The 69,707-nt window shown below is 35.3% G+C and overlaps 8 protein-coding genes across 12 annotated transcripts; 4 read left to right on the top strand and 4 right to left on the bottom strand.

Moving 5' to 3' along the window:
- The first annotated feature begins 34 nt into the window (after positions 1–34).
- Positions 35–5,099, top strand: LOC132173840 (replication protein A 70 kDa DNA-binding subunit A). The gene is made up of 2 exons (XM_059585474.2): positions 35–472; positions 2,415–5,099. The coding sequence occupies exons 1-2, from the start codon at positions 186–188 to the stop codon at positions 4,756–4,758; spliced, it is 2,631 nt and encodes an 876-aa protein (XP_059441457.2). The 5' UTR covers positions 35–185; the 3' UTR covers positions 4,759–5,099.
- Positions 5,100–5,544: 445 nt separating this feature from the next.
- On the bottom strand, positions 5,545–8,616 carry LOC132173841 (zinc finger B-box protein). Of its 2 annotated transcripts, XM_059585476.2 has the most exons (4): positions 8,533–8,616; positions 7,198–7,364; positions 6,767–7,066; positions 5,545–6,357 (listed from the first exon to the last, which is right to left on the bottom strand). In XM_059585476.2, the coding sequence occupies exons 2-4, from the start codon at positions 7,336–7,338 to the stop codon at positions 5,713–5,715; spliced, it is 1,086 nt and encodes a 361-aa protein (XP_059441459.2). In that variant the 5' UTR covers positions 7,339–7,364; positions 8,533–8,616; the 3' UTR covers positions 5,545–5,712. The 2 variants fall into 2 exon arrangements, with proteins under 2 accessions (XP_059441459.2, XP_059441458.2); XM_059585475.2 differs by lacking the exon at positions 8,533–8,616 and having other exon boundaries at positions 7,198–8,521.
- A 15,705-nt stretch (positions 8,617–24,321) lies between these two features.
- On the top strand, positions 24,322–30,656 carry ERD3 (S-adenosyl-L-methionine-dependent methyltransferases superfamily protein). Of its 3 annotated transcripts, none has more exons than XM_059585551.2 (8): positions 24,322–24,518; positions 26,260–26,551; positions 26,657–26,805; positions 26,982–27,177; positions 27,495–27,705; positions 28,375–29,050; positions 29,188–29,265; positions 30,064–30,656. In XM_059585551.2, the coding sequence occupies exons 2-8, from the start codon at positions 26,282–26,284 to the stop codon at positions 30,284–30,286; spliced, it is 1,803 nt and encodes a 600-aa protein (XP_059441534.2). In that variant the 5' UTR covers positions 24,322–24,518; positions 26,260–26,281; the 3' UTR covers positions 30,287–30,656. The 3 variants fall into 3 exon arrangements, with proteins under 3 accessions (XP_059441534.2, XP_059441536.2, XP_059441535.2); XM_059585553.2 differs by lacking the exon at positions 24,322–24,518 and adding an exon at positions 24,556–24,577; XM_059585552.2 differs by lacking the exon at positions 24,322–24,518 and adding an exon at positions 25,075–25,729.
- Positions 30,657–31,011: 355 nt separating this feature from the next.
- LOC132174074 (F-box protein At5g49610-like) lies at positions 31,012–32,196 on the bottom strand. The gene has a single exon (XM_059585782.1). The coding sequence runs from the start codon at positions 32,194–32,196 to the stop codon at positions 31,012–31,014; it is 1,185 nt and encodes a 394-aa protein (XP_059441765.1).
- Positions 32,197–32,691: 495 nt separating this feature from the next.
- Positions 32,692–36,360, top strand: LOC132173280 (uncharacterized). The gene is made up of 4 exons (XM_059584733.1): positions 32,692–32,904; positions 33,496–33,905; positions 34,282–35,414; positions 36,070–36,360. Exons 2-4 carry the CDS (start codon positions 33,563–33,565, stop codon positions 36,154–36,156), a joined length of 1,563 nt encoding a protein of 520 aa, XP_059440716.1. The 5' UTR covers positions 32,692–32,904; positions 33,496–33,562; the 3' UTR covers positions 36,157–36,360.
- A 2,073-nt stretch (positions 36,361–38,433) lies between these two features.
- On the top strand, positions 38,434–42,409 carry LOC132175925 (mechanosensitive ion channel protein 10). Its single transcript, XM_059588021.2, has 6 exons — positions 38,434–39,436; positions 39,521–39,776; positions 41,073–41,196; positions 41,297–41,590; positions 41,682–41,884; positions 41,965–42,409. Exons 1-6 carry the CDS (start codon positions 38,446–38,448, stop codon positions 42,209–42,211), a joined length of 2,115 nt encoding a protein of 704 aa, XP_059444004.2. The 5' UTR covers positions 38,434–38,445; the 3' UTR covers positions 42,212–42,409.
- A 221-nt stretch (positions 42,410–42,630) lies between these two features.
- On the bottom strand, positions 42,631–49,941 carry LOC132173690 (Protein kinase superfamily protein). Its single transcript, XM_088514516.1, has 20 exons — positions 49,803–49,941; positions 48,781–49,038; positions 48,650–48,701; positions 48,364–48,554; positions 47,979–48,199; positions 47,812–47,890; positions 47,662–47,730; positions 47,489–47,578; positions 47,253–47,391; positions 46,768–46,870; positions 46,633–46,685; positions 46,470–46,536; positions 46,000–46,108; positions 45,634–45,699; positions 45,334–45,402; positions 45,153–45,216; positions 44,944–45,060; positions 44,220–44,251; positions 43,222–43,300; positions 42,631–43,103 (listed from the first exon to the last, which is right to left on the bottom strand). The coding sequence occupies exons 5-20, from the start codon at positions 47,984–47,986 to the stop codon at positions 42,883–42,885; spliced, it is 1,365 nt and encodes a 454-aa protein (XP_088370642.1). The 5' UTR covers positions 47,987–48,199; positions 48,364–48,554; positions 48,650–48,701; positions 48,781–49,038; positions 49,803–49,941; the 3' UTR covers positions 42,631–42,882.
- A 2,964-nt stretch (positions 49,942–52,905) lies between these two features.
- Positions 52,906–63,695, bottom strand: LOC132175194 (protein BREVIS RADIX). Of its 2 annotated transcripts, XR_009439397.2 has the most exons (8): positions 63,595–63,695; positions 63,276–63,371; positions 62,136–62,280; positions 57,223–57,626; positions 56,613–56,742; positions 55,286–55,665; positions 54,759–54,912; positions 52,906–53,202 (listed from the first exon to the last, which is right to left on the bottom strand). XR_009439397.2 is itself a non-coding variant. In XM_059587062.2 (7 exons), exons 3-7 carry the CDS (start codon positions 62,253–62,255, stop codon positions 54,834–54,836), a joined length of 1,113 nt encoding a protein of 370 aa, XP_059443045.1. In that variant the 5' UTR covers positions 62,256–62,280; positions 63,276–63,371; positions 63,595–63,695; the 3' UTR covers positions 54,354–54,833. The 2 variants fall into 2 exon arrangements, 1 of the variants encoding a protein (XP_059443045.1); XM_059587062.2 differs by lacking the exon at positions 52,906–53,202 and having other exon boundaries at positions 54,354–54,912.
- Between the last annotated feature and the right edge of the window lie 6,012 nt (positions 63,696–69,707).

The following is a 69,707-nucleotide window of genomic DNA, read 5'->3' as shown; positions in this document are numbered from 1 at the left end:
CTGCCGAGGAAACGCACGTCCGAAAGAAACGGGGACACGTTCGGAATTCCAAAAAATATAGATATCGCGCTTTCCCTCCCAAAATCCCCGCCCTTCGTCATTTCTAGGGTTAGCAAAAATCTCTCTTTTCTCTCCAATTTTCCCTCACTTTCTGTTCGTTCAAACGCCGAAATTGGTCTTCTCCAATGGCGATCAATCTGACGGAGGGTGCGATAATGATGATGTGCCGGGGCGAGTTGAAGGCCGAGGAGGTGAAGCCGGTGCTCCAGGTGATCGACGTGAAGCAGGTTAGCACTCAGGCGCAGCAGCACAGCAACACTGAGAGGTTTAGGGTTGTGCTTTCCGACGGCTCGCACCATCAGCAGGGAATGCTCGCAACGCAGATGAACGCTCTTGTCAAGGATGGCAGGTTGCAGAAGGGCTCCGTCGTCCAGTTAACGCAGTTCGTCTGCAATGTCGTCCAGAACCGCATGTGAGCCCTTTCTTTTCCTTCTATTTCATTTGTTTCCGTGTATTTGGCTTAAATGCTTGGGTTTTGTGGAAGATCTCAGTGTTTAGTTTTGCTTGTTTGGAGGAATAGTGGTTCTCGTGAGAAATGTGGACAGGGAGAGAGAATATTCTTGAAAATTGGTCGGAATTTTCTTGATGGGTGATTTCAGAGCATTTTTTTCTCGAGAAAAAGAATTTGTATGTTTGAACAGACAGCTTGTAATTTCTCTAATCACTTTCTGATGCTTTTGTTAAATCGATTTACTTGTCAAAGAAGTAGCCTTTATGATGTTTGAAAATTTGGAAGGACCCATTGTTGTTACTACAAATATAATTTTTTTTTTCTCCCAAGCAAATGTAGTACATATTTAATTTGATGTTCAGAATAAGTGGCTTTTTTGATTTATGCTAAACTTCAATATGATTATGAGGCATAATGGCTAGACTGGATCGCTTGTAAGTTGGAGACGGAAATTTAGGCAAGCAAGGGTTCTTTATATGAGAAAGTGACTTTCATGGGATGCGTCTATAGCTTAATCTGAATTTGTGTAATACGGTTGCATAATTTGATCTAATGTATTTCCAGTCGTTTATATTTTTTAAATATGTAATTTTAGCTTTCCACTTTTATATGGTTAACTTTGATTTATTTTATTTAGATTGTTTATCCATGGTTCTTGCATTGGCATGTCCTATGAGTTGTGCCAATGTACTAAAGATATTAAATTTCATGATTTCCTTTTATTTTTTGGCAAGTAAATGTATTAGAAAGAAACGAAAAATCTGAGAGAGAACTGGGTACCCCAGAAATCATGAATAATGCATGAAATTACTTGCACATATGAATTCATAGTTTTGTGTTGGCATCTATTATGCATAGAACATACATGCTTTGCGTCACAGTTCAAAACTTTAGTGACTGGAAGCCCCACAAGTTAGTGAGCGAAATTCTAAATAAAGTTAAGTAGAGTTAATATTTTTTTAAGCATGTGCATCATGATGAATTCTTAGAATGTGGCTTCTTTTTTAAGTAGATCTAACCATCATAAATATTGGACAGAGGGAGTGATACTTGCTATTGCTGATTCCCTGAAATGGCCCTTGGTAAAAATATTGTCCATGAGACTGTTTGAAGCATCACATTTTGAATTCAATGAATACGTTGCGGATTAGCGAATATGTCGGGTTTGACATATATAAAGTCAGTTAGGCTTGTTTGTTGGAACTTGTGGAACTTGTTTGTTGGAACTTGTGGGAAAATTAAGAAGCTTTCTGTTGTAAGATTGTGGAATGTCCTTCTTTTTTTTTATCTCTGATGTTTCTTTAGACCTCGTGGATTTTGTACTTGTATAGAACATATGATTACTTTATTTGGTGAGAGAATGTTCCTACACATTGGTCAGTACTGCTTATTTTTGGAGAAGGGAGATCCCAAGTAGGGATCCATCAATTGACCAATGGGTCCCACCAGAGGTGCCACATGAGAATTGTGTATTTTTGGCGGGAGATGGTCAAATTTGTTAGCCTGTAGCATCTTTGGACATGAAAAAATTTAGAAACTTCATGTTCAGAGATAATATTGTTATTGTTGGTACCATGATATGTGGTTTTCTTTCACTTCTTACTTAATCTAGTCTGGTCCTTATAGTTGTGAGACTCTTATTTACTTGTATGAGTAGGAGTTTCCAATTTGGGAAGGTCTTATTGTGTGTGGTAAAGGTTACCAAATAACATCTTGTACCCGTGATGGGGAATGTCAATGTTTAATCCCTTGACAGAGTGTGAGCTGTGTTATCTTTTAAAAGCTTTTAATTTAATGAGTTTTTCTTCTGTGTCAATTTTGCATCATCCGCTATTTTGTATTGATTTTTACATTTTGTTATGGTTTTGGTGATGATCATGTTGATTCTTCTGAATGCAAGCAGGATTATTATCATTGTCGATTTGGATTTGATACTTGAAAAAAGTGATCTTATTGGAGAACCTGTATCAGCACCAAGGACTGGGCCTGTACATCCCTCCGCTGGTCAACCAGGGACAGGAACTGGGAATCTCCAATCTTTTCCTGGAAGTTCACGTGCTGATGGTGTGGTTAATAAACCAAACATGGCCGGCGTATCTATGGAGCATCCTAGAACAATTCAATCACATGGCAATGCTTATTCTAATAATTCCGATGCAGGAGGATATGCTGCATCAAATATGCCTTACCCTAAAGCAGAGCCTAGTGCTGGGTTTCCTGGATCAGTGTCACTGGGTGGGTCATATAGTGGTCAGAACATGAGTTTCCGCAGTCCTAGGCCAGAAGCTCCGCGGCCGCCTCTAAATACCTCTTACCGTCAACCTCAGCCTGCATATCAACAGCCACCTCCAATGTATACTAACAGAGGACCAGTAGCTAGAAATGAAGCTCCCCCTAGGATAATTCCCATTGCTGCTCTGAATCCATACCAGGGCAGGTGGACAATCAAGGTTAGAGTTACAGCAAAAGGAGAACTTAAGCACTACAATAATCCTCGTGGTGATGGTAAAGTATTCTCTTTCGATCTTCTTGATTCTGATGGTGGAGAAATTCGGGCTACTTGTTTTAATGCTGTGGCTGATCAATTCTACAACCAGATTGAGGCTGGTAAGGTTTATCTGATTTCCAAGGGAAGTTTAAAACCTGCTCAAAAAGCTTACAACCATCTCCCAAATGATCATGAAATTCTCTTAGAGAGCACATCAATAGTACAGCCTTGCTTTGATGAAGACAGCTCAATTCCACAGCAGCAGTTTCACTTCCGACCCATAAGTGATATTGAAGGCATGGAGAAAAACAGCATTGTGGATATAATTGGTATTGTGTCTTTTATCAGCCCACCTGCTTCAATAATGAAAAAAGATGGTACGGAGACTCAGAAGAGAACCCTACACCTGAAGGACATGTCTGGCCGAAGTGTAGAATTAACTATTTGGGGAAACCTTTTCAATGCAGAAGGACAGAGACTGCAAAATATGTGTGATTCGGGGGTTTTCCCTGTTCTAGCGGTGAAATCTGGTAGAGTCAATGAGTTCAACGGGAAGGCACTGGGGACTCTCTCTACATCGCAATTATTTATAGAGCCAAATTTTCCTGAGACTCACGGACTGAAAGAATGGTTTGACAAGGAAGGAAGGAACATCCAATCTGTGTCTATTTCCAGGGAAACAACAAGTATGGGTAGGACAGATTTTCGAAAGACTATATCTCAAATTAAAGATGAGAAGCTGGGGACGTCTGAGAAGCCAGATTGGATCACTGTCAGTGCAACCATTTCATTCATAAAGGTTGACAATTTCTGCTACACTGCATGCCCTATTATGATTGGCGATCGGCAATGCAACAAGAAGGTTACAAATAATGGGGATGGAAAATGGCGGTGTGAAAGGTGTGATCAGTCCATTGAGGAATGTGACTACAGGTATATACTCCAGCTCCAGATACAAGACCACACTGGCTTAACATGGGTAACTGCTTTTCAGGAATGTGGTGAGGAGATCGTGGGTGTACCTGCAAAAACTCTGTATTTTTTGAAGTATGAAGAGCAAGATGATGATAAATTTGGAGAAATCATTCGTAAGGTTCTATTTACTAAATATATATTCAAGTTGAAAGTAAAGGAGGAGACATTCAGTGATGAACAGCGTGTGAAGTCAACAGTGGTCAAAGCAGAAAAGGTAAATTTTGCTTCTGAATCCAGATTTCTTTTGGATTTGGTGGAAAAGCTCAAAGCAGGGGACTACAGTTATTTTTCATCAAATGTGCCTTACCCTAAAGCAGAGCCTAGTAGCACTGGAATGAATAATACTATAGTTGGGAATATTGGAATTAGGCAACCGACACCACCGATGGTGAACTACACTGGGAACAGTAACAGTCCTGGCAAAGTATTTGGTGCATCATCACATCACGTTGGTCAGTATGGAAACCAGTATAATAGTTCTATGGCTGGTGCAACTGGCACTCCTGGTCCATATCTACTCTGCAACAGTTGTGGGGGTACTGGTCATAGCTCCACAAATTGCCCAAGTATCATGAATGGTCCTGGACAGTCCTTGGGCGGACAGGGCTATGCCAACAGAGTTTCTTCAGGGCCGGGTGTTGGCGGCAGCTCTAGTGAATGCTTCAAATGCCATCAAACGGGGCATTGGGCAAGAGAATGTCCAGGGCCGAGCACTGTTCCTCCAGCTTATGGAAGCAGTGGGAGATATGGGAATGTTCCAAAGCAACAACTTGGTGGCTTTTGAAATCACCTGGAAAATTGAGATAGTAGACTGTTTGTAAAGCATGGTGCAGGTTTTCCTCATCTTGAATAACAGACTTAGCATTTTGACGCTCTCTTTCTGGTTTGGATTGCTGAGTTTTTACTGTACAGCGGAGAGCTGAGACCGTGGTGTCCATTGGAGCCGCGCGTAGTTTTTACTTTTTAGGTCATGTTGTAAGCATGGTTATGGGTTCCAGCTTTAGGGTTGTATCTGTCGGTAGTGAAACCTAGTGAGCAAGTTAATGGGATGCATCTTTCTTTTTCCTGTAAAATATTTTTCTTGTGGGTTTATAAGTACTTCGACTCTGCTTTTGAGTTATTGCAGATGTGGTGTGCATGTTCATGCCTATGGTTTTGCTGGTGTTTCTTAAATTAGCATGTCGAGCTCCGATAACAATTTTATGTAGAGATACGTGAGATAAATGTCAAAAATACTTATTTTTAACCTGAGAAATCTGACGGCTGCTAGACGGATCTGGCGGCCAAGCTGTGGCCAATAATAAGATCAGGCAAAGTTACCTAACTATAAAAGAACAGTTTTGAAAAACTAACCTAACACTGAATATTAAACTAACTATTAAAAGCTTCTTTAAAAAATATGCCAAGCGAAGACGCAAACTGGGTCAGATCATTATGCAGAGCTAAAATTTAGTAGATAATTTTCGACCTTCAGATCACTTTTTGTTGTGGAGAAGAGAAATAGAATTCATAAACATCTCATATATTTATTTCTGGCAAGTCAAACTGCTTCTTTGCATAGATATTTGAATGAGCACACAACAGAATTACCATTCATCATATCAAATACTGTAAAATAGCATGTATTACTTAAGGGTACATCTTCGAAGTTCAATTTTTATTGCTTATTATCTTATGCCAGTAATACTGAATGCACTTGATTTTATTTCTCTCCAAACCCCAGCTCATGAAGTGACTCTCAGAAACATATAGTTGCTGAAGAACTGGGCCCATCACTTTTGACAGTAAGTGGATTGAACTTTATTCCTTCTGCACCACAATGACCATCTCTGATGCCATCGACCTGGCTTGGGTCAAAACCTAGAATGTTACTTTCAGTTGCTATTTGATCTGCTGTCGTTACCCTCTCAGCCACTCCTTTCAGTCGGAGCCGCTCAGCTCTTGAGCCAATAACCTGCCCCAGGATAGAAGCAGCAATAGTCAACGCCATAGCTGTTTTTGGCATCAAGACCGACTTCCTAAGCATGGCTATGAAGGGCACAGCCGCATGCACCGCTACAAACCATGATAGAGAAAACTTCTGAGTATGCTCCCTCCATACGCCCAAGGGCACATTAACCGCCATGCCTAAGGCTGCTATTACGAGCATTTTTGCAGGTAGAGGCTGAGGGCGTAAGTTTTTGACAAGGGCAGTCCTGGCCAGGGCTGCCCTTGCAGCAACTACTGCTGGAGGGCATCTAAGATTCATACCAGGTGGTGGCTTAAGAACTGTTGCCACAAGGGGGAGGACATGGCTCGCTGCTCTGTAGGTCTTGGCAATTGGGCAGTTTCCAGTTTTTAACCAATCATTTCCCAGTGCCTCATGTTTTGATACATTTCCTTTCTGCATGGTTGATCAGAAACAAAAAGCAGTCTCGGTCAGCTTTGCAACAAGTTCTTAATTGTTTATTTGAATTTGAGATCAAGGGGCATGATTCAATAAGCATATTTTACATCTTCCTCTGTGAGTTGCCGGATTGGACCATTGCCTATTAAATTATTTCCTCCACATTGATGCACGTCATAATTTTCAAGTGAGGTTTATAGAATGACACTAATGCAACATCACAAACAAGTATCTGTATAATATGAAATTATGAATTAACTTCCTAAACTGGATATTCAAAAGCCCACAACAGATTTTGCTATCCCACAGCACCCATGCATTGTTTACCAAACCCTAGTGCATTTTTTTCCCAAAATCACTTCCTTTAGAATAAAATGTCAACATAGGCAAAAGGATATAAATCTACCTCAGAAGAGGGTTCACTCTTGCTGGAAGGCTCAGACTTCTTCTGCTTCTTCCATTTCTCAGAGAAGTTACCAAAGCCAAATGGCCCTCCGGCCCCTCCCAGTCCAAATGCTGACAAACTTATGGTCGCTGCTTTTGCTGCTAAAGGGTTGAACTGAGGTGAAGGCTCAGGTTGTGGAATGTCACTATGAACATTATATCTCCCTGAGAGTGGGACAACCCCATCCTTCCCATGAAACAGCCTAAATGCCGTGTCAAAATTGGGACCGTCTTCAAATATTGGGCCTTTGGATTCCCGTACCTGAGGAAAACAAAACACAATCAATTTCAATATCAAAGCATATTGATAAATCATCATCTATTAATAAAGATTAATAAGCAACTAAAAAAAAATGGTAAAGAGAAATAAAGGAAAAAAGAAATAGAACTTACAGGAACGAGGAAATTCGCTGTAGAGAAGGAAAAGCAAGTGGACTTGTTGATGTTCCTCAAAAATGGACATCTCTGAATGTCCTTCTCATCAAAGGGGCATTCAGATGCCTCCTCTTTCATTCCCTTAAATAAAAAATCCATCTACTACTCTTCTCAAAGCAATTTACCTGCAAAGAAGATGAAATATGGAAAAAAGGATAGTAATGTAGTTAGCGAAAATGGACTTCTGGGTGCTAACAATAGTTACAGTGAAAATTTACTTTTGAAACAACAAAAAATTTGCAGGTCAAGCACAAAATCGACATAACTAAGTCCTATGCTATATAAATAACAGAAGAAGACGTTACCAGTTACACTCATGAAAAAATAATAAAGTTAAAAATATCATCAAATCCTAATTGCTGTCCTCAATATGAAAGCAGTAGTGTTTGATTCTTGTTCTCAAATTTGATTTGACATGATCCTTTGTTGACCAGTTCACAAAAATTCTAAAATAATTCAATTCATGGGCCTGAATTGAATTTGAATTCACCTAATTTTTTCTTGTTCCAACTTCCAAGCACATGAATTGGGCTAAACAAATTCCATCTTAGTTCATTTTGTCCAATTCATGGGTTTCCAAATGGTATGTCAATGACACAATCACACAAACCAGTGCAACTCTCTTGTAACATAGATTCATATACCAACAAAATTGTATAAAATTGAATACTTTTTGTACTTAGACTACTTCCCTGTATTCACGTTAAACAACATATGCCTGCAAAACTGTCTAGCATGAAAGAGTGCCAATCACTTAAGTATTCACAATATCCATACAACCTAAAACTTTTGCAACAAACAAACCACCACGAATGCAAAATCCTGAGGTAATGAGACTAAGAACTCAGTCATTATAAGCTTGAAATAAGCGATTTTCAGGACCAAGAGAAAATTTTCATGCCTATAATAATCTGATTTATGTAGAAAAAAATCGAAGGAATTATTAACTTAACACCAATTTAGACTGTGAGATACAGAATATCAATAGGATAAAAAAAACTAAAGAAAATGAATGACAAAGTTGGAAATCAAAAGCTCATGCAGGTACATAATAAATTCAAGCAAAAATCAAGCATCTTAGAGAATTCACATGAAAAATCATCGTCAATATAAAATAAGACTAAGAAACAATTCGAAAATGTCGGCAATTTTGGGGTGTAAAGAATCGTATCAACAGCAAACTCTAAAACCCATTTCTTGAAAAGGGAATCAAAGATGAAAATAAGGGAATTCAATGGAGAAAATTGAATAGAAAACGAAGAGTGGGGGGTGTTTGGAACGAGAGAAAATTACCGGAAAGTCGACCAGAAGATCCCAACGAGAAAGGTAGACTCTGGAAACCGGAAAGTCGTGTGGAGGCCACAGACACGTGCGCACTTTACGGGATTGGAGGCTTGTAATTATTTGTTTGTTTCATAAATCAAAATGTTTGGCAAACGAACGATAGCCGTTAGATTGAGTACACTCTGCAACAGTGATAGTAATTGGAAAGGCCATAGTGGTCAATTTGTGGGAATTTTATAATATGAGCCACACAACATTTTATAATTAATATTTTTTTAAAAAAATTATTTACATCTTTTGAGCTTATCATCTAGATTAGGGGCGGTGGATTAGATTAATTATTTTACTTTATCAAAATTGACTTTTGAGAAAAAGCTTAAAAATAAAGTTTTTTTTTTGCTTTAAAAAATTTATTTTTTAACGCATTGAAAATTAAAGTAAAAAAATATATACTTTTTAAAAAAAACTTCATTTTAAACTTTTCTTAAAAATTTGTTTTGACCTTTTTTTTTACTTTTTTTTTTTTTTAAGTTAAAAAAATACATTTAGAGTTTTTTTTACCAAAGAGAGCCCCTACTATCAGGTCCGTCTTGATAACACCATTTTTTGTAGCCTCCAATTATTATGTGAAACATCATCAATTTAAAAAATAAAAGTGAGAACAATTACACTAAATCAGAGGAAAAAAAAAAAAAAAAAAAAAAAAAAAAAAAAAAAAAAAAAAGGGTAACTGGCAAGACCCACGGTGGCTGGACCACACAGGTCCGACGAGACCCACACAGGTCTAGCCGGTGGTGAATGCCTCAAAACCCATTTCAAATGTCTCAAAACTCGTTTTTTTATTCAAAACTAAAACTTAGAGGTGAAAAGTTAACCATTTAGGGATTTTATCACCCTAAAATCTAGTGTATTTTGTTCCAACTTATTTTTGTGCACTTTTTTATGTTTTTGCTTATGTGTCGGTTATTGATTGAGGACTGTAAAATGGGTGTTATCAGGATGGTCCTAATAAATGGTTTTCTCTTTACGAAATATACAAACTGCTTGTTTGGCACAATTTTTTAAAATTTAAAATATGTTTTTAAACCTCTTTAACGCAATTATAAACATGCATTATTATCATTATTATTATTATTATTTGGGTTTTAACTCGTTTACTTCGGTATTCTTATTGGTTAAAACTTAAAAGACCGAATAAATGGGCTCATCATGTGTTTTGGGTTTGATGTAGCTTATTCTTAGGCCCAACTATTCTTTTTAATAAAGCCCAATTTGTCTTTTCTCTGTCTTCTCATTTCTTTCCAAAATCAGTCCGTCAACTCACTCAATCTTTATGATACAATTTTGATTTAGAATTAAATGTGGAAGTATATATGCTCTTTCACATCTATGCAATTGTGTCGATGAACATCTCAAAAAACAAAAAAGCCCTTAAAATGATTTTTTTTTTTTTTAAATCATAATTTTGGATAAATAGGAATAGAACATTTGAAAGCTCATTTGATCTCGTAAAATAATGAATTTTAAGATCTCTGTAATAATTATGATAAAGTTATAAGTAACGATACTTTTCACACTTATTTTATATCGATTTATGTACTTTGTTGTAAATGTCTTTTTTCTTTTTTTCTTTTTTTCTTTTTTAATAAGTAGCTGACATGATAGACCACTTAAAACATAGCATAGTGTCTCCTTCGTAAGGGTATGATACTATGTGCCCTCAAATCAATTGTAATAAAATACAATTAGTTACTTTTGGGATATATATATTTTGAATAATTATGTAACTATGCTAGATCTAAACTTTGGTCCGAAATAAGAAATTGAAATGTATTTCTTACACAAGCATTAATTCTTTCCTAAGATAAATGAAGTTAGCTCTTCATCCAACTTTACAATCAACTTTTTTATTTGTCAACTTGAAAGTCATGCCCCCACAATCTCTACCTTTATAATTGAAAAAATAAATAAATAAATAAACAAACAAACCATGTCTAAGACCGAAGATTAAGAAAAACAACTGCTTATCTCATTAAATAAAATGTTTTTTTTTTTGTTTTTCCTCCAACCGACAAGTTAGGCATAAAATGCTAGCATTCAAACATGAGTAATGTAATGTTATTTATTAGACTGTAAGGACGCTAATTTGTGTTTGTGTATTAGATTTGGGTTGTGTTAAAATATGCGTATAACTCTAATTTCATATTAGGTTTGTGTCGAGTTTACAGGTCATGTCAATTTAGCGTGTTGAAGTATGGGTATAAAACTATATTAGTTAATTATAACCCGGCCTATTTAATCAAACATGTTAGACTCCTTAACCCTAATATTTTAATTTTGTGTTAAATTCGCAGATTGTATAAAAAATTGTCAACTCTAATAAATTGATATATCTTTCATATAACTTTAAAATAATGTAACTAACTAATTTTTACTGTTATATCATCAAATTATATAACAATCAATTAAATAGACTTGTCCTCGTCCCGCACATGGCTCATAGAATGTTTAATGGTATGCAAGTTTCGCATGACCTTCCATTTGAACGTACCTAAATGCATGGCTTGCACGACAATAAAACAAAAAGCCCGAGTCAACACGTTGCTCATATTTTGTTGTATCATCACATGGGGGCATGCATGTCATGTGGAGTGGGAGGGTTATAATTGATTGATACGTGGCATGCACTATGTTGATGTTGGTGCCAAGTGCCCACCCACCTAAGCGATCCAGTCTGACGGGTCTCTCTCATGACGCGTTGATCCCCAGCATTTGAAACCGTTTTGGGTTTCATTGCACATTATGAGGGCCCCCTAAACCATGTGAAATGATTCAATTTCAAATCTCTTTCTCTCTCTCTCTCTCTCTCCATCAATAGCAACATTGACATTAATTTTGTTTTTCTTCAAGTAGAATAAATTACGAAAATACTAGATTTTTTTTTAGTGTTTTTTTTTGTTCTCTAAATTGTGATATGACTTTTAAAATTATTAATAGATTAAAAGTCAATAATGATAATATCAAATTTAACGATGATTTTAAAAGATATATCATAGTTGAAAGGATACCAGCAAAACATTAGAAGAACCCCTGACAATTATATTGTTATTATATTCTTTCCTTTTTTACCTATTTCTTTTTTTCTTCGATCAACTTATGACTTAAAATGACATCCCATCAACCTTCACATGGCTTGTTGAAAATAAGAGTGTTTAGGTGGGTCATTAAAAATCGTTATGTACTTGTTATATCTCTGTCTGCTTGGGTTACGGGTAGATTTTCGGCCTCTATTATTTGCTATCTACACATGCATATGCAAGTGGATAGCTGCCTATCCATATATGTATAAAAAATAGTTCTACTCAAGAAAAAAAAAAAGAATTGTATAAAAAATAGTTTTGTTTTATAGAGCAACGAAGTTTTGGTTTATAAATACTTTTATTGACCAATATTTATACCCTGAGGTAGTTTTGTTTTATAGAGCAACGAAGTTTTGATTTATAAATACTTTTATTGACCAATATTTATACCCTGAGGTTTGTGTTGGTAGTGTAGATATAACGTTGAAGTTGTTTATCTGATGTTTATACACGTCATTAAACCTGAATATTGTTGAGTATGACCTTCGTATACTTTGACATTGCTAATCGCTTAGGACTTGATGATTCCTGATTGATTGTTCAAGTGTTTGTTTGCTGATTGATTGTTGTTCAATCATTTGCAGTGAGTGCGGAGGAGTCGATCTGTCACGATGGCGTTCACGAGGTTTTTTGTTGGGGTGTTTGTAAGTAATGTATTCGCGAATCACTTAAGTTGTATTTCTTATGTTTTGTTGATGTGTTTATTAAGAATGTTGATGTATATAGACAATGATATATATATATATATATATATATATATATATATATATATATATATATATATATATATATTTTGTGAACATCAAATGGATGTATGTTGTGGACAATGTTCAAATACGACTTGAGAAATGATGTATGTTGATAGCAATTGATGTTAAGAAATGGATGTATGTTGAGAAATACATCCAAATGGATGTATCAGATATGGATGTATATTGAGAAATGGATGTTGATGTTATCAGGTCTACAAATTTCTTCGGAGAAATTTATTATTATTATTATTATTATTATTATTATTATTATTTTCTGCATGGTTTAGTAACATGTCAAAATTGACACGTTACTAATATGTAGTAATGTGCCAAAATTGGCACGTTACTAAGATTTTAGTAACATTTCATTGACACGTTACTAAACTTTAGTAACATGTCAATTTTGACATGTTACCAAAAGCTTAGTAACGTGTCGAGATTGACACATAACAAAATAGTAACATGTTAAAATTGACACGTTACTAAAGTGGATTTACCAAATTATTAACACGTCAGACACATTCCTACACACACGTTACAAGCATTTAGTAACGTGTCAACAATATTGACACGTTACTAAACTGCCGTAACTAAAAATACAATTTTTTGTAGTGAAATTATGATTGAATTTATATTTTTCATATTACAATTTACAAGTGTATTTAGTTAAAAAAAATTAATTGGATCAAGCTCATCTAAAAAAGCTCATAAAATACTTTTTAAAAACAATCGGTCCATATAAATTAAGTCTATAGTTTTTTTTTTTTTTTTTTGAAAAAAAAAAAATCAAAAAATACAAAGTGATTGTCACGAGAAGTTAGTACAAAAAAAAGAGCCCGTTTGTTACTAAAATCTGTTGTCCACAGAGTGCGGATGCAGAGTAAGGATATTATCCACCCATATAATACGATTTATACCCCTAGTTGGAAATGTCAAATCCTGGAGTTTTATGTTTGGGGGACAAAACAAAAAAAATATTTTTTTGGGGGTTCAAAAATTAATTTTAGAAAGCCTATTTCATAAAACACATAATTTTGAGGCATTTTAAAAAATTTGGGAAACCACTAAGGTGGTTCCGCCTCTGCTAGTCGCCCAAAAAGCAAACAAATAATAACTCTGAAAACACACATGCATAATCAGAAAAGGAAAACCTAATCATTTTCTTAATGAAAAATTAAAACTAAAACACACATACATAAATAACATAAACCAACACTAATGTCGGTCTTCTCGTGCTTTAGTTATCAATATATGTATGAGGAGAATGCTAAAAATGGGGATGAAAATTAACGGGACAATTATCACGATATCATTGTTTCAATTAATTTGAATTATTACATTAGTTAGTTACTAAAATAACATGAGAAATTAAGTTAATTTGTATGGTTTAAACTTTAAAGAGTTGGCATTCAAAGAATGTTGTCTTATATATGTGTAAGACCTAGATTAAATGCAGCAAACGCAGTTTGTTAGCTACCACAGCTCCATCTCTATCCAACATACGTCAGCTTCAAACTACTTCATGCAGTGGGGCAAGAGAACGTGACCGGACCTAAGAAAGAGAAATTTAGGGCTCCATGCATGCATGTATATTGTGTGCCATTATTGAGAAAGCAATTGGAATTATATAAAGGTTTCCAAAAGCCTCATATATACGCATGCATGGTGCCCACTTGACATTCCAAACATGTTCAATAGGGCCGGAATCAAAATTTGAGACGAGGGGACCTAACTAAAAAATGAAGATCTTTAAAGATTAAAAAAAAAAAAAAAAAAGGTCATAAAATTGAAGAGAAATTTTAAAAACTTTAGACGTTTTTAAAATTTTTGGGAAAACTTCTGTTAACTCGAGCAGTTCCGCCCCTGTGTTTGGTACTTCATACTCAGTAGTCAAAACTAATTTCACCTAAACTTCCTTTCAAAAGAGATATGATGTTATTTTTATTCACTATGTACTGTAGTGAAAATTTTTCAGTAAAAAAGGTTTGTATCATGATTTTAATGTTGTATGAGCCCTAGTTTTATAGTGAATCTTGTATGACTTGAACTTCAATAGAATTTTCGTGATTATTCAAAAATGAAAAGTTTATGGAAGTTTTGACAGAATATGCACGGATAAAAAATATAAAAAAAAAAAATTGTTTTTACGATTATACCCTCAAAATTAAAAAATTTACAACATACTAATTTGAGGGGATGTGGATTCCCAAATATTAGGGAATACCAAAGTACAATGGAGTAGTAAATGATTCTCCTTGGGGAAAGTGCCAGTTGGGTACAACGTATGAGCCAGCGCCATGTGGCGGCATATTGTTGTATGTATATATATAATATATGAGAGTTATTACAAAAGTTCTGAAATTAAAGTTGAATATATAGGGGCCGGCCAGGGAATGGAGTGGAGTCGGTGGACCATTGAATTAGATTTCTTTTTCAATGGCGATTTGTACTTGGGATATGTTATTTCATTCCCTTGAGCGGCTTGACCTACTTGTCTACCCACTGTAATTTTATTATATTATAATTATTTATTCCAAATCTGTCATTTGACCAAGTAGCTCTACTTAATTAATTGATATGTCAAGGTTTAGATTGGCTGTATTTGGGGAAGGGCCGGACCCCAGGACCAAAGTTCCAAAATTTTTTTCCTTAAAATTAATTCCAACATTCTTATATTTTACATCACATTAATCATTTTTTATTATTATTCAAATAAAAAAAATTATTACAAAACAATTTTTTTTTTTTCATACAAAACATTCTTACTTTTTTTTCTCACATCAATCAAATCTGTCATAGTACCGACCCACTCCATTTTTCAATCCCCTTCCCAAACACATCCATTATGTTCGATGAAATGCTACAGTTTATATATATATATATATATTTTTTGTTTCCTCTTGATCTTATGTGGATATTGATTTTTAAAGCAGAAAAAAAATTATTCTCACTTTCTAAAAAACTTTCTATAAAACAATATATACGTAGGATTAAGAGAATATTAGGAAAACCACATGAGGAATCATAGCATCTTTCTTATGTTTGGGGTGCAATTTTGACTGTAAAAAGTGTAATTTTAAATTAAACAATAAAAATTATAGTTTGAAAGTACTTTTTTTAAAAAAAAATTTGCGGTTAAAAAAAAAAAAGCTGAAATTGTGATTTTAAATGTGAAATCGTAATTTTATCAAATAATTAACGGTGTTTTTAAAAATTGTGTCTGCAAATTGCACGTTTGAAACCGTTAATTTTTAATCGTACTTTTTGAAACTATAAACTTAAACGGACCAGTTTTGTGACTTTCTAATTTGAAAAAACAAGTCAGAATCCATATGCTTAGGAACACAGTATCATTCATGTTCCCTTTTATGTCTAATTCTTGTTGGCGAAGGATAAGCAAAGTATATGCAGTGCATGACAACACAAAGCAAAGGATAAACCAATAAAGTCAGAAACTGACATACATATGTCGGTGAAGTGAAGGAGATTCTTATTATATTTTAACAATTAATTCTGAGGCTTATCCCCTAAACAAATCAAAAAAAAAAATCGTCCGTCTTTTCACTATCAACCAATGGAAAAAAATATATATATTAATAATAAACTCAACAGTAAAAGTTAAAAAAATACACGTAATAAAGATGAGAAACCAGCTACAACTTTCAGATAGATAATTAAAAGAAAAGACGTGGAATTTATAAATATACAACTTTCAGATAGAGTCTCACCGACGACCTATCGCACTCCTGGGATTAGCTTAATATCTTATACCAAAATCATGGATAATGCTACTGGGATTAGCTTAATAAGTGGCTCAAATTGTAAGTAATTTGGCTTAGATTTAACGTTGAGTGCAAGTAATTTATCAGGGTCACGTCTTTGGATGAAAGCTTAATTCATGTGGAAAAAACGCTTTACACGTTGTCGATCTCAAAATTTTAATTAAAGCAAAACTCAAGATTATTAAAAAATAATCGAGTCATATCAACAAAAAATTAAGTTGTACACGTACATAATAATTAGAATTCATTTTAAATAGAGAAATGGTAAAAATAAGTATATATAGAGAAAGCGGGGGGGCTGAATTAGAAATTTAAATAAGGAAATGAGGCAAACCTAAAGGGGTAATTAATTAAAACATTCATTTTAGAGGATTTATCTCATAAATAACAAATAATTTTGAGAGAAATTTTAAAATTTTTAATAAAAACTTAATAAGCTTCAATCAGATTTTGACTGCTTTCTTGTATATATGTAGCCGATTTATTGGAAAGCAAACCATAAAAACTTAACTTTAGTGAAAGTCTGAGGTTCCTTAATTAATTAATTAATTAATGTGTGTGTGCTGAGATAAAAAGATTGATATGAATATATTCGTGGTCGGGAAAAAGTAAATGTGAAAAAAGAAATCCTTATCCTTTTGAAAAGGTGACTGTGACGCGGCTGAATAATCATGATTAATATACGTAATATTAGTTTATATATACGTAATATTAATAATTCTTTTTTCTCTCCGGTATACTATTTTCCTTCTTTCAATATAATAATAATAATAAAAAAGATAAAATATTTATTTATTTATAATAATTTGATATATCAAAATCCTCATCATTACACTTTTATCGTTCTCACTCTTCCAATTGTCAAGCTCCAACATTTGTTTTGAATTTTTTTTTTTCCTTCTGTTTTTGTTTTTGTTTTTGTTTTGTTTTATTTTTTGTTTTTTGTCTTGTCATATATATATATATATTGGTTTCTTTATTTAGTACAAGGATAAAAGGTAGATCTCTTCCTTGTTGTTTCCACAGGACCACAAGCAAGCATACATGAGCAGAAAGATCCAACCGAGTGGGTGCGCCAAAGAAAGAAATCTAACAATGTCGGTGTAGAATGTTGACATAAGTAAAGGCACAAACGGGAAATAAATAGCACAAAAGTCAGAAAACCTGTGTGATTTTCTGACTTCATGCTCTCTCGCTCTCTCTCTCTCTCTCTCTATATATAATATATATTACCAAAAAGATAATTATAATATACCAACTCTTCCGCTCTTCCTCACAAATACCAACAATAAATTATTAGTAAAATATTATTTAAAAAAAACAATATATAGAATCAGCGGAATCACCGCTACAAATGATTCATGTTGACGTAGGTCTTCGTATTAATACCAGCCATCTTTAAAAATTAGCCACCGAGTCCGTCAAAGTGACTTATATGGGTAGACGAAAATAAAGAACCATTGCTTATTAGTTAGTGTTCACACGAAGTGTGAAGTGTTAAGAATAACACGAACTTCAAGAATGTTACGTTTAGGTTATTTATGTTTTTAGGTATTATTAGTTTATTAAATTTATCTTTTATTAGTCTACTAAGTTAAAATTTTCTTAGTCTATTAAATTATTTGTCTCTCTATAAATAAAAACTTTTGTATTTATTATCATAATAAGAATATCAATACAATGTAGTCTATTGTGTGCTTCTACTCTCCTTATTATTCTTCTGCATTTCTATATCTCTCTATTATTCTAACATGGTATCAAAGCCACTTTTTTTGTGGCCTTCAATAAACATCTTTTCTAATGTTTTCTTTTTGTCGAATTTCAGTCTCATCGCCTTACATCAAGCGTCGTCAAAATTTATACTGCCCATAGTCTCAAAATCGTGCCAACCTATAGATCCAGAACTACCATCGACCCTTCAACGCGCTACCATGCGCCTCCACCAGTTTCTGCCTGCACCCACTACCCTTGCAGGAGCTACATGCTTCTATTGCCGCCAACAATTCAAACGCCGCCAAGTACAAATCCAAAGAGATCTGAAGCGTCCAAGTTTCCGTGCTCACACACACCACTAGAAGATTATATCCGTCAGTAAACGCGCCTCCACGCGCGTCCCAAGAACAGTTCACACACTGGTAAGACTCGCCTAAGAATCTGTTCGTTTCTTTACATACCTCCACAAAGCTCCGATCACCTCGATAACAACGCCAATCAATAGATCCGAGCCAAACGAATCTAGAGCTATCGAGCATAGCCTCATTGGAACAACCACACGCCACTTGAAGCTATTGTTGTTTTGCCCACGCGCTGCCACGTCAACCAGATCACAAAGGTTGCCGGTCCGCCTTACAGATCTATTGCCACCAGTTGGATAGCCGCTAAGCACGCTGCCATAGGCATCTCCAAGCGCCTCCACACTCCGACAAAAGTTTCTACGCGTGAGGTTCACGTGCCAAACGACGCTACTTACTGTCGTTCCATCACAGGTCGCCATAGTGGTCCAATCGCTTCCACCAGCACACCGTTGGATAGATCTCGTTGCGATGATTCCAGAACAGGTGACTTCACCTCCATAAATCTCCAGACGCGCCCTCACGTGCCGATACAATGTCCGTGTGACAAAACCACGAGCCAAGCGCCGCCGCCTCCTTTTGCGCATGCACCACACGCGCCAGCGCTCCAACTCGCCACGTCAGCCCTAGGCCATGTCATCCAGCGCCACATCAACGTTTCTACAACATCTTCAGAACGGCCACGTCAGCTTCACTGCCACGTCAGCATATCAACCATGTCAGCGACTCTGCCACGTCATTACCTTGCCAGAGTTGGCTTTCTTGATTTGACTTTTGGCTTTGACTTTCTACAGTGTTGATCGTTGACTGTTGACTTTGAGCATTCGAAAAGTTGACCAGGTGTTTCCCACTTAATTTTTTGTCCTGATTTCAAATTTGTGGTCTATTTTTTCTTTTGGCATCTGTATATGGCAGAAAACAAGATTCTCTTCAAATTTAGGCGTTTGTTTTATGCAGTTCAAGTCGATTCATGCATTGTTCAATTTGCTTTCATAGCCTTTTTCTTTGGTGTAGTTCAATCCAGTTCATTTTCTTACGGTAGGCACTCTCGGGTCAGACCAATCTTTCCTCAGGTCCATGGGTTTTCGGGCCAAAGAAGCCCCTCTCAACTAGCCCATTTATGCCTTGTCAGATGCCGCCATCACTGGTTACTGCAGCCTCTCCTAAACCATTGATCCATTACTAGTGAGAATTTTTTGGGTAAGACCTTTCAATGGTCCAAGGGTTTTAGGCATGATTAGCCTCTTCAACCGGCTCTTTTTCTCCCTTCTTAGCTCAGCTGACCAGGCGAGACGGTCTACTAGTTAGAATTTCTAGGTCAAACTTTAGCACAGCCGACTAGGTGAGACGGTCCAAGGATTTCAGGCATGATTAGCCTCTTTAACCGGCTCTGCTAATCTCAGCCGATCAGGCAAGACGATCTACTAGTTAGAATTTTTTTGGTCAGACATTAGCTCAACCGACCAGGCGAGACGGTTCAAGGGTTACTGGCCAAACAAGCCCTTTTTAACCGGCCCTGCTTTCTTTACACTTGACCAGACGAGGCTAGCTATTTCATTATTAGTATATGGTTTTAAAGTCCAATTTACCACCAAGTGAACCAAGCTCCAGCTTAAATGCATTTAATTCAGGCATAATCCACTGGTCTCTAGCAACTTTTATGGCGTCACTCCGGCAACTCTTTCGGCACAAGCAGCTTTTTGGCAAATTCATTTTTCTTTCCCTTCTCTTTTACCCAAACTCAAGTTTACACATTGAGTTTGAGGGGAGATGTTAAGAATATTATGTTAGGGTTATTTACTTCCTTAAGTATTATTAGTCTATTAAGTTACTTGTCTCTCTATAAATAGAGATGTCTGTATTCATTATCATAATAAGAATATCAATACAATATAGTCCATTGTGGACTTTCACTCTCCTTATTATTCTTCCGCTCTTCTATATCTCTCCATTATTCTAATACAAAGAAAATGTTAGTCGATCGGGTAATTAACTTACATTGTATTAGTTACGTTTACATTTTCATGATAAAAATGTTACTTTCACATTGTACTTATTTTAGAACTATGTTTGCGTAATACATTTGCAACGAATTATATGTAAGTGACCATGAATTAAAAAAATGAAGATGAACCTGCAACTGATGAAGAAGGCGATCCTCCTATGTGCCAGTATTCACGTATGTCTCAGCGATCATCACAAAGTATGTGTAGATCCTCTTATCTATGTCACTTGTAATTTAATCTAGCTATATATAGGTTTGCAATTCTAAAATAGTATAAACAACTTGTTAGTCAATAGCTTTACCCTTACGTAATTTATTTATTTTTTGGTTTGATCATTTGCAGGTAATCGTTAAGTGACGTACTTAACCCGTTAGGTTGAATACGTATTGGACGCCAAATGCTGGCTTTTTGTATGTACAATAATTGCTAAGTGAACCACTTGTTTCTAAGTTATTGATCATATATATGGTACAATTTGCGTTTACTCTCTAATTTGTGATGTGGAGATTATGAGTTTTGCACTATCATTTTGATATGGATTGAAATTATTGGTTTTGGATTTGATTTTTGATTTAGATATGTATTATGAGTTTTATTCTCCAATTAAGTAGAATGTTAAAGATTGTAAAAATGTTATGCTTTTTGCAGGGTTTATTTGGAATCTGAGATTGTAGTTAATGCTCGTAATTAGTATTGTTCATGCTAAGGTTTTGGTTTTAGAGTGAGAGTTTTGAATGTAATTATAAGAGGACTTGTAACATATTTTGTGAGGAATTGTAATTTATTGGGAGCAATTGAGATTGTATGTGAATAACATTTTGATTCAAATATATATTATGAGATTGTATGGGATTGTAAATTTGGATTTGTTATTAGGTTTTCAAACCAGAAAAAAACAAAAATTAAAACAATTAAAAGGTATATGGGGAAATTTTTTTTCCCCATATATTAAATATTGTGGGCGTTTAGCATTGTACAAGTGCTCCCTTTTCACTCGCACAATATGAGAGCCCCTTCTTCCAAAAGGGGACGATTGCTCATGTGGGCGCCTCCTTTTGGAAAATGAGGTGCTTTCACAGTGCCAAGCCCTCTTATCAATTTAGAAACTCTTAGCTTAAAATGCTCCATTTTGGAGGCGTTTTTTATTGTACATGAGTATCTAAATTGAAGTCATGTCGCTATTATTTGAGACGTGTGCCAAGTGTCCATATTCAAGCATTTCTAAATCAATTTGGGCTTTTTTTTTGCCAAAAACACTCCAAATAACCAAGTCACTAAACTAAACTTTTTTTTTTTTTTTTTTTTGTAGTGACTTATTGTGTTAAAAACTTTTTTACTTTGCTCCTGGAGGCCTTTGCTCATGCATAATTTTTTTTAATAATAGATTTGGGTTATTTGAAGTTTGTGCATCAAATGATTCTCGTCACTTAAAAAAAAAAAAAAAAAAAAAGGGATTTTTGTTATAATACGGCCAAGGGCTAGGCCTTTTTTTTTTTTTTTTTTTTAGAGCAAATGCCAAGCTTAATTATTTTGGTTCATATATATATATATATATATATATATATAGTAAATAAAATTTCAAAAGAGGTGAGAGAGTCATGGCCAATACCAGCCATCCTCTCCCTTTGTTTCTGTTTAGAAGTTATGTTTGCTAGTCTATTTTTAGGAAGTGCTTTTTTTATTGAAAAAAGTGTTTTGATGTACAATGATGAGAGGAGAAAAAAGTGTTCTAAAAAATACAAAAGTAAAAATAGTTTGAAGTATTTTTCGCTTTTGGATTGTTTGTTTTGAAAAGAGAAATAAAAATGGAGAAATAAAAATTGTTATCAACATACCCAAATTTGTTTTTAAAATAAAAAAAGGTAAAAATATAATTTACCCATTCAAACTATCAGTCATTTTTATTTTAACCTTCTAATGTTCAAAAAGTAATAAAGTAGCCCCAAAAACTTCTAAAAAGTTGTAATTTGGCTACTCCGTTAGTCAACACTGTCAAATTAGATGAAAAATGTAAAACGACGTCGTTTTTTGAGGTTAAATTAATAAAATACCCTTTTAAAAAAAATCAATTTAAAAAATGACTCCCAAAACGACATCGTTTTGAGGAAAAAAAAAAAAAAACAAACAAACAAAAACCCTGGCCACTCCCATGGCCAATGGGGTGGCAGGCGAGCCACCCCTAAACCACCGTTGTTGTTGTTGTTGTTTTTTTTTATTTTTTTTTATTTTTTTTTTTCACCTCAAAACGACGTTGTTTTGGAGGACATTTTTTAAATTGATTTTTTTTTTCAAAAGGGTATTTCAGTAACTTAACCTTGCCAAACAACATAGTATTGAATTTTTCATCCTATTTGACGGTAATGACTAACGGAGTAGTCAAATTGCAACTGGTTGGTAGTTTGGATGGCTACTTTATCACTTTTTGAACATTAAAGGGCTAACATGAAAATGATTGGTAGTTTGGGAAGCTAAATTATATTTTTCCCATAAAAAAACACACTTTTCTCAAAATCAATTAGTAACAATTAAAAACACAAAATACTTTTTAAAAATATAAAACACTTTTCAAAAATATAGGACCATCAAAAAAAAAAAAAAAGGTAAAGTTATATATCACATTTTTACCTCACGGTGAGATAAAAATGTGATTCCTAATGATACTATTATCAAAACATTTTTATAACATCAAAACAATTTTTTCAAAAATAATAATAATAATAATAAATAAACCAATTTCCAATACCTTTATAAAACATATCCTAATCAATTTCCAATAAGAGATAAAAATTGAATAATAATTTTAAAAACTATATTATATTTGGAGTAACAAAACAACATGACCTTCAAATTTATCCTTTCCTAGCATGCATACAAATTAAAGGTGAAGTATACAAAGGGACAAGAGCCTTGGAATAAATGCTCAACCAATATTTCTATCTTGGCCGTTTAAGAAAGAATTCAGTAGTAGTTCCTAGGGCCTACTTTTTCTATCGACACTCAACTTGGGTCCCACAACTCAAGAGTAATGGAAGTGAAAAATTTAGGTAGTAGCATTCAAAGAGTTAAGAGGATAAATTGTATATTTTCTTTCCATACCAAATTATGAATTCAATTGAAAGATTGAACACTCAAAAATTTAAAATTTTGGGTAACATTATCAGTGATCTCCTAATTTAAAAAGAGAAAAATTGGATAAAATATTTTTTTTAAAATCTCTTGACTTTAAAAGTAATTTGAAATTAGAAAGGATAGATAGATCTAAAAATGAAATTTAACTTAAACATAGAATATGCAACCTATCCTTAAACGACCTTTCTTCTTAAACCGTACTTTAATGTTTAAACGATCTCTCGTTTTGAGATAGATCATTTTACTATTAAAATGATCTATGCTGAGATCGTTGTAACAAAATAACCAAATTTCAGAACGTTCCTAATTCTGAGGTTTTTTTATAATCATAACACATTAACATAGTAAAATAACGATAAAATAGTAGTATATATAACATTACTTTTTTATTTTATGTGCACATATTTGAGAACGCTAGGATAATTTTTTACCTTTTAGCTGGCAGGTAAAACTATTAACAAACAATTTTACGTTATAGTAAAAAAAAAAAACCTCTAGATGAACAGTTGGGATAAACGTACCATCTTTTTCAGAGAGTGACCCTTTGATTGAAGACAGGAGGAGAAAAAAGCACTCTTGGTGAATCCGAAAGCCATAGCCCATAGTACAAGAATCCATGTTCCTTGTTCTACTGAAGCAATGCAGTCACAAGACTCATCATGCACGCTTTTCCATGTAGAACTTCATGCGTGGCACATCATGAGTGGCGATATAATAATCTCTCAACAGCCAACCAAACCTTAGCTCATCACTTCATATAAAAACACACCAAAAAAAAAAAAAAAAAAAAGTGAAAAAACAAAAAACAAAAATACCATTGTCTTTTCTTTTAGCGGTATGGTTATAAATATATATAGAGATAGGAGTGTTTTTTTTTTTTTTTACCAGAGAAAAGTGAGAAGAAAATATGAAGTTTTATAGAAAAACAAAGTGGGGACAGCGATGGCAAGCAGGTAGAGTTGTATAAGAGTAAGGTGTGGGGAAGAGGAGTCATAGAGATCTCAGATATTGTATTATCCCTTTATTCAAAGCTTCTCTCTCAGAGACCCATTTGCCTCTTTTTGGGTTTTGAAATCCGAGTTAAAACTTACACTGAAGACAGAAAGAGAGAGAGGTAGTTCTCTCTCATTATCTCCGTTTCTCTCTCATTTTCTCCCTCAAATTGTTCTGTGGGTACTTGTTTTTTCTTCTCTCCCCGTTAGATCGCGTCAGATATACTATAGATCATTCTACTAACATTACAATTGCCTTCTATTCGTCCTTATCTTTTTCAATTTTGACACATATTCTTGTCTATATATATGTGTGTGTGCGCGCGCCTTAATGGTTGGTTTTCTTTCAATTGCATAACAGATCTCCATTTCGACAGTAGACCCTATTTTTCTCCGTTGATGTCCTATTTTTAGATGATAGATAAGCTTAATTATAATAGTATACCAGATGGGCATTTGGAAAAAAAAGGTAAATATTTTCTGGGTAAAATTCTAGATGAGTTGCTTCGTTCTCCAACGATCTGTTTTGATTTACTAATTACAAGATGGGTTATCAAGAAAGTTGTTGTATCATGGATAAATTGCATGTGTTCTGCTTCTGCATTCTTGTTCTCTGTTTCAGCAAAATATAGATGAATGCCGTGCTATAGTTTGGCGGGTATGCATTGGAACTATGTGATTTTGCTTTTTCTTTGTTGCATGCTCTTTTTTGAGGTCATACAGCCATTGATGATTCAGGAGAAAGACAGCTGATTGGCAAGCAGCATCAATGAAATCATGGGAACTTTTCTTACGTTTCAAGAAATGATTAAAATAAATGATGCACTTTTTCTTTTATTTTCCCTTTTGCTTTTCCATGGTCTGGTGTAAGATCGAGTGCTTCTCTTTCAGCCTTTTTTCACTTAGTGGGAGAGAGAGAGAGAAAGAAGCCGACGGCTGGGTTTGTTAGGTTTGGGACCCAATATCATGTGATTGTGAGCAGTGTAAAGGCAACTTGATATGGAAAAGCTGTATGTCGGTAATTGATTGCTGTCAGATCTCATTGTTTACAGCTTACCCAAGTTGTTTTAATTGACAAATGGATCTTAAACCAGTACGCGGTTTCATTGATTTTCCGGAGTTGTTTTATAATCTCTCTTTTTTTTTTTTTGTACCTAATTCTCTCTCTCTCCATCGAGTTAATTGAGTAAAAGTTGGACGCATACTGGATCTGTCCTTGAAAATTGAGTCTTGTTGTGTGACTTTCATCGATCTGATTGCTATGCTCTTCTGCTGTTTGTAACTTGTAACAACAATTATCATCTTGCTTTAGATTGATGGGTTTTACTCAGTGGTAAACATACATGAATACATACATTTAAGTGAAGTTGTTGCATTGAATAGAAAAAAAAAAAAGGAAAAGAAAGAAAGTGAAGTTGTTGCATGTCTCTTGTTTTCTTTTGGCATCAGGTAAGCCTGTCTGGATAATATTAACGGATAATTGCAGGACATTTGGGATGAATGGAACTTCAATGGTTGATTTAGCCCATCCATTTTCTTTTTATTCATGATGCTAAGTTTAATCTTTGGGATGATAATGGGGAATGAAATGGGAACTTAGAATGTTATGAATGATGTGGTTAGAATGGATGTTGTAAGTTACTAAGTTTTCTTCACTTCTTTGACTTCCGAATTTTAGGATAGGTGAAAAATATGTAATTTGGGGAGTGATGGGTGGTTCAGTTTTCTTTATTAATAAGATTAAAAAAAGAAGTAATCCCTCTGTTTTGTGTGATGACTGATATTTGCTGAGTTGGGGGAGGTGGAATTATAGCATTCTCAGAAACCAAAATCCACTCTTTAACTTTCCTTGCATCTGTGCAGATTGTTGACAACTTCAGGGATCATGAAGCATAAAGATGGAAAACCAGGTCCCCAAGGGGACAAAAGTTCAAGGCTTGTCCCCATGTCAATCATGTTTATTGTGCTATGTGGATTTTCATTTTACCTTGGTGGAATCTTTTGTTCTGAGAAGAACAGGTTTAACACCAAGAATGTTGCAAGGGATGTCCAATCTCCCAAGAGATCAGTAGCTACTCCTCTACAAATTAAACCTACTCAGTTTCCTGTATGCAGCAGTGACTATCAAGACTACACTCCATGCACAGATCCAAGGGTATTATTAATTGTTCATTTTTGTGTGCTATAGACCTTTTGGGATCTAAAACAAGGCTGTATGGTACCAAATTCCCTTACTGCTGATTTGTGTTTATTTGTACAGAGATGGAAGAAGTATGGCCTTCAGCGGCTTAGTTTCATGGAACGCCACTGCCCTCCTGTATATGAAAGGAAGGAATGCTTGGTTCCACCACCTGATGGGTATAAGCCACCAATTAAATGGCCAAAGAGCAGGGATGAATGCTGGTACAGGTATTATGATCTTTCAAATTTTAAGTCAAAGTGCCTTGCTAACTTCCTGTGTATGTGGGTGTTTTACTCTTTTAATGATATTTCGATTACTTATAATAAAAAAATAAAAATAAAAATTGCTAGGATCTTATCTCCATTTTAAGTTCTTCACTGAATTTATCATGTGGACCTTTCAGGAATGTGCCATATGATTGGATTAACAAGCAAAAATCTAATCAACATTGGCTGAGGAAAGAAGGGGAGAAGTTCCTCTTTCCTGGTGGGGGTACTATGTTCCCTAGAGGCGTTGGTGCATATGTTGATCTGATGCAAGATCTGATTCCAGAAATGACAGATGGGACTGTTCGAACTGCGATTGACACTGGGTGTGGGGTGAGTGGCATTTTCATCTTCTAGTTTGTTCATGGTGTTCATCTTGTCTAAAGTAAATGAGATTTAGAATTGTCTTGGTGGCTTGCCATGGTTCACTGTTTGATGTCGAACGAAACTAACTTCTAATTTTCTTTGTTCCTCTCTAGTATTTACTTATTTGTCTATCTATCTATTTATTTGTTCCTCTTTAGTAACTTCCAAGACATGTTCATCTGTTTGCAATATTGGAGATGTTCTAATGCTAAGTAATGCAACTTCTATATAATCATTATGTTTCAAAAGTTAGCCACTTAATTTGTATAATTATCTTATTTTAGGTTGCAAGCTGGGGTGGTGATTTGTTAGATCGTGGGATTCTAACAGTTTCTCTAGCCCCAAGAGATAATCATGAAGCTCAAGTCCAGTTTGCACTGGAACGTGGAATTCCAGCAATACTTGGCATCATTTCTACACAGCGCCTTCCCTTCCCCTCAAATTCATTTGATATGGCTCATTGCTCAAGATGCCTTATCCCCTGGACAGAGTTTGGTAATTCTTCTCTCATGTTGTAAATTTTTTCTTTCAAATAGTGATTAGCATCTATAAATCTAAGAGAATTGAGTCCCTCATGTAAAATTGTGTAGTGACCTATGAGTCCTTTTCAAGTCCTTTTATTGCTTATTGTAACTTTTGGGTGAGAATGCCCAAGTCATATGATCAAATTAGAGTGCTTGTCTGCTGTGTCTACTAGATCAACATTTTTTTTTTTCTGCCTTTTCTTATTGGAAGATAATATGTAATTCTTTCTGAGCATATTGTATATATCTTATCTTGTAAAGAGTTATGCCATCTAATTTCCTGGAATTTTACAACTGTGTATCAATGACTGGGTACTTGTTCCACTACTTTGTTTATTTCCAAGAAATTGGGAGATGCCTTTAAAAATTGAGGTAGGTTGCACTAGATAGTACCAACTCTGTAATTTAACTGTGCACCAAAGGATCAGATTGTTCATGGGGGTTTATTTTGTGGCCTGAGACTATTTTCTTCTCCGACTTAAATGCGAGAATGTTTTAAATTCTTGTCCACATTGGTTGTTCAAATTTCCTTTTAGAATATACATAGAAATTAAGCAAAAAAAGCCTGATTTTTTCTCCTTTTTTCTTGGTTGGGTGTTATACTTGCTTTCTTTCACCAATGGAAATTTCCTGCTTTCAGGTGGAATTTACCTCCTCGAAATACACCGCATACTTCGTCCTGGAGGCTTCTGGGTTTTGTCTGGCCCACCTGTTAACTATAAAAACCGCTGGCGGGGATGGAACACAACTGTGGAAGAGCAGAGATCAGATTATGAAAAGTTGCAGGAGCTGCTAACTTCTATGTGCTTCAAACTGTACAACACGAAAGATGATATTGCTGTTTGGCAGAAATCTTCAGACAATAGTTGCTACAATCAGCTGGCTAAGCCAGATGTCTATCCACCTAAATGTGATGATAGCCTGGAACCAGATTCAGCATGGTACACTCCACTTCGCTCTTGTGTTGTTGTTCCAAACCCGAAGTTTAAGAAATCTGCGTTGACAGCCATCACTAAATGGCCTGAGCGGTTGCATACTGCACCTGAACGGATCTCAGATGTTCATGGTGGAAGTGCTAGTACTTTCAAGCATGATGACAGTAAGTGGACGGTGCGAGTGAAGCATTACAAAAAGTTGCTCCCTGCCATTGGGACTGATAAGATAAGAAATGTAATGGACATGAATACAGCTTATGGAGGTTTTGCTGCGGCTTTAGTTGATGATCCCCTGTGGGTCATGAATGTGGTCTCGTCCTATGCTGCCAATACACTTCCTGTCGTCTTTGATCGTGGTCTCATTGGCACATACCATGATTGGTAAATTTGAATTTTTTTTGAACTTTTGAAACTTTCTCTCTGCATTGATGGCATACTTAATCTCCTCCCTTGTAACTTATTGATTAGATCATACTGGATGGTGTCTGATGATAATTTGTTCAATTTCTGTTCGGTAGGTGTGAAGCGTTCTCGACATATCCTCGAACTTATGATCTCCTTCACCTTGATGGCCTTTTTACAGCCGAAAGCCAAAGGTACAGCACTCAGCCTAATGTTTTTTTCGTCGTGAAGTAGGTGGTTATTGTTTAGATGATGACATTTTGTCTGATTGGGTTTGGCAAGAACCCTCACCTCTGATGGGATACAGTAGATGTTGAAAAATGAATTGCAGTTGATAAAACTTGTCTTGTTGACTAGAGTGCCCAAGCAGACTGTTCAATTCTATTAATAACAAAATAGAAACAGGTTACCAACTTGTTGACCTTTACTTGAGAGAAAACATATAGCAACAAAACTGAAGTTTGGAATCCTAGGGGGATAGTTTGAGAATCTAGTTAAGTGGGCCCAACTGGAGCCATATGGTAAAAATCTATCTTGTTGAACAGCTAGTGAGCTTGCTGGTGGTTTGAATTTTGCCACAATTAGGTGCGACGGCAAATCATTTGATCCCACTGATATAGCTGACTTGCACTTAACCAACTGCTAATACTCTACAACAGACTTGTCCCACACGGGCAGGTCGAATGGAAGCCTTAGTGGTGTCATACCTTGAGGTCTTGTGTTCGAGTCCGGACTTAAATGATACCTGTGGTTTGGGAGCGATTGCAGGTATTCGGGGTTTACTCTGTAAATGTGGGTCTGAAGGGCAAAAAATACTCTAGAACAGACTTGCTTATTATCAGCTGAGAGTACTTTCATATGCATAAAATTGAACACTCCAGTCTATTGATGCATGAAACACTTGATTCATTAAAGCTTATTATGATGAGTAGAAAAGTTAATAAGGCTTATACAATTATGCATGGTTCTGACATTAGCTAGTACTCTGGCAGATGTGGTATGAAATATGTGCTATTGGAGATGGACCGGATTGTGCGACCCAACGGGTATGCAATAATTCGGGAATCTAGCTATTTTGTGGATGCTGTTGCCACCATTGCCAAGGGGATGAGATGGGATTGTCGTAAAGAAGACACCGAGTATGGCATTGAGAAGGAGAAGATATTGATTTGCCAGAAAAAACTCTGGTACTCCCCTAACAAGAGCTCAAGATGAGGAACATGGAAAACCAAACCATGATGAGAATCTCTTGGGGGGCAGAATATAAATACAAATTCGGTGAATAGAAGAAGCAAAGAGAAGCAAATTTTTACAGAGAGATTAGTTAAAAGTCTATAGAAGCCAAAAAGTCCTTGAAATTCATATTCTTCAACTGAAAATTAGTTGCCCAATAATATGATTTTGTTTTAACTTTATATTATAGATATAAAATTCCTTGCAAGGCAGCAACATGAACCTCGTATTATTCCCTTATTTTTTGTTCATTATTTATTTTCCTTCTTGTGTATTGTTGTCTTTCTATGTTGTTTAACCAAGTTGTTGAAAATATGCGAGGGCTTGAATCACTCCCTCACAGCTTGTGATATTTCTGAAATTTATTGCTGCATTTCAATGTGTTCATAATATTTTTGTGGTTGTTTTTTTTTATTTCCTTGTAAATGCAAGGATTTATGTTCTTTTTAAATCATAACAAGTGGTTGGGTACACAATTTAAATGGAGTTTATTTTTCGTTATTTATTTTATTTCTAGGCAATGTGGGACGCAACAATTAGGATTTGAACCCAACAAAAAAAAAAAATTAACATAATTAAGGTGGAAGAAATTGAATGAACTTGATTAGACTTTTTATTTTCTTTCAATACATGCATATCTATTAAGATCACAATTCTCATTAAACTTGAAAATAGACTTATACATAAGATACTAAAAAGAAAAATCTCTACCGATTACAAACAAATATTATATAAACAATTGCAGAGAAACAAGCCAAACAACCAAAGAACTTTGGATAACTGTTCCTTCTTCCAATCTTCGTTGTGGATAACTGTTCCTTTTTCCAATAATTCTTCAAATGCATCGGCTCTGAGTCAGATTGGAAGGGGAAAATTTCAGTAGATTGATCGAAATTGATCCCTATCTTGCGTACATTGACGCTACAACTTTTAAAGTTGTACAAAATTAGGCGGCAGAAGCCCTCTATGAGTATAATATCAGAACTTTCAAAACTCACGGGACGAGGATAGCGTTCCACCTCTTGAATGGCTTTAATGCTTATATTCTGTCTCTTGCTCCATTTTTTTGTTTCACTATCTTCCATTACCCAAAGTTGCATAGAACTATCTTCCATGCAAAGCATTGCAAGGTGGCCGCTGTAGTCCACGAGCTTCATATGCTTGAAATAATGTTCCTTGCATAGAGGAAAAGGGAGATCAAATATTTCCCAACTTTCTGTATCTGCAAAAAATGTGAAGATCTCATGATTGGTCATGAGCCAATGAAGCGCACCGCATGAAGAAACGGCAGGCTCCCATCTTAAGTACTCGATCCATGGCAGCAAAACATTTCCCAAGCGTTTCCATGCGCACGTTTCTGAAGAATAAACCTCACAATGAAGAGTATTGTATAATTTAGATTTGTAATTTGTCCATTTAGACTTGGGACTTGAAAATCGAACTATTTTATAGCACAAAGGCTCTAATCTGAGCACCACCATCCCAATTCTTTGGGTGAAAAATCGTGTTTTAGGATTCGGAATTTGGTGCCATTCTTTGGTGCTAGGCTTGCAGACATAATATTCAGGTATTCGATATCTTCTTGGGTTGTCTTTATTCACGCATAATAAGATGCCTTGTTTGGTAGCCGCTTCTATTTTGACAGGAGCAGGCAAAAATTTGAGGGACACTGTAGAATCATCAGTAAGAGAATTAGATACAAACTGGGACATGGATTGTATGAAAAACCCGGATATTGTTTTTGTTCTTTGATGGAATGCTTGCATGAAATTTGAGTCGTAAGTAATCGAGTTCAAATCTTTCGAAACCAATCTGCATCGCCCAATAGTCTGTAAAGATGTCCGGCTAAAGATTTCGAATAACATATCCAAAGAAAGAGTAGGGAACTCCATTAGAGATGACGTATGAGGAGGCTTCTGTTTTTGTTCTGTAATATAAGATTAAAATAAGATTAGGAATAAAATTAAATAAAAAATGATTTTGAGTTATGTGATTATTTATTTGATTTCTAATAAATATGATTAAAATAAAAAAATTGAAAAACAAAAATTGAAATCATGAATAATAAATTAATACATCCTGATTTTTTTAATCACTACTACAACAATAGTAATAATAATTATTATTATGTTAAATAACTATAATAATGAAAAAAAAAATCAAAAGAGTGTAAATATGACGTGAGCAACTAAAAAAACTTTACAACTCAATTACAACTCAAAAATCATAAACTGGAATAAGCTATTCTTGCCAAAAAAAAAAAAACATAAACTGGAATAAGCTATTCTTGCATTGGAAAGAAGCAAACCTGGTTGATGAATACGTGCTGCCAAACACCCGTGTCTTCTCCAAATGAAAACCAAGCCTCCAGTATCTAATCACAACACCGGACCCGAAAGCACGGCTGTCTCCCACCACCGGCACAGTACCGCTACTAGACCGACGCTACCGGAGATAACGCCGTCAGCCCACCACCGACTGCCGTCTCCGCACTCAGACCAGAAACACTTAGGCTCCGACTTTGCAGAACCGCGCAACCCACCGTGACAACAAGCGCAAACGCCAACGCTCAACCCAGCTTTCGCACAACTTCTGCGCAGGTAAACCACTCCAGAACAATGGCTTACTGCACCGTTCAGAAAAATACCCCAAAAAAGATTTCTTATTGCCCAAAATCCCAAAATCGGAGAAAACCAAAAGATTGCTTAGCAATTTAATTGAATTTGTTTTTCGATGATAAGCATAAATGCCCTTGCGTCGCTTTTATAGAATAGAAAATAATCCTTATCTTAGTAGTAAGAGGAATCAATAATTCCTATTCCTTCTTGGAAGAGAAATCCTAACCTAGTAAGGACTAATTATTTAATAATAATAATAATGTAATTAGAGGAGTGCGAGCATATGGTGTCATATCTCAATCTATGTAAACTCCACTTTGCATATGGCTTCATATGTTAGAAAATCCAGTTTGGTTATAGTATACTTAGAATTTAAAGCAAGAAGAGGAACATGTTCTTCCTTTACTCGTGCTCAACAAGAATTGATATTTGTGATTCCGCTTAAATCCATATTTTGCTGCCATATCTTCAAATCCAGGCTATATTTTGTTATGTTCATATTAACTTTGTATTTTCCAATTAGATTTTCCCTGGACTTTAAAGTTCATCCATACTTAAATTGATTTTATGCAGAATTATTTTTTGGGGACGTTTGATTTGGACGGGAGGTATTTGACATATTGATATTTTAGAAAATAGAATGGTGTATTTGTTTTTGTCGGAGCCCAAATGGGATGAGAATGGAGATGGTGGCTCTGCCAGTACTAGAATATCTCTTTTGAATAAGCTGGAATCAGTTATTTGGTCACTGATGACGTCTGGAGGTCGGTCAGAGGCTCGACTATGGCTTTGTAACACTATAGCAGGCATAAGGTCTATCACTTCCCACCATCAGCGTGAGTTATTTGTGAGCTTATTGAGATCTAAACCACTAAAGCGGGCTTTATACTGTCAACTCCTGCGAATGATATTTGAGAAAAGACCACAGAAAGTGGGGTCCGTCATAGCCAAGAAAAGCTGCATACTTGAGAAATTCTTTGAAGGTAAGTCAACATTACTAATTGTGCTTCAGTTAGTTTTCCGATTAGTTTGCCCATCTATTTTGTTCATCTGAAAGAGAAAAAAAATAAAGCAAGATTTTTTTTTTTTAGCCTCTTTCTTGTAGCTGTACATTTCATTATTCAGGTTTATGAACTTTCCTGTCTTTGTAGAATAATGTTTACCAGCTGATTAGGAAGTATGTGTGGCTGCTGTGGGCATCAAGTCACATTTTCCTATGTATTGTAAAGTTGCATTATTTGGCATATAGTGCATATGATCTAAATAAGTACTAATGTAAGATAGACACTCCATAGAATGTGATTTTTTCAAGTATTCTTTTCAGATTTCTGATTGTGCCATAATTGCTGAACAAGGCAGGAAATCCGAGACGTATATTGCAATGGTTTTCTAATTTTGCCACTGGTGGTGGAGTGGAGCACGGAAAAGGTGCTAAGGCATTATCCCAATTTGCTTTTGTAAATCGGGATATCTGTTGGGAGGAGCTTGAATGGAAGGGAAAACATGGTCAGTCACCTGCAGTGGTTGCTACCAAGCCCCATTACTTTCTAGATTTGGATGTCCAACAAACTGTCGAGAATTTCCTTGACAATGTGCCTGAATTCTGGTCATCAAATGAGTTTGCTGAGTCGTTAAAAGATGGTGAGATTTTGTTCATTGATAGAGAATTCTTTGTAGAATATTTTATTGATTTGATGTATAAAGAGGATTCAAGAGATGTATGGGGAGTCATAAACGATTTCCTAATTGAGGAATCTTTCTCTTCTTTGTGTCACCACCTTCTTATTACTCTGGAGGAGAAGGACTTGCATAATTTTCTGGAATTGCTTTGCAAACTTCTCAACCCAAGAATGGAACCTAGGGATTTTAGTAATTCATCTTACTTGTTTGAGGTTATACTTTCTAAGTGCAGTGACTGTGGATCTATTGATCAGATGCTACTGTTAAATGCGGTTATTAATCAGGGACGCAAACTTCTACGGGTTCTACGTGATGAAGAGGGCCAGGAGGAACATGCAAAAATCAAAGACATTATGTCACAGATTTGTGCAATATCAAGCAATGCTAATAGCTTGGTGCCCATCTTTACAAAATGCTTCAAAACAAAGACCATTAAAGCAATAACATGGCTGGGGCTTCAGTCTTGGGTTCTTTATTATAGATTGTCAGAGGAGTGCCAGACTCCTGATTCCTGGGAATCATTATTCATGGATAATGGTATAGGTTTTCGGACATCGAATAAGTATAAATTGCTACATCATGATGGATTGTCAGAAGAAAGTGGTTCTGATTCTGACTGTAAAGCATCAAAAAGAGTTAAGCCCAAGAAGAAAGAAAAAAGAAGAAAGAGAAGAAGGAAAAACATCGATCATGATGGCAGCGATGACAATGAGCTGCCATATTTTGATACTACAAGTATGACAGTGGGTTTGCAAGCTAATGCCGGAAGTTGGTTGCTCTCTACTGATGGATACTCTATATCATGGAGCTGTGTAAGTTTAATTATCACTCTTTTATCACCTATATCAATTGTCAAGCTTTACGCTTACACCACAACTATGTTTTACTGTTGCCTTTTTTTTTTTTCACTCTTCTCCAATACTAGTTTTCCCAATCTGGTAAATTTTTCTTTGTAGAGAATTATGTAGTCAAGCACACAAATTCTGTCTTCCGACCATGTTTGTTGAGGTCTCTTTGCATCGTAATTAGTATGACTAGCATGATATGGCACTTTGGTTCTTGATAGAGAATATAGGGCTCATTTGATAATACTTTTAGAGATTGCCTTTTACTTTTTGGTTGTGAGGTGACGTAAAGGTGAAAGTAGTTTTAAGTGTTTTGTAAGTTGCGTTGTTTGTTAATGCGTTTACCTTTTTTTTAGCAATCCTAAAAAACATTAGCAAACGATTCTATAATGATTATAAATGTGCCAAGGAAACATAAATAACAACATGAACAAGCCCTTAATAGCTCAAATGAATAAGTTGCTTTGATTTCAGCCTTTAATATATATGTTTGATCTGTCCTTTTTTAACTCCCATGTAGTTGTTGTCCCTATGAAAAACTATTATACTTGGTGTACATAGCAAATAAGAGAGCAATTCTATAATGTTTCACGGATTTTCTGACAATGTTGCTATTTTCTAGGCGGACTTACCAGAACATCTTTCTAAGCATTGCTTCTCCAGATGGATGAAATGGGTATTTGCAGAGTGGGGAATGAAGCCTGCTTGATTGGGTCGACACCGAATTATTTGCCACATTCTGCATCGGCCCGAAAGCAAACATCTATAAAGAGTTAGAAGTTTGTTTTCCAATTGTTGTAACATATTATTTTGTTTTGTTCCTCCAGCTCATAGATATATATGTACGAGAGGTGGTGTGAACTGTGAAGAAGTGGTGGTTTGCTCAATTATAAACTTTTGATAGGTTAATCGCTGTCGTTGATTCTAACAAATGGTGTTTGATACAGCTTTACAATTTTTTTGTCTTTTAAGATTGAAAAACATCTTAAAACGACTTACGGTGTCGGTTAAATGCCTTTGAGGTACTTATGGTAAGGCTTAATATCAAAAAACTATTGTAAAATGGTACATGCATACATTCAATAGAGTTGAGGATTACAATAGAGTTGAAGATTACACTCAAGAGCTAAATCTAAACAGAGTATTTCTTGCGAAGATACCAATTTGAAATGCGGAATTTAGACTCAAACCTCACAACTAACAATTGCGTAGTAATTTTATGCAACAAATAAATATATCAAACCACCATAAAACATAAAAACCATGCATAAATACACCAAGATTTTGTTGACAAAGTGAAAACCCTCTAAATAACACATCACTGTAAAACTACTCAGGGCTAGCTAAGTTGAGGAAATCAACACTAAGAAAGATTTAATTACAACAAAACACACTTATAACCCTTTGCGTTGGTTAGACAATCTATATGCAGACGGGCTTATTATTTGCCTCTTGCTACAGCAGCTCCAACTCCTTACTGGCCAATTTTTTCTTGATCTCCTTACTTACCTGTCGGTAGACTTCAAACGGTTTGTTGATGTAGAACAGATGTGCTTTGATCACTCTAAGATATTAAACTTCGTATGCTCATACCAACCGTTCCTCTTGGCACACAAATAATTGCTAAGCTTGCAATGTATGAAAACACTTCATATCAACATGGAAGAACAATGCTTCGCTTTTTGAAAATCGTGCCTTCAAAGTCCTTTTATAGACTAGTGAAAATCAGCCTCGAAACTTAAAGTCGAGACAGGTTAATGAGGCGTCTAAGCATGCTTAAGGTTTCAATCCTTTAAATAGCTTCTTGTCTGGACACTAGCGCATGGTGCACGACATAGCCAGCAAAAATTTATGTCTTAACAAATTCATCCAAACGTGTGGATGACGTAGCAGAGCAGACGAAACTCTTTGTTTCTCCAATTCATCCAGACACGTGCGAACGGGCCAGCAAACGAAAATATTTGTGTGGGAAACATCTGGACATCAGCATACGACCTTGTAGGCAAAAATCATTGTTTGAGCATTTTGTCCAGTCATTAGTGGATGAGTCCGCAAACAGAGCTTCTTGTTCATGATTTTCTTTAGCAATCTTCAACCCCAATTATAAGTACAAATATACCCAATGCCACAAATTATAAAGGCACTTAGTTTGGACAACGAATAGGCCAACTAGAAACCTAACACTAAGGTATTTTAAGAACCTTGATTTAGTTTAAGTGAGAGTATATGTGTTGTTACCAAACAAAATAATAAGAATAATCATTTCATTTAAACTTCTTATATTGACAGTAATACACGTTCATATTCTTAAAAGAATGACCTTCCTTGTACCCAATGTACCCTTAGTTTCAATGACATTACATTGTTCCTAAAAAGAATAAAATAATTCAAGGACCAAGAATAAGATGACATCATCAAATATCACATCTCAATCTTATATTAGAAAGATAAATAGCCCGCATAAAGTGTGTTGATTATAAATGTACTCATGGGTGTTAATTAGTCTCACATTTTCTTATATTAAGTAAGACTAAGCTCTATAAGTAATTCTATATATGAAGCTTCAAATTAATTAGCTCTTTTAAACTGATAGCGTAAATGTGGCTAACATTTTCCTTAAGTCGTTAAATAATAGCGTAGATGAAGCGTATCTTTACCCTTCATCAAGTTGATTTTTACCAAGTGATTGAAGCTCTTAGAGATACTTGTAATTAATTGTGCTTGGATTAATACAAATTGAATGCAATTGAGTTTGCTCTATCTTTTATCTTCCTATATTGCTTTGTCATATATTCTTCATTTGCTATCTCTATCAGCTCCATCTTAATTGCATTTTCATTCTTATCATTCACTTAAATGAACCTCGGTGAAAAGAAAAAACAGGGTAAATAAAAAAGCAAGGAAACAAGTAAATAATTTGCTACTCTATATAATGTACTTCTCAAGGACATGGCTTCTGGAAAGTACTTGCTAGAGTTGATAACTTTTTTATTGAGAAATGCAGCAGCAAGAGATGGAAAGATCATCAAATTCTGATCAGGTTGTTCTCATCCTGGACCAACAAAATCCTAGAGCTCCATCAATGGCTGCCGAGCTCAAGGACCAGACATCCGCAGATGATCAAAAGGTCACTCAAAACCCTGCAAGAACCAAAACCCTACGCCGTCTTAGCTTCTCCAAACCAAAATCTCGATTGGCAGAGTTCAACCATCCACCTGCATACAAGATAATCCCGGAATCCGGCGACATGAGAGAGCCCGTTCTGTTTGAAGAAAACCCTTCATCCACTGACGACGACGATAACGAATCATGGGATGAAGAAGAAGATGATGATGATGATGGAGATAGAGAAACAAGAAAACCGAGAAGATCTCCAAAGAAGAAGCGAAAATTGCAGTGGAGGTTCTTGCTGGAATGGGTACTATTTATTACCATAATGACATGCTTAATCTGTTCCCTCACCATAACTTCCTTAAAAAACAAGAGCATGTGGGGTTTGGTGGTCTGGAATTGGTGCTTGATGGTGATGGTGACTTTCAGCGGCCGGCTGGTTTCCGGTTGGGTGATCGGATTCTTTGTCTTCTTAATCGAGAGAAACTTCATGCTTAGAGAGAAAGTGTTGTACTTCGTTTACGGGCTGAGAAAGAGCATCCAAAACTGCGTTTGGTTGGGTCTTGTTTTGCTTGCATGGACGCTAATGTTCAACGCCAAAGTCCACAAGGAGAACAAAATGCTGGAGAAAGTTTTCCAGGCGCTGGTTGCTGTACTCGTTGCAGCAACAATTTGGCTTGTCAAGATTATCCTAGTGAAAATGATGGCCTCCTCATTCCACGTCGCAACCTACTTCGATCGGATGAAAGAAAGCGTTTTCCACCATTACATTTTGGAGGCTCTGTCGGGTCAGCCATTGATGGACGAATATCATGATCATCAAGATAACCGTCTCCGCCACCTGTCCAAGTCCATGCCAGGGAAGTGGAAGGAAGCAGGTACGGTTAAAATTACTAATTATCTTAAAAATTTAAGAGACGAATTTAATTGTTTAATTTATATTGTTATTATTATTATAACAGGGAGTATATTCAAGTCGAAGAAGTTGGGGTCAAGGAAAATGGATTTGGAAAAGCTGAGGAAGCTGAGCATGCAGAAGAAGAAGATGTCGACGTGGAGCGTGAAGAGGCTAATAAACTACGTGAGGTCGACCAAATTGTCTACCATTTCAAACACTGTTGATGGTTTTGGGAAGGCGGAGTCGGAGATTAGCAGCGAGTGGGAAGCCAGGAGCTGCGCTCGAAGGATTTTCAAGAACGTTGCCAAACCGGGTGCCAAGTACTAATTCATCTCTATCTCTTAATTTAATTATGAGTTGCATGAAATTGAAATTATGCCTTAATAAATTCTGAATTATATATATATATATATATAGCTTAATTCTTGACATTGGCGTTTATGTGTTGAGGGTTCTCGATTGAGAGTAGAGAAAAGTGATAAAAGTGGGAGAATAATCAATTAAAAAATTAGCATCATCTCATAATTAACTAAGTTGGACATTTCACAACTTGTTTTTTCTTCATAATGTGTATTGATTATGGTTCACATTTTAGAAATTTAGAATTTGTTTTTATTTTTATTTGTTTATAATGTTGAAATTTGCACGGCCAATTCCACGTCAAGGAAAACGTGAAAGCACTAAATTAAAACAACTTAGGTTAAAGGCCTCTTAGGGTGAGCCGACGGGAAATATCATAGATACTTAAGTCAGTTAATAGCCTTGTCAAACTCGCTCCCAAATCTCAATGAGAAATGAACGTTTGATGATCATTTTTTCCATTAGTAAAAGCTAGGGGTTATTCCTTCTTCATATGATTCTGTCACATGTTGTCTTTCGACCGAATTAGGTATAGTTTGTCCATAAATAATATATGGTAACAAACTCCAAGTAAGAAATGTCTCCGATATTAACCCCTCTTCCATTTGGCATTAAATGCCAACCGCCCTGCAATAATTTAAGAAGTTACGAGAGACAAACGTGAAGGGTGATGATGATCATGATAAGTGGACTACAGAGTATTTCCACCACCACAAGCATCGGCTAAGAATTGTGCAGACCAGCTATATATTGTGGGTGGTCGCATGTACAGCACCAACATATATATCAGCTCTTTCTTTTGGGATATTATGGTGTAATAAGCACGTGGTACGGCTTTATCCCCGGCCACCCCCACTGATTTCAGTGGATGTATTGTAAGGTGTCCACTGGGTATCATCTGGCCAGATTAGATGGGTGCATGCAGGACCACCATTTTCACTCTCATGGGCATGCAGTTTATCCCACTACAACACGCACATTGCAATTGCATTGCAACAATATAAAAACGTGTTCATCTCATTAATCTTAAGCAGGATATATATATATATTAGTGCCACTAATTCAATACCAGTCTCCTTAAGTTGGACGAGTTCAAGTTGTCCATGTCAACATTAATAAAACATGGAATCAAGTGTTTTAGGTTGAACACGTTAGCCCATATGCGTTGTCGGAATCTCAAAGGCCCAATCTTCCTTTTCCGCAACTTGTTCTAGATGACCCAAATCTCAAATCCCAATAATGTGATTGTTTTGAAGGTACATTGAAGAGGAAGATCTGATGAGATTTCTGATGAGGGTTGAGATTCATACCATTTTTCCTCTCTTTGAAGGAGCCCTTGAGACCGGAAGGATTTCCAAGTCTTCATTCAGGAATTGGGTGGTAAGTGATCAGAGCTTTTGAAAGTAAATATATAAATAAAAGAAAGTGGTGATATCGATCTAATGATAGATTTTGCATGCAATTAATGAATCACTGCTAGGTTCGAGCATATTTTGAAAGAAAAGCTCTGGCACATTCATTGAATGATACCAAGACAGCAGTGCAGCAGCTTCACAAGCTTGCAAGTTCAATCGTGATTGTGATAATATTTGTGGTGTTTCTGTTGGTGATGGAGTTGGCCAACAGCAAAGTTGTCTTGTTTGTAATAACCCAACTGGTTCTACTGGGTTTCGCATTTCAGAACACTTGCAAGACCATTTTCGAGTCCATCATCTTCGTCTTCATCATGCACCCTTTCGACATCGGAGACCGCTGCGTAGTCGAAGGTGTTCAGGTGATTGATTTAAGTTAACTCAACCAAAAATATTTTTGGTCTACTCTAAAAAACTTCATCGTCTAATTCTACCTTTTATATATATATACAGATGGTTGTGGAAGAGATGAACATTCTGACAACAGTTTTCCTTCGATACGACAATGAGAAAATTTACTACCCCAACTCAGTTTTGCTTACAAAGCCGATCAGTAACTTTTACAGAAGCCCGGAGATGGTTGATGGTATTGATTTTAGCATTGATGCCTCGACGTCAATGGAGGTTATTATTTCACTGAAAAAGGCCATACAAGCGTAAGTACTAAAAATTCCTTCCATTCTATTTCTGTGTATATATATATATAAATGATGGTGTTGAATGCATGGGATTGCAGATACTTAGAGAGCAAGCCAAATTACTGGAATCCAAAACACTCGGTGATCGTGAAAGAAATAGAGAATGTGAACAAACTGAAAATGTGCTTGGCTGTTCAACACACCATCAACCATCAGAACTATGGGGAACGAAACAATCGGGTGACAGAGCTTATATTGGAGCTCAAGAAGATGTTTGAGACACTTGATATTAAGTATCGTCTTCTTCCTCAGGAGGTCCATCTCAACAAAATCACCGACCATTGATCACAAAGCCAACGCCAGGATGTTTTACTTTATTTCTATCTTAAGACTAAAATAATGGAACATTTACTCATGGGGATAAATTCCCCATGGATCAAGAACTAATTTCTTGTATTTCGTACTCGTATTTTTGTGCCTTCAACCTTCCTGCTACGAAAAATTTAACTGAGCGTTGGGTTGGGTTTTACGTGGATATGTTTAATAAAGTCGTCTTCTTTCAACATAAAATGATCTTTGTTGAAAAACTTCCAGTAATTTTATTTTTTTAAAAAAATAATAATAATTTCAAGTGAACGTTTGGCTCCTTTTCTTTCACCTTAATTGTCCTGGTCTGTTCTTTTTACGCATCTAGCAAAAAGATTTAAGAGAACCAAATCCAGGTCTATAATTCTGGGAAATAATCATGCATAACCTAAATAGAGTTGTCAATCAAAAGCACCAGCACTACTATGTAAAAAAACAAAACGAGCCACAAACATAATATTCCAACAGGAGAGAGCATGTAACATAGCACAAGGACAGACCAATATCTCAAACATAAAGAAATGAAAAGGACCGACATCCAAGGTTTGTGTTTCTAAAACATCAAGTAGCAGAAAACAACCGACACTGCAGGTGCAAACATATTACATATATAGTATTATGCATACGACATCAAAGAGCATGCCTCCTATTCATCCCACAACTTTCCTCGCATAAGTTCTGCCTTGCTGAATGTCTTTGGCAGGCCTGAGAAGCATGTCGCCAGATCCGGAATTCCATTTCACTCCAGCCTTCATGGGAGGGGGGCAAGGCTGCTGCCCCACATATTGCCTACGAGGACCAAGAGTCATGTTTGCCAACTTCTCAGTCGAATCCAAAACTCCACGGGTGGTCCTTCCATGATTCATAGAGACTGAAAACCAATGGTATTCAAAGTTAATTGTCACAGCATATTAGATAAACAGAACAAAAATAGTGAAAAAAAAATAAAAAATAATAAAGCTATAACACAATAGAGACAAGATACTTACTCGGGCTGTTCTTTCCCGGTGGCCGATATCTTGCTTGTTTGACAGAGCTCTTTAGAGATTGGTCATTCTTACTTGCATCCTTCAAACAAAAATAGAAACAAAGGAGTTGGCAAAACTTCTCTTTTATGCTCATATTCCCATGTTAACTGCAACAATCTAACTCACTCACTAATCTTCGTATAAATATTAATTATCAAGCATCTCAACTATCAACTGCAAAATTTAATTTCCAAGAAAAAATCACGCATCCTAGACAATCAACTTTCATGTGAACATAAAAGTTTCTCTCTAGAGAGAGAGAGAAAGAGACTAAAGCTCTGCAGGACAATGCCACATAAGCTAGTGCTGGTAGTTTGCATTAAATATAGAGACTAACTTTGCCCATGTAATTATTAACTAGGAAGTGCTTCTTAAGGACAACTTTTGAGGACAACTTTTGAGGGCAACATTTGTTAACACAATCAAACCCAAAAAATGAGACCATACACAAAATTGATGGCCCTACATAATCAGTTTGGCTATAGTTGCCTGTTTGTCCTTCCAAAACAAAAAAAGATCCACAGGCATGCTATACAGAATAAAAAGAAGACATGACCTAATCTAACCAAGGCATGTTTCATTATTATTATTTTTTTCTATTAATTTGGAACCGGGTATCCGGAGCTTCGCTCCGACTAATCACAGGGGTGCACAGGGCCCTCGGCAAGGAGTTTCCCGCAAGTGCACCTTGGTTCATTCAAGAGACGAACCCCCCCCCCCCCCCCCCCAAAAAAAAAAAAAAAAGAAACAGTCTGCACTCGGTAGGTTTCAAACCCAAGACCATGAGAAGCATACTCAAAAGTCCCAGGCTATTCAACCACAGAGCCCCTTGGGGTTACCAAGGCATATTTCATTATAATCTAAATGTAAAATAAGAATGAACATTAAATATAACTGTAGGCAACACAAAACTATGCGCCTATCATACAAAGTGAATCAGAAAGCTTTCAGCATCTTACCTGGTTAACCAAATCCAGTTTCCGTTGCACACCTGTAAGACCATTTAGGATAGGATAAGAATATATACCACACCCCATAATTTCAAAAGAAAAGCATATTTTACAGATAAGTGTTGTTCTTGAGCTACACCCACAAAAACTAGAAAAAGAAAAACCAAGAACTAGGATTGTACAAACCAAGAAAGGAAGTGTACGCCAAAAGCCTACCAACACATGTGAATCAACCAATAGGTTAAAATATCAATTGCTATACTGCTTTGAACAGCATTTGCATCAATTTCTCTGGTCTGATACTACTGAGAATCCTATAACTATCCATGCTATCTAACTACTATATTTGCATCAGATTAAAAGGTATACAATTATGGAATAATGTACCACAAGTTTGGTGCTTCAATATTTGATGTAATAGATGATTCAAGGCATATATGTAGCACATTGAATTATCCAAGTTGATGTAGCAGAAACCTACAAGTTCCTTGCAAATTCATGTATCAAACTGCAGGGGGGCTTACAGTTGCATTTGGTGATACTAGCGAACTATATGTTTGGAATTTATCCAATCCTACTCATGAGTATCTATGTCCCAAAATGTGTATTTAGCACAACATATAAAGATTGTCACACAAGAGAGCTACAACTAATCACACTTCTAATTAAAAAAGATTAGTGAAAAAAAGACACACATATAATTTAAAATTCCAAAAAAAATTCAAATAGCCACCTGTGCTTAAAGAAGCATGTAACTTAGGAGAAGGATAATTTCTAGTGAACTCTGAACTAGAAAAGGCCACTGAATGTCTCCTACCAGATTGCTGCTCCATTGCTCTCCTTGTTCCAGCTGCAGCAAAGCAATCAAGTTAGTTTCCTGCATATTTATTGAAAAGCAAGAGAGAAATTGGTATACTTAGCAATTTGTGAAGTGAGACAAACCAGAGGGAGGTGTTCTAGCGACAGTAGCCCTGGAACGAAGGGATGGTGGAACATAGAAGCAACTCTGCCACAACAAATGGAGTTCAGCTTCAATATTTATTAAAAAGCAACACTTAACACATATCACACTCAAAACTCAAAGTAAAGATCACTGCACAGATTCATGAAGAAGAATTGCTACCTGGAAGAAAGGATGTTGAAGGGCCTCAGCAGCTGTTGGCCTCTTGGATGGATCCCATGAACAAAGTGACTGATGTTTTAAAAAAGAAAAATCAAAAGGACAAAAGGGGAAGAGAGGGGGGCGGGGGGGGATGAACAAGGTGTAAGTCTATAACTGGTGGAGAACTATATAATAATAGAAAGGAAAATAGAGGAGTTCAAATTCTCTATGTTTTAACTATCAAAAGAACATAATATAATCATTTTACTAAAGGAACAGACAGAAGGAAACAGCTTCAGTTCTCCATACAAGGGTACTTACAGTAATAAGGCTGATCGCATCATTGCTTGCAGAGGGAATCAATACAGAAAGATGAACACCCGCAAACTGCAATGTCCAATTACAAACAATATCAAACTTTTTTACTTTCTGGAATAAGTAAAACATTAGACCCCGCTGTTCACACAAGGGATACAAACTCAAAAAACCATGTACTTTCAGAAATAAATAACATCAAACTTAGCAGTTCACAGGGAAGTAAATAATGGGATTACATATAGTCACTTGGCTTGCAAACTTGAAACAGTTGAGGATTTTTAACTTTTTAACTTCCATAAAAACAACAAAGTATCAAGTGCCAACATCAAAACTTTCCTCAAAGGAGTTGTTAGGTAATGCAAAACTGACCTCAGGAAACTGGTAGTTAATATCCATTGCCAGATGAAGTCCATCAGCCCATGAATCCTTAGTTGGAGTGCCGAGAACACTGCATATTTTGTATATTTCATCTGCTTCACTGCAATAGTAGTAAAGAAGACATGATTCACTACCTGAATATTTATCAAACTTATTTTCAGATCGTAAAAAAAATTACACCTTTTGACAGCTTCGGAACATAATACAAAAAGAAAAGAAGGTAAAGAAAGAATATCACAGAAAGAGTACATAACTTGCAATTACTGATCGAAAAATAAATAAAGGAAAAAGTGCATCTGGAAAATATTTATATGCTTCCTAGTAGAATCTTCCCTTTACATCTAGAAACAGCCCTTATCCCTCATCAAATCAATCAGCATAATTGATTGCCAGGCAAGTCTCTCCATGTAAAAAAAGCCATTACGAACAAATATTATTTTAAGAAAATAAAATACACGTACCTAATACCAGGAAAAAGGGGACGGAGAGTGAACAATTCAGCCATGATTGCCCCCATTGCCCACATATCTAGAGGTTGAAAGACATAAAAATTCGTAAGTACTATATCAACAGAACAGTTGGCATCTATATAAGCAACCACACTTTCATTACAACAAAACTTACCAACTTTAGAACTATACAGGTATGACTGAAGCAGCACTTCAGGGGCCCGATACCTGAAATATACACATATTAGAAGCCAATATACCACATGAAATGTACAAGCAGAGGTCCATACAAGGACAATAAAACACCAACCAGCGTGTAGAGACATATTCCGTATATGGTGGTTGCGAGTTGATTTCTCGAGCAAGACCAAAATCAGCAACCTTGATTGTGTCTTTCGTGACCAACAAGTTCTCTGCAAAAAAGTTTGTAGGTATTAGTTGTAAACTACAACAAACGAAACTGGCAGCAAAAGAAAAATACGCAAATACAAAAAGAAATAAGATGCATGGTTAAGGAAAAAATTCAAACGTATTCTAATCTAATAATAAATGCACCATTTTTTTATGAAACAAAATGCACCCTTACATTTTCAAAAATATCTTTCCACAATATAGCCCACAAAAAATGAATTGATTTGTTATAAACTTAACAGGGTATTATGTTTTTGATGAATAACAAATTATTAAGAAAAAAGGCAAAGCCAACAGGGTATTTATGTTCTTCCACAGATATTTTGGAAATATCTTTGGTTTCTCTTCTACCAATCGAGTTACTCCACCAACATAAACAATTACCTGGCTTAAGGTCGCGATGAAAATATCCACGCTGGTGCATGTAAGCAAGACCTTGAAAAACTTGAAAACACCAATTCCTGATATCAGATTCAGTGAAAAGCTTTTCTCTGTCTTTCATGAGTTGGTAAACGTTGAATTCCTGAAGTATAAATGTTATTCAGCAACTTAAAGTAAATAACCAATTAAATATCAACTCTTTATAACAAGCAATTGTCAAGGACAGAAATGCCACTAACCATGTACTCAAACACGAAATACAATATGTCATTCTCTCTAATGACTTCCTTAAGCTTGACAATGTTTGGATGATTCATTTTACGCAACGACTGCCATAAGAAGAAATCTATGATGTATTTGAAATAGAGCAAAGCCAGAAATAGGTAAAAAGAAAAATAGCAGACCATATTACCTTCACTTCTCTCAGATTTACACACTCCTCCCATGAATAATACTTTTTCTTCATTTTTTTAATTGCAACCTGTCACAAACAGAACAAATGGTTACTTCACAAAAAATATTACTAAATATTCTAGTTGAAATGAAAACTTAAAACACTTACAACTTCACCAGTCTGCTTATTAATAGCTCTCCATACACTCCCAAATGTTCCATCACCAACTTCCTTAATTAGGTTGAACCTAGAAGTGACCAAAACCCGTGTATAAGCAATCCACACAACATCACACAAACACCATAAAAAGCAAGTACTGCAGTAAACCAACTCACCTCTCCATTCTTCCGGAACAAAAGCAGCTCTTCTTTATTCAAGGAAAGTACAAGAACACACAAAAGATAAATAGCATTTATCTTCAGTAGAAAAAACACTATACTGCCTTGCTGGTCCAGCTGAATTCACCATCAATATTCTCCAGCAACATCCAATAGCAGAAGACCAGAAATTCTGTGATGGGCGGGCTGCACAGCCTTATTTATTGCTAAACCCACGACTTCAAGACAGTAGCACACGATATATGATAAGAAAGGACAAATACCAGAGAACATATTGAAGCCAATCAAGGAACCAGCCAGAAATGATTGATCTAACAAATAGGAAGGATCCCCTAGCTCAAAGCATAGTCACCCAAGGGTTCAAAACTTAACTAATAGCTACCTCATCTATACTATGTAGAAGTTGTTGCAGAATCTTCAGCTAGAATTGGATCTTGTCAATTTAAAGAGTACCCATCAGGATGCAGGATGAAACAAATAACTATGCAGTCAGTCTTCACTGATTCAACACGATTGCCTATCTAATATCAACTATGATAAGCAACCCCCAAGCACGTTTGGCAGACTTTAACCCTGTGGAAAGAAAGGATTAGCAAGGTTAGAGCAATATTAAAAGAGTTAGAATACACAAATATAAAGTAAACAAAAAAAAATGATAAGTGCTGTACCCCGGAAGACGTTTTCCCAAAATTTTTGACTGGATGGCGTATCAGCAATGCACTATCAAATAAAAATTTGTTATATTGCGCACAAAAACTTGGGCCCAAGAGAGAGGGAGAGAGAGAGAGAGAGAGCTTACTTATACAAGTGCACTAAAGATCCAACACCTATCTCAGAAAAAACTGGCATTACGCCTTCTGCAATATTCATTTAAGATCTGACTACTAAGTGCAATTAACAAATGAAACCAGAAGAAAATCTCCAACGACGAGAAACCTCCAGTCAAGCACTTCCTGGAACGAAAAAACCCTGAACTGGTAGCATTTTGACCAGAAGCACACTTGCTCCATATCTTAAGAAAGATATTAAAGTTCCTTAAATCCAAGCCCGGTGAAACCTGATATGAAGATTCATAGCATTCAAGCTCAGAGCAGATACTAATCATGCAGAAAGTACTAAAACAATGTCGTTTGTACATATTACAATAAATAATTAGACATAATCAATCGCATATAACAATCTCAAATTAACAATACGAGTAATAAGTCAAGTAGCCACAACAATTGCAATCAACCATGTACATAAAGCTATAACGAAACCCTGAAACCCATTGAACAATTCCAGATCTGAACCAATTTATAACCCTTAAACATATCATAAGGAAACCCTAACCCTTGGCAACAAAATCCACGAAATATCTAAGTCACGCGAACAACGTTGATCATAAATCCCTGCAATTCAATCACAAAAAAAAAAAAAAAACAAAAAAAACACAATAATAATAGGTAATTTCGAAAACCCCAATTCAATTCCCAGAAATCCTCATCCATCAAACCAAATCCTTGAAATTATTCACACACAAAAAAATAAAAAATAAATAAAAACACAATTCAATAGCGAAATTCAGAACAATCCAAACCAGTTCATAACCCTTAAAAACATACCGCATCAAAATCCTAACCCTAAGCGATGACATCCTCGTAATATCTAAGTTTCATCAAATCAAAGGTTTAATTATCGCAAAAAACTGCGGTATTTCCGAAACCCCCCAACATCCTCGTCAATTAAATACATCAGATCTGATTCAAACAAACATACCCATATATATATATATATATATATATATATAGAGAGAGAGAGAGAGAGAGAGAGAGAGAGGACCTGAAAGCCAAGAGGCATAAGAACCGTCGCCAGGGACGGGATGAGGTGGAATCCAGAGCGTCTCTCTCTGGTTACAGCCGAATTGCCTTTCCCCCAAAAATCTGATCTACCTTTGCACCGTGACAGCCAAGGAATAAATATTACTACTCCTTGACCTAACTTTTATAGCTCTCTCGGCCCGGCTTTTCTACGCTGCAATGTGTTTTTCTTTGCTTACGTGGACGGTCATGATGGCCCGCTGGTTGGTCACCCATCACGTGGCCAACGCAAGGTTATTCCGTTTTTAACTTTAATCACAACGGTAACATACGCGGTAATTCTACTTTCTTTCTGTTTGTTTGTTTGTTGTTTTTTTTTTTTTTTTTTTTTTTACCCCGTTGTTAACTCTAATTTTGGCTGCATGATTGAGATCTTTATAATTCAATCGCTTAATAATTAAGTTTAGATACTTTCGAATTTAAAATAAGAAAAGAAATAAAGCAATAAAAAATTAATAAACTATCTTATTTGTAATGTTGATATTTGGTTTGCACTTAATGATTACAATCATAATTGAAAGCTCTGAACTGATGTAAGCGTTTGGGCTTCTGATTATTCAGATTAAAATAGCATTTTCAAACAAAATTGTAAAAGGTGTCTTATTTGAGAATTTTTTTTTTTAAAAAAAAAAATTACTTTTTTAAATAGAAGGCAATGTATTTTTTTTTAAAAAAAAAAAATCCACAATTTTAAACACCAAATTGCAATTTAAAAGCTATATTACGATTTTATCAAACACTTAAATCAACTCTCTCTCTTTTTAAACCTGTAAAACCAAACATACCCTAATTATAATTTGATGTTGTCATTTGTGATAGCATGTGTAATGTGTTGTTAGCTGTATATTCCCATATATGGGAAGGCTCATAGTCATAGTGATATCGAGATTGCATTGGAAAATAAGGCTTTTAAAGCGATAAAATAGTTATAAAAAAAAAAAAATTTACCAAATAGACCAACTTTTGTTTGGCATACCTTTTTAAATACTAATTACTGTCTTAATGCAATTCCAACAAGCTCTCAAAAAGAATAGATTAGTATTAATAGAAAATTCTTGTTTGTTTTTATAATTAATACACTCTTAACGCAATTTACAATTCTTGTTTGTTTTTTTTTTTTATAATTAATACATTTTTACTGCTCAGATGCTCCTCCAACACATGCACGTGAAGAAGAAAAGAAAAAAAAATGCACGTGATCTACACGATACAATAATCTAACAATTACGTCAACTTATATTTTTTTTAATATATATATATAATTTGAATTATTACAGATATTTATCTACTTAGGATTTGTTTGTGATTGCGTTTGAGAAATAAAACTTTAAGGACTTATTTGAGATTGCGTTTGAGAGGCTTAAAAGTGTTTTTAATATTAAAAAAAATTCGTTTGAAGAAAAAAGTATTTATTTGATAAAAAAATTAAAAGCTTTTTTAAAGGTAAAAAAAGCTTAAAAATGACTAAAAAACACTTTTGACAAAAGCTTAAAAATGAAACTTTTACCCAAAAGTTTTTTTTTACTTAAAAGTTATATTTCTCAACGCAATCTAAAACCGGTTTTTAAGTTAAAAAGAGTTTTTTGGCAAAAGTTTCATTTTTAAGCTTTTGTCAGAAGTATTTTTTTTTGTTGCTATTTTTAGGCTTTTTACACCCTTAAAAACACTTTTAATTTTTTTATCAAACAAATACTTTTTTTTTTCAAATGAGCTTTTTGAATATTAAAAACACTTTTAAACTGCTCAAACGCAATTTCAAACATACCCTTACTTAAAAAAAAAAAAAAAAAAAAAAAATTTCTTAAAAAAAACATTTGGTACGAAAAGTCAATCCGTTTGAATAGATATTGCATCCAACATAATCAATATTTATCATTAATTTGACGCTAACATGTTATTTGGATCAATTTGACCTAAAAAATAAAATAAATAAATAATTTGTTGGAGTAATGGCTGACGCCCATGATCAGTGGGGGGGCCGGCCTGGGGCAGAGTCGCAGACCAACCACTCTTTTTTTCTTTTTTTTTAGGTACCAACCAATCATTGTTGGAGTAACGTTTTACTCCACACAAAAAAAAAAAAAAAAAAAAAAAAAAATTACTTTCGTTTTATGATGCAATGAAAATGTGAAAATCATTTTGAAAATATTCAAAGAAATTTCTCTCAAAGTTTAGAGAGAGAAATTAATAAAATAAGATTGATGCTTCATATGCAAAGATGAGAAAAATCAAATGTGGGTTTTCATAATTTTTTTTTTAAGAAAAAAAAAACTACCGTTTAAAATATGAGATGTAGATGTTTCAAGCCTAAATACATCTTTTTTTTTTTTTTTTTTTTTGACATCTCCGCACAAGAGGAAGATATGTATTCGAATTAGTGATTTTCGCTTTATTAGGCATAGTTCCAACCGATTGAGTTACCTCTTAAGGACTAGATACACCTTTTATATATATATTTCCACCAAATAATTTCTGAAAATTAGAATAAATAAATAAATAAAATAATAATTGCATCAAGGATGTATGGCGGCGGAGAGTTGGGGACCAAAAAATGTGTTGCTTGGGGTGGGGGAGTGGGGTGGCATCATATTCTATCATATATTTACTTATTTATTTGATTTTTTGGTTAAATTAGTGAAGGGGATGAGTCATGACAGAGTTTTGTTGAGGATTTAAAAATGGAATATTTGGTGGCTGCTGACTGCTGAGGTGGTGTGTTTTGGATTTGCACTCAATTAGGTGGCGCCACGAATCCAACCGCTGTATTTGGTGTAACACGCACGGAAAAGGAATGCCTACTTTTGGAATTTGGAATGTATCTTCTAGAAAAGTAGTATTATGACTAACAATTTTTTACATAATTTAAAAACTACATAAAATTAGAGAATTCGGGTTTGGTTTGGTTTAAATGGATTGGAGTTATAAATGGGTCAACCCGCTTAACCTGTTTATATAATTATATATTTTTTATATAATAAATACATGTTCATCAGTTTTTTTGCAGTAAAAAAGGAACAATTGTAGTTGCCCCATCCTTGAGGCATGTTTAAGAAGCTGCATCAGTACAAACGAGCCCTTAATGTCCAAGTTAGCAAAATATTCTTGAAGACAAATGAAGATGTGGAGAAGAAAGAAAAAGGCTTTGGAACATACTTGCTACTGGGGACACGTGGCACCATTTGGTTGGAGAGCATCCTATCAACACGGACTCTCCTACATGGTCGTGGGGCGAATGTGGTTTATGGGACAAAGGTAGTGGCCAACAAATACTCCATTGTGCATGCAATTGTTAGAATGGACCTGTTGTTGGCTATTATGGTGACGTAGTAGGGGCATGGATTCGCTTTGAGACTGTAGAACCCCTAGATTATTTAGCAAAAAATAATCTGAAGTGTTACCACTAACTCTTCATCTTAAGGTAAAATTGCAGCAGAAATAATATATCTTTTTTCTTTTCAACCAAACAAGTAAAATACCCAACTCAAATTTAAATCAGAACAACTACTAAAATTACTTAAACCATAAATATCTCAAGATAACATAACCATAATTCATAAACATAATAGTATCATCACAAATCGATCATTCAGTATTGATCATACACCAAACGTTAAGCTAAGTCACCAAATACACAATAGTCTGAAAAAGTCACAAGTCTCATATAAACTAAAATGTCAAAAGGGTCTATCCAAAGATTTTATAGCACAACACTAAGAATATCATAATCAAGTCATCTAGCTCAATAACGTGCTCATCCAAAATTGCCAACCATGGGTGCAACAGCTCAATGAGATCTCTAAGTGTCAATATTGAGTTCGGGTCACTCTACACCATCCTCAAAGGGTCCTCTATAAAACATGAATGTTTTACAAGTTGAAGCACACAATGATAAGTTTACGACTTAGTAAGTATAATCTCGAGTGAAACTCAATTATACAATAAACCCTTATTTAGTGCGAGTCACAAAGGTATATTTGAATCCTTATTCAGTGCAAGTAATAAGACATCACATGGAAGGTAAAAAAATCTCACTGATGTATATACATACCCATGCCCTTAACCCATTCACCCATTCACAGTAGGGTTTGTGCGTCCTGTGTTCTAATGCAATCGCGGTCCCCTAGTGAACGTGTAAAGCAAGTCATGCACTAGTTGTCCGATTGTGTCCAATCCCTAGTAATCCAATCAACTAGTGATGTGAGTAAGGGTAACTCTACTCGTAAGTGGTTGCACTAGTCACAATAACCCTCTGATCGAGGGTAAAAATACATACACATATCTTGCCCGATCATGAGTTTATTGAAATTGAACTTTCCCCATGATGTGTCCTTGATTGTTAAATTGAATCAGGATATAATCAGGCTCATTATTCAGCTTTTACATAGTTTTAAATGGATAAAGTCAAAATAACATGCATTTTAGATACATGTCAACTTGTTAAACTGAATTAGGGAGGCCTTCAACCCCTTTTGAAGGAAAACGGTATCCTTTTTAAAGGATAGCTCTATATATGTGACTGGGAATGATTTCAATTCCATTTCTCGAATTTGTGTTACAGATAACAAACTTTAATATCTAAATGAAGAGCCAGATAACCCTATGATGCCCAAAGACTTGAAATGTCTTAAACAGGGAAAAAGGAGGCCCAAAAGAATTTCACTAAATCGTGATAATAATCATAAGAACAAAGACAAGGACAAAAAAGGACCCATTAGGACATCTCACTGAAACGAGCCTTTACTCAAAAATGGAGCCATCACCCCCACAAGTGATGATATAGCACAGATGGTTTTTGATTGATGAAGTACTTTCTAACCATTACTTGCGGAGGCTAGCTCCAATTCTCTCTATAAAGGCTCCATTACAGTATGGATTCGTATTGTTACATTCTAGGAAACCAAGTTTTAAATGATTCCACCTGTTTGAGACATCCAGATGCACCCTGACTTCTTTAATCTTATCTGTAGTAATGTATGCCGTTTGGATCAAAATTTTAAAGGTATTGAGCTTGTATTCTCTCTTTGTTCTCTTCCCACCACAGCTTTGCGCGCACCTCCCCGAACATTTCCCGGCTGCGCAAATAAAAATGGAAGCTGTCAAAAGCTGCCTCACCTCAGAAGACAGAGATCTTAATAAATGCCACAAACTGCCTTTATATGAATTTGTATTGTGGATGGAGTTATCCTATCTAAACTTAAAGGCTCAAATCATAAGGCAATAGGAATTGCTTCCAAGCTAAAAAAATCATATCAGTTTTACCATTTTCAGGAGGTTTCTGAAAATTGTTACTATGTTAAGGGAAAGAAAATTATGTTTGGGGTTCACAAGTTAATACTTTGGTTTCATTAGGTTCATAAATCTTTTTTATGCTCAGTCTTCTTGGCTACCAACCCACCAAATGATGCTAACAAGGAATGTTAAGTAAATATAAGTTCATTTCATTACCTGAACCTGACACGCCGGAGCTCCCTACTGCCATCAGCTAGTTGTCTGATGGTAATGTACACCCCAGGCTCATCTTGCTCAACCCATTCTGTCTCCAGGTCACTTGCATTGCTAATTGAAACCGAAGCCTCGTCCCTAGATGAGGTCGTTGTCCGAGATGCATCCATAGATGATGCCTCTCCCTTAGGGCCACCCATGCCAAATGTACTTGAGCCTGCATTGTAATGGTAGCTGCCACCTTGGTCCACAGGGTCAGATGGGTAATACCCTTTACTTCCAGAAGGTCTATAGTAGTTCCTTGGTGTCCACTCCTTGTTCAATGATGAACCCATAGGGCTTTCCCTTGCTGATCCCAGCCTTGAGTATGAAGAATCTCTTTGCTGTTGAACATTACAAGCATCCGTTAGTAATGGGAGATTTATAAGTCAGGTATCAGGAATACAACTAGAGAAACAAATATTTTTATTAATTTACATAATGGGAAATCAAAATCATACATAACCTGTCTCTGATACCATAAGGAAGTTTGAACACGTTTTGGGATTGAAAAGGTTTTAACTTGTAATTGATTCACTCGGTTACACTAAGTTTTGCTCTTTATTACTACTCAAACAACTCTAAGGCTAGCCTAACAAAAGAAAACATAAAATAAATAAGTAGTACGGAGGTGACTGTTTCACGAGTCTGTTTAGAAAATAAGATTAATGCATATACCTAAATGCTTAATTTGGTTTTCATAGGAAAAAAAAAATTGGGAGAAACATAATTATATTTACAAATTCTTTTTTTCTTTTTTATTTTTTTTAATTTATTTTTTTTAATTTTTAATTTTTTATTATAAGTAAAGAGAAATAAAGTAATTATATTTACAAATTCTTAAATAGCATCTTCAACCAAATCCCTTTAAAAGGTCCCAAGTGTGCATATGTCTTCCCATTTCTCATTGGCTGTTTCATGTTTAGCAATGAAAATAACAAAACAGAGGCTCTGGCAGTGGTCAAGGATTTCATTAAAATCACATGATCTATTACCCCAAAAAGTCTATCTCATGACTATTATAGGTCGATGTTCACAATTAAAGAGAAATAAAGAATTCACATGTAAGAGCAGGTCCATGGAGAGGCCACTTTCAGTGTTCTTACACAGACAGGGTTTGAACATGACTATAGGAAAAGCAATTTTGTTACTTTGGGTAATGGAACTGACAATTCCATAAAGGCTAAAGCTATGGACTGCAAAACTTTATGACTAGACTGTGTGGAGAATTTATTAGCATGTAGTCCACTGGTTAAACATGCGAAAGTGGTGAAATAAATTTTTTTTTTACCTCATCCTCAGACCTTGGGGGAGTGTGAAGAGCTTGCCTATTGAATCTCTGAACATTGTAGAGCTCCATGATCCGGTCATAATTCTCACCCCACCATCGCTGTGCTTGCAATTTATTAAACATCTCTCGGCTTCAAATTTAAATACCAAGTATATGTCAGTTTATGGCTGTACAGTGCAATTATGTTTCAGTGACCAAAATCTGAAGATATTTTAAGAAATTTGGGGTCCTAAAGGTCCATTTCTTTTCATATCCGAACTGGAAAGCTTCTATAGCTTTCAAGTAGGCCCAGTGGTTAGAAAACTATCACATACATTACACAGTCAGAGACAGGACTAATCAACTACGAGAGCTACAAGCCTTTGGACCATTGCTGGCAGTAGGCCATGCTAGGGCTGAAAAAGGGGTCAAAGTTAAATGTCCTCCAGAGGTTGATTTCCAAGACCTCTTAGACATCTCAAAGTCATGAACAATTTAGAACTCATTTTGTTTGCAAACCAGGAAACTCAAGGGAGCAAAAAACTAAAAAATGAAAAATAAAAGGAAAAGATAACTGGACTTCATTCAACTGGAATAAAATTGCTAATGCTGGAAGTGAACTTCATCATACCTGAAGCGTATTCGTTTAAGATCATTTCCGCCATTAGGAAGGGACACAAAAGTAATGTGAACACCAGGCTCCACCTGTGCCATCCATTCCTTAGCCTCCTCCTCATCCTCGAGCACGACATCACAAGACTGCGCCGATACAGATGCCCCACCAGGAGTCTGGTCACCTCTCAATACCCCTGTAAATCTTGAGTCTGATCTTCCAGCAGGGTGGTGACTGCCACTAGTAAAATCCCACGCGGGTGTTGAACTTGAGCTTGCACCTCCAAGGTAGGGGTATGGAACCCCTTCTGAAATAGCATCGAAGTCTGGGTAAGGCCGCTGGCCTTTCTTGTAGCTGCTGGAGCCAGTGCAAGGCTTGCATTGACGGTAAGCACCAGAAAATTTCAGTGCCATATCCTTGATCTGCACATTATTGAAATCCATGGTTAATCGAATGTTGAGAAGAATGTGTCACTGGCACTCGATGTAGCCTAAATATAATAACACACCTCTGCACCGTGTAGATGTTCATGCATAAACAACAATGGGATGCAAAATCCTCACATTATTTTGTTAAAAAATACTAGGATGTACAAAATTCTGTGGTAGGATATGAGTGGAGAAGATTGGAAAGAACAAGAAGAAAAAGAAAGAAAGAAAAAAAGAATTGTTGTAAAAGAAACACACTTTATATTGAAAGATGAAAGTATATGTACTTATTGGAAGGACTGTCCCCATTTAACGGACATATTCTTCCAATTGCTTTGTGAATAGCACAATGCAATTCCTTTTACTTGAGTATTTAGACTGGATGCTAAGATAGGGGTGCATGTAGAAAAGTTTGATCTATAGACATCAATGGGAAGAAAGATTTTCAACGTTTAAAGATGAAGATTTAACACGACCATTACCTACTGAAATGATCCTTTTATCCACTAGCAGTTTATAAATGCACAATTACAAATTGCCTGATGTTCCATTGATGAATTCCATATACAGATGTCAAATGCTTTGCAGAACTAGCAAGGATCCAGCTTAAAACTGAGAGCATTCAAGCAAGTGCTACGTATGTCTTAAAACTTCTGAGAAATACATGGTCCAGAATTAAAGGTGCATTATGAAAGGTCACTTGTCCATGAGTTATAATAAATTGAACAGGTGGTCTATAATTGTAAGGCAACTTGCCCCTGCCTTAAGGGTAAATGGACCTCGTAATAGTCTTCTACTCGTCATATTTACAAAATATGCCAGTGAGGCCAAAGGACACCGGCTCCTTTTAATTTAAGTCTTTACCCTGGGTGCTGATTCTATCTTTCTTTCTTTTCTTTTTTACTTCAAAAAACACAATGATGAGGTAATTCTGTAAAAAGCACAAAAACTAGTACAGAGTATATATATATATATATATGAAAGACGTGACGTGGCTTCTAACCAGTTGCAAGTATGGAGGTCCTTTTCAATGAAATAGCAAAATGCAGGCTAGAGACAACAGTGACAGGAAAAGTTTTTTGACTGGTACAACATAAGTATAAGGCTATAACTGTCTTTTAAAATGACCTTTGCTTCAAGGCGGCTTATATTGGACGTATGTAATGTTTGAAACTACATTTTTATTCTACCACTATTCTACTTGAAGTAATAGTGTCAATTAGTGTTTGAATCAACTATTATTAAAAAAAATAAAATCAAATAAAATCAAGAGCTAATTGACATTGTCGCGTTAGCAAGACGAGATAATAGTAGGATAAAAGTATGGTTTCTAGCATTACTCAAATAATCCTAAAAAAAAAAAAAAGAAAAAAAAGAAAGAAGTAATGCTATCTAACTGCTATATAATTAGGATAACGTAACAGTAAAAATTAATTTTTATTTTATTTATTTTACAAATACTAATTTAAATTTATAGCTCATAAAATAAAGGGAGGGGATGTAAACAGTGTAGTCAAGGTTTTTCAGTCTAACACAATCTGAAATGAATATGTACTTTTCTGCTAGGGCCTGGGCATTGGTCGGGGTATCATTCACCATCTTTCCCTTTTCCTATGCCACATCACACATGTTCTAAAAATATTGTGGAATCGACCAGAATTCAGTGGTGGGTCACCAAAGAATATTTACTTGCAAGTCTTTTCTTGATGTGTGTGTTGTCTTTTCCCATATCCCCACTATTCCGCTCTGCAATTACTTAACAAAACACCATTACTATCATTTCTTCCACCACACAATAGTCGCTTCACCGTTGAATAATATTCTTATATCTTAAATCTAGATATGCAAATTACTTAGCACAAGTGTAGGAAGACTTGGACCAACAAACCAAAGATTGAAAACAAAAACCAAACATCAACCTCAAATTAATAAAAGTCGATGGGCGACATGATATTTTCACTGAAGTATTTACTGGATGGTCGTTAAGGTCGAAGTTCGAAATCCCGTTGGGTGTGTGAGAATAATTGCCAAGCAAAAATTAAAATAATAATAATAATAATAATAATAATAAAACCCCTCAAACTAATATATAGATAGGTCTCTAGACAGAGACATCCACCCCCACCTCATTAACTGCATAAACTTTTCTTGGTTCCAGAGAATCAACTAGATTTTACAGTTTCTATAAGAAAATAGCCTCAGCTACTTATCTAGCAAAAGAAAAAAAATGACAAAATAAATAAATGAATAAAACTAAAATATACAATGAAGAGAAAATTGCTAAATTGGTTTGAGGCAGTGACAAATAACTATGTGGTATATTTGTGCAACAAATAACTTCATCCCTATAAATTCCAACCATTTTACTGACAGGGTTATTATGAAATTACAAATTTACTCTATATTTATAAACACAAAAAACAGTAAAAAAAAAAAAAATTGGATCAACACCGGAGTCTTGGGTAGCCATGAAAATAGTTCGACCACCCTAAGCAATCAAATTTGGAAACAACTCCCATAATCGGCTTAAGTGGGTGGCCAAACCACCCGGCCCAAATGTTTTTGTTCCATTTGTTTTTTTTTTTAGGGTAAATTTATAATTTTATGATGATCATGTTGAAAAAAGACTGAAATTTGCGTGTTACACAAGCATATCACAGGGAGTTATATGTTATTTTTCAATCCCAAAAATTTCTTTACCACAACCTCAAAACTAGATGACCAAATTAGCAATTTCTCTTAAAATGAAATATAAGTAACGAGTAGGAGCTACGTCTTATAATGGGAAAATAAAAGGAATGAAAAGAGAGAATCCACTAGTGTGGAAATCCCAAAGAAATTAAAATTAGGCAGATGTGGGCATCTTCGGTGGGGGCGCCCTTAAAGAAGGGGATTCTGTGTTGATCTTGTTTCTTGTCTTTTCTTTTTTCCTGAATCACGTACATACATATACATAAGTATATGTATATATATATGAACGTGGCCATTCTAGTGAGTGCCATAGAGTAACAAAGCCAATTAGCTTTGAAGAGAGTTTTGGCATTCCATTAATTATAAATAAGGTAGGATTTCCCAACTATCTATTCCATTTATTGGAAAGGATCCGATTCAGATCAATAACATATCCGAAACAATCTTGAAATTAAATGAAAAAGAGAAAGACCAAGAAAAAAGTAAAAGGCATAGACCGGATATGGATAATAAATTGGGTGTTTTGTTTCATGTTTTGCTTGGAATTAGGGATTGTGATTCCTTTTGTTGGGCTATTGGAATAATATAGAAATTGTGTTCTGCATTTTAGATTGTTTGGAACAAGTGAACCCCACCGCTTTCTTTTAAATTATGGTTAAATACATTTGATCTCCTTTGGTTTAACAACTTTATTTTTCTTTTCATCTAAGGTTTATGTTGTATCGTAAATGATAATTCATTTATGGCTAAAATTAAAATGGTACTTCAGTCCAAAAATTGATAGAAATCCACGTTAATGCCCTTAAAAAACAAACAAATTTTTCTATGCCTCATTAAAAATTTAAAAAATAAGAGAATTAGAAAACTAAAACCTAAACATATTAAAAACATTAAAAAAAAATTAAAAATTGAATGGAGATGGGGTACCCGGCCATGACCATTGGGGGTGGTTCTCCCCCAATATGAGGAATAGGATCCTCTCCATTTCATTTGAAATTGAGAGTATCCAGTTATAGGACAAGATACTCTCCATTTCATTTAAAATGGATAGGATCATTTTCCCCAATTTGGCCAAACCCTAACCCAATTTTTTTCATCTCTTACCCAATTCCAAAGCCCCAGCCAAAAACAAATTAGGATTTTCTCTAGAGAATATTCCGTTAGTTATATTTGAGTGATATTTTTGTCTACTCAAAAAGTGAAAAGACAAAAATACCTTTCACATATAACTAACTTAATATTCTTTAGTTTTAAATCAACCGGAAAGAATCTGTTCCGCCAAAAACAATCCTTTGATGGGTTTCCAAGGAGTAATTACCAATTATTTTGGTTTTCAATTTTTTTAATATATTATAATTCAAAAAATATACAATAAATGCATCAACGTGATAGGTATAGGAGGTACCACACTCTGTTGGTAGTTCGTCCTCAAAGGAAGGGAAGGTATTAGCTTGGCAAGTCAAAAGTCGCACGTGACAGAAACCTACTGAAAGAAGGAGAAGGAGATTCTATAGTGCGTCACACGCAACAGTAGCATCTAAAAATCCTTCTATCATAATAATAATGCTAAAACAACAGCACGTACATGTCTAATAAGCGTGAAAGATGCCAAACAGTGGTCCCCACCCCCCACCCCTATTAATTCGACCCTGGCCTCCTTAGTCCTTATGGGTTTATGATTTTGTTTGTTTTCACAAATGTGGAAAAAGATACCGAAAAAGCAAAGATTGTGGACGAAGGCAAACAGTGATAGATATAGAAATATATAAAGAGATAGAGAGAGAGAGCGAGTGAGGGTGTAGGATAAGGAACCTGCGCTGTCAGGCTTTTGACGGCTTCTTTTGTACTTGGCGTGCCACTTCCACGCGCTCCTCCTCCTTCTTCCCCTCCCTCATCCCCTCCCTGCTTCGAGCATGCTATGCACGTAAACATTTTCTCCCTCTTTCCCTTTTCGCCCCTGCACACAAACAAAGATTTTTCCTTTTTCTCTTTAATTATTATTTTTTTTTTTTTTGTGCCCCGATGAAATAGTGCTAAAATTTGTCAAAGAAGCTATTCATGGCTTTAACGAAGTGGAATGTACAAGCTACCACTTTATTATAAGGGCCATCTTCGGTTGAATTTGGGACTGTACAAATTTTCTCTTTCGACGAATCAAAGTCATCTTTATCTCAAATTACTTTTTTGCCCATCTGGGTCAAATTTGGTAAGGGTAAATTTGACCAAATTGTTACCGTTTGGTTCAGGACTCTTTGAATGGGACCGTACACCTCATAAATAACAAAGGTACACTCTATTTTTTTTTTTGTAAGAAGGTACGCTATATTTATCAGACCAAAATGGTTCATTCTGCCACATCCCCATTTCACCCACCCCTTTTAATTAAACAATTAGTATAAGAAACCAAACCAAAACAAAATTCTGAGCTCTATTCTTATTCCTCTGTTTGATTTCCAAGAAAACAAGTTGGTCCCGAAGAGAAAGAGTAAAGCGGAACAAAAGAAAAGAGGCTCGGGATCGGAGAAGACTGAGAAAGTGAGGAAGGATGTGTAGTGAGTCAATAATTTGAAAGTGGTCTTATTATAGCGACCGACTCTGGTTTGTTTGTGCGCTTTAGCCCACTAAAGAATCAAAGGCTGTTGGAAGCCGAAGTTTCTGACAAATCCAAATTTCAAAAAAAAAAAAAACAAAAATAAATAAATAAAAAATTTCTTTTTGCTTTTGCGTAAATCACATCACTCCTCGTTCTCCAAGAATTCCAAAAGCAGGTTGGACAGATAAAAATATGTACTAAAAACCCCTCACTCTCTCTCTCTCTCTCTGTCTCTCTCTGTTTATTTTCTTTTGGTGGTCGAGGGCTGAAAGCAGTGGATGAGTGGACAAAGAGACATGAGAAGGAGCATCAAATTTGGCGTTATTTAATTGCAAAATTTGTATACGAAAACGACTTACCCAAGGCCAACTCAACAGCTTCTCTTCTTGTCTCCCTAAGCCCTCAGCACCCTCCTCCAAAAGTCTCAATCACAAGAGTAGACTTCTTTTTCTTCCCTGCAAACAAATTGCAATCTCTCATTCATTCACTCACATGGAAATGAAATCCGTGATCCCCTCAACCATGAATATTGCAAAAGCAAATCACAAAATGTTTAAAACAGTTCAAAAGTGACATTCTGTTTGGTTTCTGGGAAAAAAAAAGCAACCGAACCGAACGGAATTCAAAAAAGAACAACACAAAGGGGGAGAAAAAGAAAAAGGAAATTCAGGCTCTTACCTTGTGATCTTGCTCTGATTTTCTCCAGCTCCAAACAGAGCACAGAAAGAAGCCAGACAAGAAAAAAAAATTTGAAAATCCAATCCCTCCCTCCTTTGCTGCTATCAGAATCCCCGAGCCAAAAAAAAAAAAAAAAACGTGAAAAACAGCGGAAGAACGGCTCTCTGCTCTATTAAACGAGGCCGGCCGGCTAAATTTAGAAAGGAAAAACAATCGCCGGGACGAAATGCCGGCGATATATCGGATTGGAATCCGAAATGTTCAAAAAGGGGAAGTCTCGGGCAGGGAGCTCCGGATTTTACGTGACGAAATGAAAACCGAAAAATGGGAAAATTTGTACAGACAAGAGAAGAGAACAATTTGTTGTTGGAGTATTTATATAGAGAGGGGACTTGACGGCGTCGGCGTCTGCCGTTAAGATGACGGAAAATGTGTAGTGTTCTTTAAATGGAAACCGTTAAGTTGAACAAGTGGTCTAGAGCAGGGAGGACATTAGGGTCCACATGTCTAGGTGATGTATACGGAGGGGGATCTAATAGCGTGTGTGGGTACGTGAATACGTGGGATGATTTGATTGGCTGTGATGTGGAAGAGAAGAGTATGGAGGGCTACGATTGGTTTTTTCTTTCTTTTCTTTTTTTAATTTTTCTTTAGAGATGTTTGGAACCATCCCATCAAAGGCCCTTTGGTTTTCTGGTTTGAGGTTGGTGGGTGCTTTGAAGCAGAAAAAATTAGAATATTAAAAAAGCTTTTTTTTAAATAATAATAATAATAATGAGACTCAACGTCTTGTTTTTTAAATACCTCAAATTAACTATTAGAAATAATAATAATAAAAAAAATGTAATTTGTAAAAATCTTCATGGTTAAGACTTAAGATATAAAGGTGATGATTTTTTTAATTAGTATCATTTTAGAATCACAATATCAATTATTAAAATCTATATAATTTAAAACATGAATCTCAGCATATATAGCACAATAATAAATACAGAGGTGATGATAAAATCTATATAAACGTAATTTAAAAGTATTTATTAAATTTTTTTAAAAAAAAAAACTTGTATACAACATAGAATTTATTGGAAACTCCAGAAGATCTTGATTTCAGGTGGTCAAGTATTTTTATTATTTACAGATTTTGAAATTATCTTTTAATGTATTTTATATTATTATATTGCCAAAAAAATATCAAAATAATATCGATTTCTTTTGTTTTTACTTGTATTTTTACTATATATATATATATATATATATATATATATATTGTTGCAAGAACAGAGCAAAGAAATCCGATGCCCTATCCAAAGTCCAAACACACCCGATCTCCTCGTACACTTTCCATAAAAAAAAACATATAGGATGTCTGCATTCTGAAACATTCTGGAGCTTTTTGTTTAATACATATAAAAAGCTTCATATTTTCAGAAGATAACTATATATAAAGATATCATCACCTACCATAATTCAAATTCAAATTCAAATTCGTAAGCAATTACAATAAAATTATTTACAAAATGGGGTAGATTTTGTTTTAACTAAGAAACAAATATGATCAAAAATTTAATTTCAATGTATGTTTACTTATAGTGATTTAATTAGTTGAAGCATTAAGTACTATGATACTAATGTGACAGTTTAAATCAACACGTGGATCAATCATTGTTAAGATATAAATAAATAAAAAGTTGGTTGAGATTGAAGATGAGCGTTATAAGATAGGTGTACTATAAGAATGTGGTTTATAGCATTAAACCTTAAGTAAAACGATATACTTATTATTTTAGTACTTTCTCTTACATGTGGGCTCAAAATCCTCATTAATTAGTGATGTAAAACACGTTAAATATTTAATTGAAATAAGAGGTGAATGATAGAAGCGGGGTTCACAATCCCAACCTCTGTTTTGATACTTCTATTTGAATTTTGTTTAATTCAATTCCGTACTTATCCACGAGACCCTTCCATTCTCATAAAGTAATTCACTTAAAGAGGAAGGAATATGAAGATGTAGGACATAAAGGGAAGGAAGAGATAAAATCACCATTAATTAACTAAAACAATAGCTTAAATTTATAATTTTATTAAAGGTGTGGCAACATATGGGAGGTTTCCTTTCCATTTATCCCCTCGTCTTCCTTCACATCCCTTCTTTATCCCTCTTACTTTCCCTCCTCCGGATAAACATGGTCAAATGTATTTTTATTTTATGTCACTTGTACTTTTTTTAGCCAAGTTAATAGACTACTTACTAAATTAATATTGAGAACATATTATGTAAGGTGATGATACAGTCAATTAATTATCAATAAAAACCTTTAAAACGTGTAGGGACAATTCGATAATTACTGGGGGTGGTGTCAACATGAGACTGTCTTATATATATATATATGTTTAAATTAGTAAACGAAATTGTGTATTACTCCAAATAAGAACTAAGATCTTCTCAAATTGAGTATAGGTATACAATATATGTGGGCATACTTATATATATATAGAACAGACTGAAATCATGGAGTAGGTATCCTCAGTGCTACAATCCTGTCATTCTATTAGTGGGAATTACTATCTTTATTTAAGTAGCCATTATGCTGATCAGCATAATGGCTATCTGAATTACGTACTTCTGATCAGCCTGTCATTCTACGTACTTCATGAAGTACGTAGCTAATCGAGCTATCTGAATTTTTCCATTTGGTTGAATGATATCACGTGATCTTTGTTTTGTTCATGCGCATTAGCCTTCACAGTCTAGTCTAGACTTGCAAATCGAGCCTGTCATCCTAACTCGAATCCTAGGCTCCCAGGTCATCTCTTATATATTCCGACCTGGATTGACTGAGCGTATATCGAGTATATCTATATCCATATATGTCCTCTTACCTTGTGGTCTTATTTTCCTATAATATTTTTTCTAACCTAGTTTTACCCTTGCACAATTGGTGTCTAATGTAAGAGTTCTCAATCACGTGCACCATACAACACTAATTTATGGAGGAGTGATCACTACGATGAATAAGTCTCTCGAGCAAGAGAAATTGGCCTAGCTAGAAGAGCATGTTAGACGTTGTAGACGCCAAGTTGAGAAAAAACAAAGACCAAAGCGAGTGAACGACCCATAAAATTATTGGCTCAAGTAGCGGCCAAATCTACAAAGCTCAAGGAAATAGTCAAGAAGTTGGAGGCAAAGGTCTACCTGTAACGACCCAGGAAAAAACGTTAGCCACATCTGCGCTATTACCCTAAAAAGACTAGTCAATTTGGAGCTTCCCTATAATTTATTATAAAACTCAGTTTCACCTAGTAATTAAGCAATGTGGGACTTAGCACCTATGACTATCTTTATAAATCACCTACTCTATGTGGGCTTCTTCTCATCTTTCTAATATAAAACCGGGATATTACACTACCGAGTTGGAAAATGTCAAGGGTGAGCTGGAAGCTGAGAAGGCCAAGTTGACGAATTTGGAGGTCCACCTTTAACAGGTATAGGCAGATGAAGAAACTAATAATGTTGAGTACTACTTGGCCAAGTTCTAAAGGAGGAGAATGCAAATAGATCATCTCAATTAGTGTATTGCATAGGGTTTATCTAAGCATTGACAGTCTTTATAAGTGTTGGTAGTCCTGTGCAAGGACTTCCCAAAGTGTTGACCTAAGTAGACTTGAGTATAATTTTTTTAGTAGTTTTCCAAAGTGTAATATGATAAAAAGAAAATTGCAAGCTTTCAGAATTCTCCTAACAGTGAAATTTCATTTTTACGCCCCATGTTGTAACTAACAATTAATGAATACCGAAATCTTAACAACAATTAAGATTAATAAAGTTATCAACTTTCAATATAATCACCACAAATATCAATACCAAAATCAAGAAAGCAGTAAAAGAAATCAATACAAAGATTTTGGTAATGAAATAGAATTTTTTTGAAGAACTCTTCAAAAGTAAAACTATTCCTAAAGCCAGCCAACTCTGAAAGGTATCCAATATTAAAAATTTGAATTACAAATTGTTCTACTTACAAAATATTTGTAATCCAAGGACTCAATCTTATAATCTCAGTAAACAACATACTACCTCCTACCATAGTGGCTCTTTGACTTTCTTTTATATGGATCATCTTCATAAACGAACCTCAACCGCTTTAAAAACTATAACTCTAGTGACCACAGGATTTTCTGTGGTTAACAGGTACGGATGAAACAATGAGAAGGTTTTGAACTGTTTAAGCTCAAGAACAATATAAAACATCTCCAATAATGATGAAAAATAACCTCTCTAATTGTCTGAAAGTCGTAAGTTATGAGGCTTATATAGATGGGAAGAAAACAAGGCTTTTTAGTCTAAGTTGGTTAGGTTTTACAGCTTTTTCTTGGCGACGTTGGGACCTCTAGTGAATGAGCCAGCATATGAGTGTTCTTTAACTCGTCGGAACCTGCTATGAACGAGCTAATCTATCTAGATTTCCAAACTTCTATTGACAACCCATTTTTATCCAACACATTGAAATTTGAAAAGTTTTAGGAAATTTAAAAATGTCGGATTTTGAGCCAGATTTTCAATGCCACTAAGATTGCCGTTTTATGATGCTGGAATAAAAAGATATAGTCATTTTAATCCGAATAAGTCTATGTTAGACATCATACACAAACTTGAATTCTCATGACTTGGATCAATTTTTGCACCGACTTAGCCATAGAATGAAAACCTACAACGAAGCATATTTTGACACTAAATTTTCAAATAAGAAAAACCTAACAAATTATGTCATATTAAATTAAGAAAAATAATATTCTCAATGATTATGAACTTATTAGGCAGAACTTGAGTTTATTTTTTTATTAAAAAAAAAAAAAAACCACTTGATTTGTCAAGTACTCGACATTGAAAGCTGGAGTCCAGCTTGATTGTCCAGTTTAAAAAATAGCTAAAACAAGCATCATAACGAGCCAAACTCAAACAGCTTAATTAAGAGTAATTTGGTTTAATTCATAACCCTAATTAAAGTAGGATGCCCTCTATGAAATGTAGTCTCATCTCCATTCCTTAAAGGTCCCCTTGTTGGGACAAGCATATAAGGCCAAAAATGGGTTTTCTCTTACTCTTATGAATTGTCTTTTCAGTAAAAAACTCCTGTTTATTACTTTATTCACTCATATTCCTAAGGAAAGATTGGATTGGATGGCTTGACTGAAAATCGTGTCATCTCTAGTACTAGCCAAGCTTGCTAAGCAAAGACAAATAAATAAATAATAAATAATAAATAAATGTATTTAAAGTTTATAAAAAAATGTGCTTAAAGTTCTCGCATGTGCAACTAGCCAAGTTAACCTAGCTAGTGGAGTATATAAACCAAAATGAATGTGTTTCGCTGATCATCATCATTCTAGTCTTGATGATTTGTGAACTTTTTGGGCATTGCTTTTTCAAAAAGGTCTTCATTGTCTTGACCGAAACAAAGCTAAAATAACATCCAATTATTTGCATGCTATGTACACCTCTCTCTCTCTCTTTGAATGCCATGCACATGAATGCTGGCCCGGTCGGAAAGCCATTAACACTTGTATGCAAAACCTCTGCAGCAACAGCCAAGGGTGTTCTTATAAAATACCGAACAAAAATCTCTCTGACATAACTGCTTTTCTTAGACAATATTGTCATTATTGATAATACAAAGATGATCCCACGAATCATTAGTTTACCAGCTGCTTACTCTCCCACAGTGTCACCATTTGTTTTTTTCATTGGTTATTAGCTTCCTTCTGTGTTTGGCTGGAAATTTTCTTTAAAAAAAATGCAGGCAGGCACCAGCAAGTTGTTAATATTTATATATATTTAAGTTGATGGAGAAATTTGGCTTAAACGAAATTCCAAGAGAGATAAAAATTGTCTCTGTGATTTAATCAAATGTCACTTAATCCTGAATTTTTTGTACTTGAAGTCCTGGAATGATTCTCTGTATATCTTGTATGCTTCAAATCTGTATCCAAAGATGGGACATATGCCTTGTAATTCATGTTTTATCTTCTAGTGGGAGAGCTCTTTAGAGTTATCCAGAGGACACACTCTTTGTCTTTTTCTCCACCCCCTCACCCATTTGCTTTATTATTCT

Source organism: Corylus avellana, chromosome 3, assembly GCF_965113065.1.
Source record: "Corylus avellana chromosome 3, dhCorAvel1.hap1.2, whole genome shotgun sequence".
Lineage (NCBI taxonomy): Eukaryota > Viridiplantae > Streptophyta > Magnoliopsida > Fagales > Betulaceae > Corylus > Corylus avellana.
Note: the sequence above shows the minus strand (reverse complement) of the source record. Positions and strands in the feature narration are given on the sequence as shown.

Bases quoted from the DNA above. Each gene is read 5' to 3' on its own strand.
- LOC132173840 (XM_059585474.2), top strand. From the start codon at position 186: ATGGCGATCAATCTGACGGAGGGTGCGATAATGATGATGTGCCGGGGC. The intron at 473-2,414 runs GTGAGCCCTTTC...GAATGCAAGCAG, and splicing joins AATGTCGTCCAGAACCGCAT to GATTATTATCATTGTCGATT.
- LOC132173841 (XM_059585476.2), bottom strand. From the start codon at position 7,338: ATGGATTTTTTATTTAAGGGAATGAAAGAGGAGGCATCTGAATGCCCC. The intron at 7,067-7,197 runs GTAAGTTCTATT...TGTTTTCCTCAG, and splicing joins CAGCGAATTTCCTCGTTCCT to GTACGGGAATCCAAAGGCCC. The intron at 6,358-6,766 runs GTAGATTTATAT...TCAACCATGCAG, and splicing joins AGAGTGAACCCTCTTCTGAG to AAAGGAAATGTATCAAAACA.
- ERD3 (XM_059585551.2), top strand. From the start codon at position 26,282: ATGAAGCATAAAGATGGAAAACCAGGTCCCCAAGGGGACAAAAGTTCA. The intron at 26,552-26,656 runs GTATTATTAATT...TTATTTGTACAG, and splicing joins CTCCATGCACAGATCCAAGG to AGATGGAAGAAGTATGGCCT. The intron at 27,706-28,374 runs GTAATTCTTCTC...TCCTGCTTTCAG, and splicing joins TATCCCCTGGACAGAGTTTG to GTGGAATTTACCTCCTCGAA.
- LOC132174074 (XM_059585782.1), bottom strand. From the start codon at position 32,196: ATGGAGTTCCCTACTCTTTCTTTGGATATGTTATTCGAAATCTTTAGC.
- LOC132173280 (XM_059584733.1), top strand. From the start codon at position 33,563: ATGGTGTATTTGTTTTTGTCGGAGCCCAAATGGGATGAGAATGGAGAT. The intron at 33,906-34,281 runs GTAAGTCAACAT...TGAACAAGGCAG, and splicing joins ACTTGAGAAATTCTTTGAAG to GAAATCCGAGACGTATATTG. The intron at 35,415-36,069 runs GTAAGTTTAATT...GCTATTTTCTAG, and splicing joins ACTCTATATCATGGAGCTGT to GCGGACTTACCAGAACATCT.
- LOC132175925 (XM_059588021.2), top strand. From the start codon at position 38,446: ATGCAGCAGCAAGAGATGGAAAGATCATCAAATTCTGATCAGGTTGTT. The intron at 39,777-41,072 runs GTACTAATTCAT...ATTGTTTTGAAG, and splicing joins GTTGCCAAACCGGGTGCCAA to GTACATTGAAGAGGAAGATC. The intron at 41,591-41,681 runs GTGATTGATTTA...ATATATATACAG, and splicing joins GCGTAGTCGAAGGTGTTCAG to ATGGTTGTGGAAGAGATGAA.
- LOC132173690 (XM_088514516.1), bottom strand. The intron at 44,252-44,943 runs GTGGCTATTTGA...ATGGTCTTACAG, and splicing joins ACATGCTTCTTTAAGCACAG to GTGTGCAACGGAAACTGGAT. The intron at 43,301-44,219 runs GTAAGATGCTGA...TTTTGTTTGAAG, and splicing joins AACTGGATTTGGTTAACCAG to GATGCAAGTAAGAATGACCA.
- LOC132175194 (XM_059587062.2), bottom strand. From the start codon at position 62,255: ATGTTTACGTGCATAGCATGCTCGAAGCAGGGAGGGGATGAGGGAGGG. The intron at 56,743-57,222 runs GTATGATGAAGT...TTAAATTTGAAG, and splicing joins CTTAAACGAATACGCTTCAG to CCGAGAGATGTTTAATAAAT. The intron at 55,666-56,612 runs GTAAAAAAAAAA...AATGTTCAACAG, and splicing joins CCCCAAGGTCTGAGGATGAG to CAAAGAGATTCTTCATACTC.